The sequence below is a fragment of the Carettochelys insculpta genome, chromosome 31 (assembly GCF_033958435.1).
Source record: "Carettochelys insculpta isolate YL-2023 chromosome 31, ASM3395843v1, whole genome shotgun sequence".
Classification (NCBI taxonomy): Eukaryota; Metazoa; Chordata; order Testudines; family Carettochelyidae; genus Carettochelys; species Carettochelys insculpta.
Window position 1 is genome coordinate 90,004 of NC_134167.1, and position 72,089 is coordinate 162,092.

General features: G+C 46.6%; 2 long non-coding RNA genes across 3 annotated transcripts; both read right to left on the bottom strand.

Moving 5' to 3' along the window:
- Window positions 1-1,691: 1,691 nt before the first annotated feature.
- LOC142004345 (uncharacterized) lies at window positions 1,692-19,825 on the bottom strand. Of its 2 annotated transcripts, none has more exons than XR_012642981.1 (3): window positions 19,731-19,825; window positions 7,309-7,520; window positions 1,692-2,077 (listed from the first exon to the last, which is right to left on the bottom strand). It is a non-coding gene; the product is annotated as an uncharacterized LOC142004345 (long non-coding RNA). The 2 variants fall into 2 exon arrangements; XR_012642980.1 differs by lacking the exon at window positions 19,731-19,825 and adding an exon at window positions 18,898-19,021.
- Window positions 19,826-20,616: 791 nt separating this feature from the next.
- On the bottom strand, window positions 20,617-60,081 carry LOC142004346 (uncharacterized). Its single transcript, XR_012642982.1, has 3 exons — window positions 60,017-60,081; window positions 21,652-21,810; window positions 20,617-20,729 (listed from the first exon to the last, which is right to left on the bottom strand). It is a non-coding gene; the product is annotated as an uncharacterized LOC142004346 (long non-coding RNA).
- Between the last annotated feature and the right edge of the window lie 12,008 nt (window positions 60,082-72,089).

The window sequence follows — 72,089 nt, forward strand, 5'->3', positions numbered from 1 at the left end:
TAGGATGGACGTCCCCTAAGGCCGTGGCCTCATCCGGGGAGGAAAACGAGGAACCGCTGGGGTACATTTCTTTGGACCCTTCCAGTTCTTGATGGTGATGGTGCGCCCTCTCGCTGGAGGTATGAGAGGGAAAATCTCGTGGGTCTACGGCCAGTCCCCCCTGGGACGTTTGAGTCTCTGTCCCCGATCGCGATTGCCCTCGGGGGTACGAGGTACTATGTGGGGATCTTTCCCTGGTAGATTGCCGATGGTGTCCATGCCCCGCGTGGTAGGGACGACCATGGCAGTATAGGCACTGTTCCTGGGAAGGTGACCTTGACCATTCCCTTTGCACGTACCCTCTGTGTCTGTGAGAGGGGGATCGTCGAGACACTGGAGAGAGCGATTTTGCATAATAGTCCAGCGTTTCAAATCCCAGGAAGGGTGAGGGTGGTGCCAGCCATGGGGAGGCTGATTGCAGGAAAGGAGAAGGGGGCTCCGGGTAGGCTAGGGGGGACCCCTGCCTTCTGGTTGGAGTCTGCAACATGAGCGGAGGGCTGTGAGAAAAGAGCTCCACAGCCCTGTCTGGAGAGGGGCTGCAGTGCCTCCTCTTGTGTGCAGCCTTTCCCCTCCCTAAAGGAGGTAACTCCGCCCCCTGATGGGCGGGGGATCCCGGCCCCGTCGGCACCGTGCTAGGCACGCTCGAAGGCGGTGCCGCACGTGCGGAGTGCTTCTGTGCCTGCAGGTTACGTGCCTGCGCGCTCTGCACCGCCGGTTCCCCGGGGGTCGGTGCCGCTGCCTGCGGTGCCGCCGGTACCGGCGCTTGCTTAGCCGCCGCCCTGCCTGCGGTGCGGGGCGGCTGGCTGATCATCGGAGGCTGAGCCGCTTCCACGTGGCTCTCCGTGCCGCCGCCGATCAGCTGTTGCTGCGGCTGGGGGCTGCTTGCTCCTCCCGTCCCGCTCACCGTTGCTGCCGGCAGGGATCGGGTTGGAGAAACTCTCCTCCGTTTTTGCGCTGATGGAGTGAGGGAGGCAGCTTTTCTTCTAAGGGCCCCGGAGGGTCCCTCCTGCTGCGGCCGCTCCGGCACGTCTGGCTGGAGGGCCTTGTCAAGAAGCAGCAGTTTAATCCTCATCTCCCTGTCTCTCCGTGCTCTTGTTGTTAATTTTGCACAGAAGGCGCATTTTTGTGCCACATGGGACTCCCCCAGGCACCTTATGCAGAGACTGTGCCCATCGGACACTGGCATCGCCTCTCGGCAGGACTCACATTTTTCAAAGCCCGAGGAGGACATTGTTGGTGAGTCTTTGAGTTTGTTTATGGGTACTTAGCACCCTCTTTGTGCTGTTTCCCCGTCCGATGGCCTGCCTCAGCAGGAGGGCTGATGGCCCTAGCTCCCGGCCTCCGGCGCTTGTTACTGGGACTGGCTTGAGCTGTCCCTCCGTAGCTTGTTTGTTGTTTGTTTGTTTGTTTTTCACAAAATAACAACCGGCTACTTATGGTAGCCTAAATAACTGAAAACTTTAAAGAGAAAACAATTAAAGTCGTTGAATACGCTATGTGGCTTTAGCCTAGTCGGATTCCGTCTGCAGCCGACGGCGGTTGAGAGGAACTGGCGGGGACCGGATCGCGCACATGGCCAGGAGCGCGCCAGGGAGCGGCGCACGCCGGCGCATGCGCGGTCCGGCAGAAACTGCTTGGAAGATCCGATCTGCGGCGCCAGCCAAGCCGTCACCTATTGTGGAGCACCCACGTGGACACTCGAAGAAGAACTGACGACGCCCAGAGACTGAGAAGGAATGTTTGGGCATAAGGGAGGGTTGCTACACAATTCTTTATTTATGTGGTGCAGAGGAGGTCAGGACCACATCTGCTCACTCTGCATGTGAATTAAAGACTTGACCATCTCAGATTCCTCCTCCATGATCTTTATCACGTGAGCAGTGTCTTTCCACTACCCAGCGCTCCTCTCGCCTCCTGAACTGTATGAAGAATAGCTCGATCACCTCCGCAACTAAATCCTCTCCATGGTGTTTTGGCTTCGTTCATATTCGCCGTAGCCTGTCTGCTGGGGTACATCACCGTAATCTCAAGGACTCCACTGTAAAAGACAATGCACAGAAAAGGGACTGTTAAATTCCACGTCACCATTGAACGATTTCACTAACAAGCATATGTTGCAGGATAGCTAATCACTTGCTCCCTGATCCTTGCAAACCACCCACACTTCTGCAAGCACTATAAATATGGTGAATGTGGAATAAGGCTGTGTGTGAGATGGGCGTGCATAGGGACAAAAGAAAATACAGTTGTTGCTTGTGGAGCAGCTTTTAAGGGAAATCATTCTAATTATCCCATACTTCTCCACAGGGTGCAGGTGCCATTCCAAAGTGCCTGGATCTCCCAGCCACTGCAGCAGCACCAGCAGCTGGAGACCCAGGACCTTTAAATCCCATTGCAGCACTGTGCTGCAAGCTCCAAGCAGTGCTCACAGTTGACTGATGTGTGCCATTATCCAAGAAACACTGAGGGCTGGCTGCCCCCTGACCCACTCCTTCCACCTGAGCTGCTGCCCTTTCTGGAGCATGGGGCCAGCCCCTACCTTCTCCCCAACACACACACCTTACGCAGGAGCCCAGTGAAGCTGTCAGCTCCCCTGCACACAGGTGTTACTCTAGCAGACATTTACTTGCTGGTGGTAAGGAGAAAAACCAAAGATGACAGAGCTGACTATGCAGCCCACCTCCATGTCACTTTGATCACTACATCAGTGAGTGCACAATGCTACAGAGCAGTGTGCTATAACAGGGGAAGAAACGGTGCCATGAAACCTGCAGCAGAGGATTAACAAATACCCTGGCAGTTTTGAGAGCACGTCACCAGGAGTCCACTGAAATCTCTATGTACATTAACCCCCTGCTTACATGTAATGATTAGGTACAGGGGGCTATGGGCAGCTCACAGAAACACAGCCAGCATCCCACTTCTCCATGCCCTACGACCATCCTTCGCTGCCCAAGCTACAGCCATTTACTCATCACCTGCTTCCTGCTCCCCAGAGAGCAACTACTATGACTGGCTATTCACCTCCCGAAGGAAGAACAGGTTCTGGCCAGGCAACCACACTGGGTTCTCCTCACGTAGCTCAACCTTCTCATGTATTATTTCATCTGCCAAGTTAGGTTCACTTTCTGCTGACTCCATGCCCTCCGAATTATCCCTGGAGTTCTTAGCACTGGCGTCGCCACAGAGAATAGTGTACAGCCCCTAGCAGGCCATAACTATGCCACTGGAGCTATAGTTTGCTCCCACGCTGTACAGTATACCTGCATCAGCTTCTTCATTATTGCCCTTTGTCCCAAGCGAGGTGCAGGGCCTGGACATATCCCTTCTTCCCCTACACTCCACCCCTTTGTCCAAGCCCCAACCCTTTTTGTGCATCCTCCCCATCTTCTCTATGCTCCTGCTCCACCTCCTGCCCACCTCTTTCCACCCCCACTCTGTCCCCATCCCAGCTCTCCACCAAACCTCTCCCCTCAAGCAACAAAACATGGAGGAATAGCAAAGCACTTGGTGCCAGCATAAGGAGTCACCCCGACCCTGCAGGAGTAGGGGGAAAAGCAGAGCAACCCAGTCCACTCTGGGCCCCCAGGTTCTACCTACACTACCCTACTTCCCACTACCAGGGAATGCAGGGGGCAGTTTCACGCGTTCCCTGATCCTCCTCCCATAAGCTAGGGCTGGGGCCAAATCGCTCTGCTTCCCACTGCCGCCAATGAGTGCATGGGTGAGCCTCATCCTGCTGTCAGCATCAGGTCCCCACCTCATCATTCTGGGCCCTACACACCAAGCGGCCTGAGGCATTTGCCTCAGCTCTGGCCACTGTTGCCCCAGTACACCCTCCTCCCCACAGCATGGGAGCCCGTGACCCTCTGTGCCATGACATGTATTTTCCTTTTCCAGTTCCTTCCCCTAGCACCCAGCCACTGAGGGCTATGTGCATCACCCAGATCTTTCCATCAGCTTGCTGGGCAGCATCACATTCAGGGCCCACCGTCCACAATCACCGAGCGATAGGGTGACCATATTTCCCTATGTGAAATACAGGAAATTGCTTGGAGTTAAGCAAGACAATCCAGGAAGTTTTTGGAGAATGTTGAGGCTAACTTCTTGGTACAAGCGCTGAAGGAACCGACCAGGGGCCATATGCAACTTGACCTGCTGCTCACAAACAGGGAAGAACTAGCAGACGAAATAGAAGTGGGAGGGAACCTGGGCTGCAGCGACCATGAGATAGAGGATTGCAGGATCCGGACGAAAGGAAGAAGGATGAGCAGTAACATACAGACCCTTGATTTCAGAAGAGCCGACTCTGACTCCCTAAGAGACCGGATGAGCAGGATCCCTTGGGAAACGAAGAAGAAGGGGAAAAGAGATGAAGAGAACTAGAAGTATTTTAAAGAAGTCTTACTGAAGGCACAGGAACAAACAATCCTGCTGCGTAATAAGAAATGCAAACATGGTAGGCAACCAGCTTGGCTTAACGGGGAAATCCTTAGTCAGCTTAAATTCAAAAAGGATGCATACAAGAAATGGAAACGTGGACAGTTGACTAAGGAGGAGTATAAACATACGGCTGGAGAATGCCAGGCAGTAATCAGGAAAGCGAAAACACAATTGGAACTGCAGCTGGCAAAGGATGTGAAGAGTAACAAGAAGGGTTTCTACAGGCATGTGAACAATAAAAGGGTTATCAGAGAAGGTGTGGGGCCATTACTGAATGAGAGAGGTGACACATGATGCAGGAAAAGCTGAAGTACTCAATGCTTTTTTTTTTGCCTCAGTCTTCATGGACAAAGTCAACTTCCCCATGACGGTCCTGCACGATGCAGTATGGGAAGATGGAGGGCAGCCATCTGTGGGGAAGGAACAAGTTCTGAGCTATCTAGAAAAACTAGATGTACACAAGTCCATCGGTCTGGAAGTAATGCACCCAAGGGTACTGAGAGAATTGGCAGAGGTCATTGCTGAACCTTTGGCCATTACCTTTGAAGCCTGTTGGAAGTCGGGGGGAGATACCGGATGACTGGAAGAAGGCAAACGTAGTGCCCATCTTTAAAAAAGCAAGGGAGGACAATCCAGGGAACTATAGACCGGTCAGCCTTACCTCAGTCTCTGGGAAAAGAATGGAGGGAATCCTCAAGGAATCCATTATTCAACACCTTTATTAATGACCCAGATGAGAGACTGGATTGCACCCGCAGCAAGTTTGCAGATGACACAAAACTAGGGGAGAGGTAGCTACATTGGAGGGTAGAGAGAGAATCCAGAGGAACCTGGATAAATTGGAGGACTGGGCCAAAAGCAATCTGATGCGGTTCAACAAGGAGACATGTAGAGTTCTGCACCTGGGGCAGAAGAATCCCAAGCATTGTTACAGGCTGGGGACCGACTGGCTGAGCAGCAGTACGGTGTAAAGGGACGTAGGGGTTATGGTGGATGAAAGGCTGGACATGAGTCAACAGTGTGCCCTTGTAGCCAAGAAGGCTAATGGCATACTAGGGTGCATTAGGAGGAGCATTTTGAGCAGATCTAAAGAAGTAGTTGTTCCCCTCTATTTGGCACTCATGAGGCCACATCAGGAATACTGTGTCCAGTTTTGGGCCCCCTCCAGTATGAAAAGGATGTGGATTTGCTGGAGCAGGTTCGGCGGCAGGCAACAAAAATGATTAAGGGGCTGGAGCACAAAACCTACGAGGACAGGCTGAGAGATTTGGGTTTGTTTGGTTTACAGAAGAGAAGACCTAGGGGTGATTTAATAGCAGCCTTCGACTTCCTGAAGGGGAGCTCTAAAGAGGAGGGTGAGAAACTGTTCTCAGTGGTGTCAGATGGCAGAACAAGGAGTAACAGTCTGAAGTTGAAGAGGGAGAGGTGTAGGTTAGATATTAGGAAAAACTACTTCACCAGGCAGATAGTGAAGCATTGGAATGCGTTGCCTGGAGAGGTGGTGGATTCTCCACCCCTCGAGCTTTTTAAGTCCCAGCTGGATGAGGTTCTGGCTGGGATGACTTAGTAGGGGGTTGATCCTGCTTTAAGCAGGGGACTGGACTACATGACCATCTGAGGTCCCTTCCAGCCCTATGATTCTGTAATTCTGTAAAGTGGAAAATGTTGGTATTTTAACTTTTGGAGGTGAGATGGACCTAATATAGCTGGCCCGGCCAGGAGAGGGCTAGCAAGTGCACATGAGTGTTGTGGTATTACAAAACACACCCCACTGGAATTTGTTCATTCACTATGAAGTGCACTCACATAAGCAACACCCATACAGTAAGGTAGTGGGAGAGTAGGCAAGAGGCGCAGAGGGGGGTGGAGCAGTGAAAGTCAAGAAAAGGCTCTCTCTGAACTGATGCAGTGAACTTCCGTTCATTCCCCCACCACAGCCTCATCCTTCAATACTCACAGGCTTCATTCAGGGACTAACAGACAAGTGACATCTTCAGACAACAGTTGGTCATCTCTGCCGTTCTGGCTGCCTTAATGCACACAGGCTGGCAGATCGGTGGGCTTAGCTCATGGCTGCTGTCCCCATCACTTCCGAGCCCCAGTTTCCTGTACAATCCCTGATTCTCCCCTGTATCTTGCAGTCAACACCCAGTTGAGCCTTGCCCCACCATGCTACATGCAGTGCACAACCTGCTCCCCATGTAGCCTCCTGGCTGAGGAATCACCTGTTCCAAAGCACACTGCAGGTCTCACCCTCCTTGAGCAGTAAGACCACAGCTGGGGGAATAACTCCTCCCCCCTCCCATTGTGTCCAAAGTAGCCTGTTCAGCACAGAGCCTGAAGCCAACAAACCCCACCTGCTTCTGTGCCCTGCCTTCACAAGGAGCTGCAGTCTAAGGCTCAGCTGAGCCTGGCACCCAGGGACCTATACAGCTAAGGAGCCTGGTGTCTCAGGACTGGAAAATGTGCCACCAACTTCTCTGCAAGACCATGGCACTGTTTCACCACAGTGACCACCTGCCGGGCACAAAACTGGCTTACTGGGGGTGAGCAGAGCGTTGCTGGGTGAGTGGGGCTGGAGGAAAAAGCCTGGTTTCCAGTGCTCTTGGGGGGGGGGGGCAGGGTGAGTGGGGCTTGGGAGAGAAGCTGGGTTTGTGGGGGTGTCAGGGGGCTGCCGGATGAGTGCTGCTTTGGGGAGAAGCTGGGACTGTGGGGCTGCTGGGGGACCGCTGTGTGAGAGGGATTTGGGAGAGAAGCTGGGTTTGTAGGGGTGATACAAGTGTTGCCAGGTAAGTGGGGCTTGGGTGAGAACAACAAGTTACCCACCTGGGTGTTAACGACGATTCTTCAAGCTGTGTCCCTGCGGGTGCTCCATATCAGGTGTCAGGCCAGCCCTGGCACCGCAGATCGGGGAATTGCAAAGCAGTTGCCGCTTGGATCACACAAGCACAGAAGCACCCCAGGCCCTTCGCACGCTTCTAGTCACATGTGCGATCTGGTCTGACCCAGTTCTTGAAAGCCGCCTTGGAAGTACGCATCTGAAAGACACAAGTAGTATAGGATGAAATTCTGAAGCAGTCTGTGATAGGAACCACTGTTCCAAAATGCAACAAGAAGTCCTGTGGCACCTTACAGACTAACAGATATTTTGGAGCATAAGCTTTTGTGGGTAAAGACCCGCCTCTTCAGATGCATGAGTCATGTATCTGATGAAGCGGGTCTTTGCCCACGAAAGCTTATGCTCTAAAATATGTTAGTCTATAAGATGCCGCAGGACTTCTTGTTTTTGAAGATACAGACTAACACAGCTACCTCTCTGATACTTGCTCTAAAATGGAGTCTGGTAAGCCCCCCAACCCCAGCCATCTGGGGAGGGCATCCCAGCTGGTCTAAGTCAGTCCCTGGGCAGCCACATTCCAGAAGTCACCCTGCAGGGAGGGGAATTGAACTATAGTTAAGGGTGACTGACATGATTCTTTCACTACCTTCCGCTTTGATCCTACATTGCCCGCTTGCTTTGATTCATAGAGAGAACACGAATGGTCATGGCTGTGTGAAGATTACATCAGGATGCCACATGAGACATCATTTTACACACCGGTGTGTTACAGACAAGATACCACCACTTTACACCATGGTGTTGATGATTGCATTCTTCAAAGGACTTTTGTTTGCAGATGAAAATGTTGTATAAACTACACACAGAAACTCTTTGTAACTCCCAGATTGATTGTTAATTCATTTGGATTGCTCATTGACAACACTCATTTCCTTACTGGCTGTTCCTATTCTTTCCTCTGCCTAACAGCTCTCTATAAAAGCACTCTTGAGTTGATGCCTGTCAGTGCATTTTGAAACTCAATCAAGTTCAGAATCACTCCGCCAGCTGGTTGTAATAAACTTTGGTTGCTTCACATACAGTATCCAGACTTTATTCCAACAAGACCAACTCCAAAGAGGGGAGGATGGGCAAGTACCAGGGGACCCATCTCAAAGAACCATCATTACCACCCAGGTGGGTAACTTCTCTCTTTTTTTTGAGCAGTCCCCATGTGTGCTCCGTATCAGGTGACTACATAGCAATGGCCCCCTATGGAGGCTGGTACCGAAGTTAGATGTCAGTAGACACCGAGAGCACGGCTGTTGAGAGGCTCGAGTCTCCAGCCATCTGGCGACGTACAGCATAATGCTTGACTAAAGCATCCGAAGAAAACCACATCGCTGCTCAGCAAACGTCATTCAAAGGGCTGCCCTTGAAGAAGGCCACGAATGCTGCCATCACTCTAGTAGAGTGAACTTTAGAAGGAAGAAGTAATGCTGTCTTCTGCAAACAATAACATGTAGTTATGCACAACATGATAATGTGCAAGATTCTCTGTGACAAAAGCACCTTACCCCTAGACCTCAGTGGAAGAGATAGTAAAATAGCATGTCTGTTTTTTGGAAGGGCTTTGTTCTTTCTAGGTAAAACACTAAAGCTCGTCTCACATCCAGAGAACGCAGTGTTGTCTCCTTACTGGAAGTGTGAGGTTTCGTGGAAAAAGACATAAGTATGATTGGCTCATTCAAGCAGAACTCAGACATGACCTTTGGGACAAAGGCAGCATGCAATCAAAGTGTCACTGCCTCCTTGTTAAATACCATATGTTGTGGAGAGGCCATGAGGACAGCCAGCTCGCTAACTCGATGAGCACATGTGATAGCCAAAAGGAACACTGTTTATAAGGGAAGGAGACGTAATGGAATAGTCGCTAATGGTTCAAATGGAGGTATGGATATTGTATCCAGAACTAGGTCTAAACTCCAAGGCAGCAATATATGTTTATGAAGAGGGTATAACCAAGCCATGAGGTGAAGCGTACGCAGCTGTGGGTGTGTCAATAACCCATGCTTCTGAGTGAGCAGGTTTGGAATGATAGGGACCGACCACGGAGGATGTGCTGACATACAGTGCAGGACTGGGAACCAGTGCTGTCGACCCCATGCCGGAGCTATGAGGATCGGATCGGCTCCCTCCAATCTGGCTTTGTCCAACACTTTGAGGATGAGGATCATTGGGGGAAGGCGTATGAGAGAGGACCTTTCCCAGGGATAAGAAAAGCATCACCGAGAGACCCCCCCAACCTTATAACTGCCCTGGAGCACTAAAGGCAGCATTTCTTTTTGCTGGAGATTGCAAACAAGCCTATGGATGGCGTGCCCCAAGACGAAAAAATGGCATGGAGAACGTCGGACCATATCTCCCATTCGCGGTCTGGTGCAAATTGTCTGCTCAGCAGATAGTCCATGACATTGTTCACCCCAGGAAGGTATACGGCCACCAGTGTTATGCCATTATGTATGCACCAGTTCCCTAATCAGAGGGTGTCCACACAAAGAGTGGAATCTCACTTCCCCTTGCTGATTTATATAATACACTGTGGTAAGATTGTTGGTGAATATTCTTAGCCAGGCCCTTCGACCGTGGGTCAGAAAGTGCTTGCAGGCATTCAATACTGCTCTTACGTCCAGAAGGTTTATATGAAGGGCCATTTCCCATTGAGACCATCAGCTCTGGACTGACATAACATAAGAACATAAGAATGGCCATACTGGGTCAGACCAAAGGTCCATCCAGCCCAGAATCCCATCTGCCGACGGTGGCCAATGCCAGGTGCCCCAGAGAAGGAGAACAGAAGACAATGATCAAGTGATTTATCTCCTGCCATCCATCTCCTGCCCTTGTTCTGAAGGCCAGGGCACCATACTTTATCCCTGGCTAATAGCCATTTATGGACCTAACCTGCAAAAATTTATCAAGCTCTTTTTTAAACCCTAAGAGAGTCCTGGCCTTCACAGCCTCCTCGGGCAAGGAGTTCCACAGGTTGACTGTGCGCTGTGTGAAGAAAAATTTCCTTTTATTAGTTTTGAACCCACTACCCATCAATTTCATTTGGTGTCCCCTAGTTCTTGTATTATGGGAAAAGGTAAATAACTTTTCTATATTCACTTTCTCCACACCATTCATGATTTTATATACCTCTATCATATCGCCCCTCAATCGCCTCTTTTCCAAACTGAAAAGTCCCAGTCTCTCTAGCCTCTCCCCATATGGGACCCGTTCCAAACCCCTAATCATCTTGGTCGCCCTTTTCTGAACCTTTTCTAATGCCAATATATCTTTTTTGAGGTGAGGAGACCACATCTGCACGCAGTACTCAAGATGTGGGCGTACCATAGTTTTATATAGGGGAAGTATGATATCTTTTGTCTTATTATCGATCCCTTTTTTAATAATTCCTAACATCCTATTTGCTCTACTAACTGCCGCTGCACACTGCGTGGATGTCTTCAGAGAACTATCCACTATAACTCCAAGATCCCTTTCCTGATCTGTCGTAGCTAAATTTGACCCCATCATGTAGTACGTGTAATTTGGGTTATTTTTTCCAACGTGCATTACCTTACACTTACCCACATTAAATTTCATTTGCCATTTTGCTGCCCAATCACTCAGTTTGCTGAGATCTTTTTGTACTTCTTCACAATCTGTTTTGGTTTTGACTGTCCTGAACAACTTGGTGTCATCTGCAAACTTTGCCACCTCACTGCTTACCTCATTTTCTAGATCATTGATGAACAAGTTGAACGGGATCGGTCCCAGGACCGACCCCTGGGGAACACCACTAGTTACCCTCCTCCATTGTGAAAATTTACCATTTATTCCCACCCTTTGTTTTCTGTCTTTTAACCAATTCCCGATCCATGAAAGGATCTTTCCTCCTATCCCGTGACCGCCTAATTTACATAAAAGCCTTTGGTGTGGGACCGTGTCAAAGGCTTTCTGGAAATCTAGGTATATTATGTCCACTGGGTGCCCCTTGTCTGCATGTTTATTAACCCCTTCAAAGAATTCTAATAGATTAGTTAGACACGACTTCCCTCTGCAGAAACCATGCTGACTTTTGCCCAACAATTCGTGCTCTTCTACGTGCCTTGCAATTTTATTCTTTACTAGTGTTTCTACTAATTTGCCTGGTACTGATGTTAAACTTATCGGTCTATAATTGCCAGGGTCTCCTCTAGAGCCTTTTTTAAATATTGGCGTTATATTGGCCGTCTTCCAGTCATTGGGTACCAAAGTGGATTTAAAGGATAGGTTACAAACCACTGTTAATAACTCCGCAATTTCACATTTGAGTTCTTTCAGAACCCTTGGGTGAATACCGTCTGGTCCTGGAGACTTGTTACTATTCAGCTTATCAATTAACTCCAAAACCTCCTCTAATGTCACTTCAATCTGAGAGAGTTCCTCAGATTTGTCACCTAAAAAGGCTGGCTCAGATTTAGGAACCTCTATAACATCCTCAGCCGTGAAGACTGAAGCAAAGAAATCATTTAATCGCTCCGCAATGGCACTGTCTTCCTTGATCGCTCCTTTTATATCTTTATCGTCCAAGGGCCCCACTGCTTTTTTAGCGGGCTTCCTGCTTCTGATGTATTTAAAAAACATTTTACTATCATTTTTTGAATTTTTGGCTAGCTGCTCCTCAAAATCTTTTTTGGCTTTTCTTACTACATTATGACACTTAATTTGGGAGTGTTTATGTTCCTTTCTATTTTCCTCACTAGGATTTGACTTCCACTTTTTAAAAGCTGCCCTTTTCTCTCTCACTGCCTTTTTAACATGGCTGTTTAGCCATGGTGGTTCTTTGTTAGGTCTCTTACTGTGTTTTTTTTATTTGGGGTATACATTTAAGTTGGGCCTCTAGTATGGTGTCTTTAAACAGTTTCCATGCAGCTTCCAGGGATTTTAGTTTAGTTACTCTACCTTTTAGTTTCTGTTTAACTAGCTTCCTCATTTTAGTGTAATTCCCCTTTTTGAAATTAAATGCCAGAGTGTTTGACTGCTGCGGTGTTCTTCCCAGCACAGGAATATTAAAAGTTATTATATTGTGGTCACTATTTCCAAGCGGTCCAGTAAAAGTTACCTCTTGGACCAGATCCTGCGTTCCAGGCAAGACTAGATCGAGAATTGACTCTCCCCTTGTGGGGTCCTGCACTAGCTGCTCCAAGAAGCAGTCATTTAAGGCATCAAGAAATTTAATCTCTGAATCCCGTCCTGAGGTGACATGCACCCAATCAATATGGGGATAATTGAAATCTCCTATTATTACTGTGTTTTTTATTTTGATTAATCTCCCTTAACATTTCAGCATCACTATCACGGTCCTGGTTAGGTGGTCGGTAATATTTTCCTAATGCCATATTCATATTAGAGGAATGAATTGTTATCCATAATGATTCTACGGAACATTTTGATTCCTTTAGGATTTTTGCTTCATTTGATTCTATATTATCCTTCACATATAGTACCATTCCGCCACCCGCACGACCTGTTCTGTCTTTCCGATATAATTTATATCCCGGTATGATAGTGTCCCACTGATTGTCCTCATTCCACCATGTTTCTGAGATGCCTATTATGTCAACTTCCTCCTTTGATATGAGGTACTCCAGTTCACCCATCTTATTAGACAGACTCCTAGCATTTGTGTAAAAGCATGTCAAAAAACTACCACTATTTATATGTCCGCCTTTCACAGACGCGTTGGATTTTTTTATATGCGATTGTTTCACATCTGATCTTGCCCATATATTATTTCCCACGTTCCCTATCTGACTAACTTCTAGGGAATCCCTATCTATGGAGCCTCGTGTAAGAGAAGTCTCCGTCCGATCCAGGTGCTCCCCCGCACCAATCGGCTTTCCCCTACCTCTTAGTTTAAAAACTGCTCTACGACCTTTTTAATGTTTAATGCCAGCAGTCTGGATCCACCTTGATTTAGGTGGAGCCCATCATTCCTGTTTAGGCTCCCCCTACCCCAAAAGTGTCCCCAGTTCCTAATAAATCTAAACCCCTCTTCCCTACACCATCGTCTCATCCACGCATTGAGACTCTGAAGTTCTGCCTGTCTATCTGGCCCTGCGCGTGGAACTGGAAGCATTTCAGAGAATGCCACCATAGATGTTCTGGATTTCAGTCTCTTTCCTAGTAACCTAAATTTGGCCTCCAGAACATCTCTTCTACCCTTCCCTATGTCATTGGTACCGACATGTACCACGACCACCGGCTCCTCCCCAGCACTGCCCATAAGTCTGTCTAGATGCCTCGAGAGATCCGCAACCTTCGCACCAGGCAGGCAAGTCACCATACGGTTCTCCCGGTCATCACAAATCCAACTATCTATATTTCTAATGATTGAATCCCCCGCTACTAAAACCTGCTTCTTCCTAACAGCTGGCGCTCCCTCCCCCGGAGAAGTATCCTCGGCACGAGAGGATACAACAGCACCCTCTGGAAGGAGGGTCCCAACTATGGGATGGTTTCCCTCTGCTCCCATTGACTGCTCTCCTTCCCTGAGCCTTTCATCCTCCGTAACAGCATCAGGACTGTCAGATTGGAGGTGGGACAGCCCTACTATGTCCCGGAAAGTCTCATCAACAAACACCTCTGCCTTCCTTAGCTCCTCCAGTTCAGCCACCCTGGCCTCCAAAGCACGCACTCGGTCTCTGAGGGCCAGGAGCTCCTTGCATCGAGCGCACACATACGCCACCCGCCCACAGGGTAGGTAGTCATACATACTGCACTCGACACAATAAACAGGATAGCCCCCACTCTGCTGCTGGGCTTCTGCCTCCATTTCCTACTCTAATTATATATGAGGGGTTAATTAAATGTTTCAGATAGAGGTTGTTATAAAGGATTTAAGTTTAAGGGCAATAGAAGTCACTGGCTCCCTCCAAGCTCCCCTCTCAAAACTCCCTCCTGTTAGCGAGCACCCGGTCGCAAAGCTCCCTGCTCACTTACTAGCGGGGTTTAAGTGCTCGGCCTCCCTGATAGCTCCTCCCTCTGCCTACAGCTCAGCCAATCAGCACACGGTGTTTCAATTCAAACCTAATCAAGACTCACAGCTTCCAAGTGCCTGCCTGAGCACACGGCCTTTCAAACAAACACTCAGCTCAGCACTCCAAACAAACAAACAAACAAACACACACAAGCCCAAAACCCCCAAACACAAGCAGCCACTTACCCCAAGGTGCTTTAGGACATGTTGCCCTTACATGCACCCCAGTCCACACTGGCTGCATCGGTGGTTATAGATACAGCACGTTGGGGTTGGTGAAAGATTGCTGGGTCTCATCCACCACCGCACGGACTGCAATACCTGTGCAGTTGGGAATACTCGTTTTTGACTTGTGTACCTCGTGGGCATATAGACGGTCGACAGCCAATATTGCAGTATTGGAAGTGCGGCCTGGCATTGTGAACTAAATATGTACTGGTAGCCATGTGACCCATCAATGGTAAAACAGGTCATTACCTGCACCGTAGGGCTGTAAATGAGTACCTCAGGTAAGGATTGGATAGGGCAGAAGTGCTGGGCAAGTAAGTATACTCTGGCTGATATCAAGTTAAAATGAGCCCTCACGAACTCTACATTCTGTGTGGTCACGATCGTTGATTTCTGTAAACTGACAATGAGGCACAGGGATTGGAATGTTTCCATGGTGACAACTATCGCCTGGAGTATATCAAACAGAGAAGGCAGTTATCCAGGTACGGGAATATTAGAATGTCTCGACAACGTAGGTATGCTGACACCACCGGAAGGCTCTTTAGGTGCTGTCAAAAAGTCAAAGGGCAGTTCCCTGCACTGAAAGTGTTCCATTCCCACCATAAACTGGAGAAAGCGTCTGTGAGCCAGGTGGATTGTTTTACGAAAATATGTTTCCTGCAAGTTCAAGGCTGTGAACCAATCTCCGACATCCAGCGCAGCGCTTATGGAAGCAACAGTAATAATTCTGAAGTGCTGTTTATGTAGGTAGCAGTTTAATGCCTGTAGGTCCAAGATGGGTCTCCATCCCTGTCTTTTTTTTTTTTTTCCCCACCCATAAGAAAGTAATGGGCAGAGAAGCCTTTTCCTCTGATTTTGTGAGGTACACAGCCCACTACTCCTATCGCAAGGAGGTGGTCAACCTCTTGTTTTAACAGGGTCTCATGGGAGAGGTCTCTGAAGAGGGACGGGGTGGTCAGAGTAGTGGGTGATATTGCGTGGAACAGGATGGCATAGCCCACTGAGACTTTTTCCAGCATCCACTTGTCTGCAGTGATCTTGGACAACCGATGCTAAAAAGGGTGTAGCCGATGATGAAAAAGATATTGAGCAAGTGGTTTGTGTTGGACCATGGAGATGGTACCAGAGGCCTTGATGGAGTAGTCAAAGTTGCTGCCTTCCATATTGCAGTGGTGAAAGTGGTGGATTGTGGTGTTGTTGCTTATGCTTTCTAGACGTCCTATGGGGTTGTCTGGATTGATCACAGACCCTCTGCTGACACTACTGCCATTGGTACAGGCAATTGTATCATCTCTGATATGGGTAATATCCCTTCCTTTTGTATGGTAGTGCATACATCCCCAAAGTTCTCGATGTTGTTCGAGAATCTTTACTGGAATGTAACACGGTATCTGTAGCTTCTGCAAAAGGCAGGTCTTTGACTTTGGTCTGTAATTCTTTAGGTACCCTGGAGGACTAGAGCCAGGATACTTGCCTCGTAACCACAGCTGTTGCCGTGGAATGTGCAGCAGTGTCATCTACATCTAAGGCTATTTGTACACCTGTACAAGATGCTGCATAACCGTCTTGGACAACTGCCTTAAGAATAGGTTTCTTGGAATCTGATAAGTAATCCATGAGGGTCGTTAGTTTCGTATAGTTATCGAAGTTATGATTAGGCAAATGCACCGAGTAGTTAGCCATGAGCAATAAGAGGGTAGAAAAAGCACAGACTTTTGTCCCAAACAGAACCAGCTTTTTGGCATTCTTGTCGGAGACTGTAAACTTATACTGGGGGGCCCTAGACCTCTGCCGTAAAGACTACCACCATCGAGTTAGGCTGAGGATGGCTGAATAAAAATTTCATCACCGGGGAAGGCACAAAATAGTTTTCATCAGACCTCTTGTTAGTGGCTGGGATGGAGGCACGAGTTTGCCAGATGTTATTCGCTACCTCCATTATTGCATCATCTAATGCGATGGCGATCTTGGACAGTGCTGGAGGTCTCAAGTTCTTTTAAAGTTTTTTCTGGGACTTCAGCTATTTGAATGTCCTGACTCTGAGCTACTCTTTTAAACAGTTTTTGAAATTGTCTTAAATTGTCAGGAGGGGAAGAATCGCCCAAGATAACCGCCTCATCCAGGGACGAGAAGGATACGTCTGTCTGCTAAGTTTCCATGCATTCCTCTAAGTCCACTGGTTGGTCCTTCACCAGTTCTGATAGGGCAGGAATTACGGATTGGGCCCATGGAGCTGGAAGTGATGGCGGTGGTGGAGAGGTAGTTGAATGTCTGTACCCTTGTCTGGATTTGGGAGAGAGATCTCGTGATTTGCTGTGACAGTGGTATTGCGGCCGGTAACCCCTCTAGGCGTGAGGGTAGTGGCATGCTCACACATCTGAGGAGTGAAAGATGGAGCGTCTCCTGTATTCGTGATGGTGATAAGAGTAAGGCTGTATGAGAACCTTGAAGACAGTGGGGGTGAAGGGGACCTGCGGTAACCACTACTGTAGGTGGGGTGCAGTCACTCTAAGAAAGGTGGTGGTCTCAGGAATGGCGACGGAGTTGATATTGGACATTGAAATGACAGTATTGTGAGAGAGCATGGAGACATGGGTTGAAAAGAGAATGTTAGAATCAGTGAATGACATGATGGGCTACAGTGCCAAGTCTTAGCCTGTGCCTTTTTTGGTTCCCTCTGGGAGTCAGTGCCCACCAGCACAGTATGTGGTGCTGGGTAAGCCAGTGCGGGTAACTCCGGTGCCGTACTAGATCCTGAGACTGTCGGTGCCCCTGGCTCAGGTGCCACCGGTGCTGGTGGTATTTCCAGCGCTGATCAATCTTTATGTGTCGGCACCGGTGAGCTGTGCGAACCCGTCGGTTCTGGGTGGGATTCTTGCATCAGCAACAGTAGAGCCAGTTTCTTAGGCTTTGGCTGCTTGTCCTCCTTAGTTAGTGAGAAAACTTGGCTCTCACTACAACTTGTCTTGTCACCAAATCAAACGGGCAAAGATCGAGTCGGAGATAATTTCTTTTTCTTATGGCCTTCCAGGGAGACCAACGAGGCCACCCAGAGTTTTTGACCCGCTGCCGTGCCTTCCGGTGTTGGCTGGTCTGCAGTATCAGGCTGGAGAGCTTTTTCAAAGAGAATCATTCTCAGTCTCATTTCTCTGTCTCTTCTAGCTCTCGCAGTAAGTTTAGAGCACTTGTGAGGCGCATGGGACTCTCCTAAACAGCACATACATTGAGAGTGGCTGTCTGAGGCCAGCATTGCCTCCCAGCAAGAAGCAGACTTCTTAAAACCCAATGCAGACGTTTCAACAGAACAATAGTGCTGTTAACTTAGCTTAGCTCTTGGAGCTGCAAACGAGGTGATGACAAAGGTATTAAACTTACTAGTCAGTAGAGAACTGGTTATACAACTTCAACTTTTTTTTTAATACTATAACTATTAAAAATATAAAACTACTACTACTATTAGAAACTTGTTAAGAACAATGAACAAAAATCGCTTTTCAGATGGGCTGCTAAGGAGCACAGCAGAAGTCCTTCTGCAGCAGAGGGCAGAAGGACAGTTGAGAGGAACTGGCTCAGACCAGATCACGCACCTGACTAGAAGTGCACAAAGGGCCCGGGGTGCTTCTGCACATGTGCGATCCAAGTGGCAACTGCTTTGCAAATCCCCCGTCTGCAGCACACAGCTGGCCCACCACCTGATATGGAGCACCCACGGGGACTGCTCAAAGGAGAAGCTGGGTTTATATAGGTGTTGAGGGGGCTGGCAGATGAGTGGGGCTTGGGAGAGAAGCTGCATTTGTAGGAGTGCCAGGGGGCTGCGAGGCAAGTGGGGCTTGGGGGAGAAGCTGGGTTTGTAGGGGTGTTGGGGGGCTGCCAGATGAGTGGGGCCTGGGGAGGAAGTGGGTTTGTAGGGGCATCAGGGGGATGTCAGTCAAGTGGGGCTTGGGGGAGGAACTGGATTTGTGGGGGGGCTGCTGGATGACTGGGGCCTGGGGAGAACCTGGGTTTGTAGGAGGTTTGGGGGGCTGCTGGGTGAGTACAGACTGGGAGAGAAACTGGGTTTATTGGGGTGCCGGGGGAGGCCGGATGAATGGGGCTCCACAGAGAAGCTGGATTTGTAGGGATGTTGGGGAGATGTGGGTCTTGGGGGAGGAGCTGGGTTTGTAGGGATGCTGGGGGGTTGCTGAGTGAGTGGGGCACTGTGGAGAAGCTGGGTTTGGGGGCTGGGGTGGACACAGACGGGAGGAGCGGGCTGGGGTGAGTCTGTCCCCCGCCACTCCCTCCTCTTTATCTCCACTACCTGTTGCCACAGCTACTCCTCCTGCCCAGATCCATGCAGGGTGCAGGCTGCTCAGGCAGCCCTCCTGGCTGCAGCCCAGCTGCCTCGGTGCCAGTCTGTGCAGCAGGCACCAGTGTCACCTGAGCTGCCTCCTGCTGGGGGTGGATGACAGACAGATTCTGTGCAGCTGGTATCTTCTGGCCCTGGGCAGGTGTGAGGCCCAAAGGACTATAATAAACAAACACGGTTTTGTTATTTTCCCTTTTTCTATAAAATAACTACTATGAGTTTACCAATGAGGGGAGGCAATTTTGTTTTTTTGCTTCAGGTGCAAAATTAGCTAGTTATGGCACTGCACCAGGTCACTGTGTACCCTTAACTCTTTCTAGCCCACACTGCTTCTCTCAATTCTTTGCTAGTGACCAGCAGCTGCCACTCCAGGCACTCCTGTCACTAAGCACAACCACACGAGGAGCCTCATATATAGCTAGATTGCATCAATGCCCCCACAGCCACTCATGAATCTCTCTGAGTAAGACACTAATCAAATCCCCCCAGCACCCACTATTGGACCTCAGGAATATGCTGCTCTGCACTATTAATTGGTTCACCACTTCATCAACGGAAAGTGGACAAACACCAGCCTTTGTACAACCTGAGCAGATTTGCCATACACACTCACTGGTAAAAATAGCAGAAGAAGGTTATTGTCTCCTACAGGGATATAATTACTTGAAGTCTAAGTGTTAGGCAATAAGGCAAGAGTAATTACCAAAAGAAAGTAAAATATCATGCAATCTAAACTCTCAAGCCTATTAGACTGGGCAACAACTGCGTCAAGCAGTATTTCTCACCTCAGTAGATAGAGTACACCTATTTCATCCTTGAAATCTAGGCCAGTCCCCTCTGTTGGAATCTTCAGCGTGTCCTTAGTGGTTTCAGCATGGCTGGTCAGGAGAAAGACAAAGCATGGACTCCTGAATTTGGTTTTCATACCCTCACTCCCTGTGCTAGGGAAGTTTAAGTCCAGGTGTATCTGGGGGCATTGGTCAGTTTCTAGGCAAAGCTGCAAAATTGCCCTGGTGTGGCCCCATGCAGATAAGTCTTTGCATTGTAGCTCCTTTATTGAACAATGGCAATAGACAACCCATCAGAGCATCATTTAATCTCCTTGCTGTTCTTTCTGAACAGTTAATATCTGGTTGGTTCCCCAATTGAGAGGATATCTTAGTGACAACCATGCAACACATTCACAGAGTTTCATATGCATTCACGATATACGTATACAAGAAACTACTTTCAGTAGATCGTAACCTTTCCCCTAATACAAATAAAGCATGCCTGGTGTGACAAAGTCCCTTGTCAGCCCCTGTGGGTCCCTGCGCTTCCTGGCGGTTCTCTGTTGTGCCTCAGAGACCCCTTATCTGCCCAGGCCTTTCCAAAGGCAGGAGTCTCCGCTTAGCAAGCCATCCTCATCACAGGCAAGTCCAGAGTGGGGAGGATAAAGCCCGTCCCCTTGCAGGTCCGCACCTGCTCCAGCGGAGTAATCCTTCGGGGGAAGGGTGGGGGGAGCCCAGATCCACCCTCTACCCTGGACTCTGGCCCAGGGTCCCTACGAGGATAAGAGGCAACTGGCAGGGCCTTCACCCCTGCCCCAAAGTAGCAACCTCACCCTGGGCCACTTTGCCCACCGCTTCCCCGTGGTAACTTCTCGCTCGCTCGCTCTGCTCTGGTTCTCGCTCTTGCTCTCTTGCTGCTCCTCTGCTGCACCTTCCAAAACCTTCCCCCCTGCTACCAGATGGGGAGCCGTTTATAGGGGGCGCAGGGCCCACCTGACCAATGAGAGCTTGGGCCTAGTCAGGGAACAAAAAGGAATGGGGATTAAAGGGTGCTCACCCAAGGTAGACTGTAACACTGCTATGCTGTAATTATGAGTCTGTTCCCTCTAAGGCAAGACAGAAAACTACTTTTCTCCATCCTTTTTGGCAGCCCTTCCAATATTGGCAGATCGTCACCATACTCCTCCCTCCTTCCAATTGTCTTTTTTCCAAATAAAATATTCATTGTACCTTCAGACTTTCCTGACACAGCTTGCATTTGATTATCCTGGTGGGTCACCTCTGGATCCTTTCTATACCCTTTCTATAGATTGGTGACCTAAACTGGACACACTACTCCAGGCCTGGCCAACACTGAGTAGAGTGGTACCATCACCTCCTGCAACTTGCATGCTCTGCCTCTGTGACACAACCTAAAATTTCATTTGCTGTTTTTGCAACACCACCATGTTGCTGATTTAGGCCAAGGCAGTGCTCCACCACAGCTACCAGCTCCTTTCCAGGAGTGCTGCTGCCAAGCCCAGTCCTGTACACTTGCATTTGGTTTCTCCTCCCTAACTACAGAGAAAAATCTCCTGAAATGCACCACTTCGAGTCGAGCTTAACTCACATTAGCGTGAGTGAAGAGCAACTCAAAATCTCGCTCCCCCCTGCCCTGCCTCAACCAGCGCAGCCCCGGTTCAACCCCTCCACGTTCTGGCTCACCACCCCCGCCCTGGATCAAACCCCCCACGTGTGGCTCCAGCACAACCCCCAGGGCCTGGCTCACTACCCCTGGGCATGGCCCCAGCTCACTACCTGAGCACAGCTCTGGCTCAACGCCCCCATGCACGGCCCCAGTTCAACTCCACCCCCCGCACTCCCTGCCCCCCTTCCACAGCCCCAGCCCACTGCCAGGCTTACCCTCCCCAACTGCCCTCCCGACCCCTAGACTTACCTTTCAAAAGGAGCTTCAGGTGCTCCTGCTGCTTTCCTGCCTGCAGGACGTGCGTTCCAGCGGGGAAAAAGCTGCCCCTGATTTATGCGAAATTTGAGTTATATGAGGGCGCGTAGGAGCCCAACCTACGCATAACTCGAGGGAAGACTGTACGTGGATCTTGCCCAAGTCACCAGGCAAAAGAAAGAACAGAGTTAGAGAGAAGAATTGTTACAGCAATACTTTACATACTTCAGTCATAATTACTAATGCAGGCCACTGGTGTTATTTGCTGATTCTTGAGAATCTCTGAAAATTCATTTCAGGGTACATAGATTCAGCCATGGGAGCACTGTAGATCCAGCCCACAGGGGTCCACATGCTGAGACATGGACCCTCGGAGACTACCACACAAAAGATCCAAGATGGACCCTGCTAAGTCCACATAATCCCTTTGAGGGATGGGCCCTTAGTCCAGACAGGCTTAATTTATGAGAACTCAAGAACAAAAAAGGACCTGTCAGGGCCCATATTATAGTTTTTCCTATGTGGACGGAAAATACCATTCTTCTGCCATAGGCCTAGGCCCACCATCTGACCCAGTGGGTCACTGTGCTGAGCGCCCATTCTTTGCAGTCGCAGAAGGAAAATCCCACACTCACAAAATGGATATTGGCCATCTGGACCTTCGCTCAGTCTTGGGGTGACGGTCCTGTATTTGAGATGCCAAAATGGCATCCCTACTTATTTTCTGAAAGGCACTAATTGTCCCATATTTGGGACCTCCCCCTGGCTGACCTATTCTGCCAGCAGCTGTGCAGACACAGATGCTGGCAGCAGTTGCTTCCCTGAGCCGCAGGGAAGCTGGGGAGCATGGTTGGCTGCCACGTCCTGTCCATTTCCCCAGGGCTCTGGGGGAGGGCCAGCAGCTGCTGCTTCCCTGGGCTCCCAGGGAGGGCCAGCAGTTGCTGCTTCCCTGAGGCTCTGGGGGAGCGCCAGCAGCCGCCACCTCCTTCCCAGCTCCCCTCCTCCCCAGCCCGCCCCACCATATCTTCTTGTCCTGTATTTGGGACAGGGAGATATGGCTGCCTACTCAGTCTATTGTCCTGCCTGGGGTGGAGACCCACCTCCCATTGTGAACCTCAGCACTGAAACATTTCCAATACAGATGAAGAGCTAAAATCTATAACTTCACATATAAGCATGATACAGACATATAAGCAAATTCAGGGCATCATTCGCTTTCCTTAGACGCATCACACGGCCTCCCTAGCACAATATTCGGGGCCAATAGTCACAATGGACATTAAAATGGCTTCCAAACCCAATATAAAAATCTGGTCTCGTGACGGGGGTGCAGGGTTCAGTGATTCCCACACTCTTGGTGACAACAATATTACCAGGGTACAATATATGTTAGAAAGACAGAACAGGGCATGCTGGTGGGGGAGTGGCCCTATGTGTAAAAGAAAGCATAAAATCAAATGAGGCAAAAATCATAAATGAACCAAACTGTAACAAAGAATCTTTACGAATAGCAATTCCATGCTCTGCAAAGAAGAATATAGCAGTAGGGCTATTTACTGACCACTTAACCAGTCTCTCTCTCATCTCCCTTAGCATTTTGCAATCACTATCACTGAGTCTTTGATTCTTATAATGAGCAGTAGCAGGAAAGATACCCAAAAAGTTACTGGAGTAAAAGTACTGCTCCTGTGAAAAACAAGTAATTTAGTAAAAGAGTGTCCATCTGGAAAACTACTTGAGTAAAAGTACAAATATGTCACTTCTGGATTGTGCTCAAGTATCTAGAAGTCAAAAGGAGCTGCCCTATGAAAATCTACAGCTAACCACCATACAGAACCATTATTTTTCACGTATATGGTACATACATGTGTATATAAAATGTGCATGTGTATATATAAGCACATATACTACGTGTGTGTGTGGGTGCACACACGCGATAGAACACTGCAACTGGAAGGTACCTAAAGAGCTGGAGGATCAGAGGGTGCAGGAGTGAGCTGGGGTTGGGGTGTCTGGCTGGAGGAAGTGGGCAGGAGAAGGGAGAGTGCAGCAGCAAACCTGGAGTGGGAGAGCTGGGCAAGAGTGGGGTGTAGGAGCAGACCAGGGCTGGGAAAGCCAAATGATCGTGGCAGGCAAAATACTCCTATTGGCCAGACAAGTTCAATCTCGTCTAAATTCCAGTTGCTGCACAGCATGGTCACGCAGAGGAGGCTTGGCAGCTCTGATTTCAGGCTGCATCTTGGCGGTGCGTTCTTATTCCAGGTCTTTCTTTCTTTCCTGTGGGTCTTCTTTTTGGACCCCATCTGATATAGTGAAACTTGAGACCCGCTTAACTATACCTTAACCACTAAAAGAGGGAAAGCCAAGCTAGTGTATATACTGTCAAAACGAAAAAGCAGTCCAGTAGCACTTTAAAGACTAACAAAATAATTTGCTAGGTGATGAGCTTTCGTGGGAGAGACCCACTTCTTGAACACCCTCTGATCCTTGAAGAAGTGGGTCTGTCCCACGAAAGCTCATCACCTAGTAAATTATTTTGTTAGTCTTTGAAGTGCTGCTGGACTGCTCTTTTGTTTTAATATAGCTAAACCAAGTATTCTACTAACCAATGCTAGCATACTGAAACAGAATTACCTAACCAATCATTCCCCACCACCTTAACTGATTTACACCCAGCAAAATACAGCATTGTACAGCAGACAGAAGCAGTTAAAAAACAGGCGGAGAACATTCAAAACATAAGAACATAAGAACATAAGAATGGCCATACTGGGTCAGACCAAAGGTCCATCAAGCCCAGCATGCCATCTGCCAACGGTGGCCAATGCCAGGTGCCCCAGAGAAGGAGAACAGAAGACAAGTGATTTATCTCCTGCCCTTGTTATGAAGGCTAGGGCACCATACTTTATCCCTGGCTAATAGCCATTTATGGACCTGACCTGCAAAAATTTATCAAGCTCTTTTTTAAACCCTAATAGAGTCCTGGCCTTCACAGCCTCCTCGGGCAAGGAGTTCCACAGGTCGACTGTGCGCTGTGTGAAGAAAAATTTCCTTTTATTAGTTTTGAACCTACTACCCATCAATTTCATTTGGTGTCCCCTAGTTCTTGTATTATGGGAAAAGGTAAATAATTTTTCTATATTCACTTTCTCCACACCATTCATGATTTTATATACCTCTATCATATCGCCCCTCAATCGCCTCTTTTCCAAACTGAAAAGTCCCAGTCTCTCTAGCCTCTCCCCATATGGGACCCTTTCCAAGCCCCTAATCATCTTAGTCGCCCTTTTCTGAACCTTTTCTAATGCCAATATATCTTTTTTGAGGTGAGGAGACCACATCTGCACGCAGTACTCGAGATGTGGGCGTACCATAGTTTTATATAGGGGAAGTATGATATCTTTTGTCTTATTATCGATCCCTTTTTTAATAATTCCTAACATCCTATTTGCCTTACTAACTGCAGCTGCACACTGCGTGGATGTCTTCAGAGAACTATCCACTATAACTCCAAGATCCAAAAACCAATGGGAAAGTGAGGACCACGACCATGGAGTGAGTATCCTGCAACTCCAACTATTGAAAATGAGTTTCTTGCCAAAAAAAGGAAAAATACTGTCAACCCAAGTTTTCCTTAACCATCTTTCAGATCTGTTTCTTTAGCATATCCTTGCATTGACACTAAAATGCCCCTACTTCTAAATGACTATCGGGTGGCACCCCACTGCCATCTGTACTTTTATGCTGTTGGCTAATCCTTCCCCCTAAAATGTAACCCCCAAGTTTTAAATCCCACCTTGCACCCCAACCCTAAATCTGAACCAACAATTGCTAATCTTTCCCTTAATCCCAACCGTAAACCTCATGAATTGTTGCCCATCCTCACCTCATCTTTAGGTTTAAATCCAATGCCTCTACAGCCGAACTCAGGTCCTCACACCCACACTTCACAACAATAGTTTAAACCCTCCAGGAACCCCACTTCTTACAGACCTCCCTGATAATGAGCCCTTGAACACATGGCCCAGAAACATCCTTTAAATATGCCATCTGTACCTTACCAGCTGCTCCCCTGCACCCGCTGATAACCGAGGAGTTCATAATCAAACTTTCAGCAGCATCAATGTCCTGCAGCTGATTTGCTGCAGAAGGGCCCAGGATCCTAGCACTGAAGCCTAGTGAAATCCTACTTTCTGTTAAGTGATTCGAAAAGGTAAGGGGCCCTGAGATGTTTCATAGCATGGCACATGTTTCAATCTCCACCACCAAGCAACGTCGGCCCATTGGCTGCCAGATCTGTCAGCAAATATCACTTAGTGACAGCTCATAAGCCATCAGTTTGGCCAGCACATGCAAACTGGCACAGCAGTTTTTCGCCACACGGGGCACTGACAGTGCTCACTGCTGCATTCTCCAGTCCTCAGCCTAGAACCAGAGTCATCACGGTATGGCCTCGGTCTGATTGTCACAGGTACATGTAGGGCTGTGACCTCACAAAACCCTGACAGCTTCACCCAAAGGCTGTTACGTTTTTTTCCCCACAGGACAATTCATTGCAGTGGTTCTTTTGACAACCAGTTCCACATCATCCACTAACCAAAGCATTGGGTCAAATCAGAACTTTTTTCCTAGAAACTGCTCCTATGCCACCCATTCACTGCACAAAAGCAACTTTTCAGGAGAAGCAGACAGGGAAATGGGGTGAGGGAGAAAGACCAGCAGTACATCTCTTCCCCACCCACAAGCTATAGCCCAAAAAGAACACCAAGGTTATGCTATCCTTCTACTGCAGTGATTCTCAAACATTTTGGCCCATGGCCCACTCTGCTCAATTTAAACCTTTCCATGGACCACAAACCAACCACCCATGATGACAAAACACCTTCATTTCTCTCAAAGTACCTTACAGACTGAATTATTCATATTAGGCTACTGACAGAGTAACATAAGGGCGGAAGGGAGGGATGTATATAACCGGTAAGAACAGAAACAATCATAAAAATCAAAATAATTAAAGTGCTTTAACTTTCATCACGTTAGTTTACCAAATCTTTTTTTAAATAAAATAAAATTAATTTATGCCTAAAAAAGTTTTTAACTTCTTTATTTATGGCAGGGGTAGGGAACCTTTTTTGGTTTGGGGGCCACTGATCTACCTAAAAAGCATCTGTGGGCCACACAAGTGAGAGGCAAGCCCCAAAAGCAAACAACCCCCAAACCTCACTGATGCATCCCCCAACTGAGATATCTCACGCCCCAGTGGTCTACGCCAACGCAGCAGGGGAGGGGAAGAGAGGAGGCAGGAATGGTCAAGCTTCAGGGCTTCTCACAAGCCATATTAATTCTTTTGGGGTCTCAGGTTCAGTAGATTTTGTGAGCCGCTCCAGCTTTTGTGCTAAGGCAAAAAATGAGGGGTGCAAAAGGGGGCTGCTAGGCAGTGGGATAGGGATGGAAGTGAGGGTGGAAGGTAGAGTGCTGAGGTGGGCTGGGAGTGGAGGTCTGGCCAGGAGGGAGGGTGCAGGAGAGGACTGAGGGTGGGAGGTCTAGAAGGCAGGGAAAGTGCAACAGTAGGCCAGAGGGTGGGGTGTCTAGCCAGGGGCAAGGGGGCATGCAGGAGCAGCCTGGGGGTATGGTAACTTTTTGGGAGTAAGGGAACTTCAAAGTTCGGCGATACTTTGAAGCACCTGCAGCTATGCTGCCTGTTGGCACTTCCAAGTTAGCAACTCCGGTCCCTGCAGTGGCCATTATGTTAATGAGGCACTGCATATGCATCACAGTGGCTCATTATCCTCCTCCGATCAGGCTGGCTAGCAAGCACCCTTTGAAGGAGGGCGCTAGTGTAGTCAAGCCCTCGGTCAATTCACTCTGATCTGCAGCAGGCGACATGGGAGAGCGAGCTCGTATTGTTGAGTCACATTATGGCCCTAAATGCATAAAACCATGTGGAATTCTAGCAGAAAAATAGTGATTCACTGGTTTAGGAAAAAAGGGATGTGGTGCTTCATTGACAAGACGTACCTTCATACGTCAGATATTATTGCAAAGATAAAACTAAAAATTGGGTAAGACAATTCTAAGGGAAATTGGTATTTGGTGAAAACCTCAGTTACTGAAAGAAATGCTGTCATGCCTGCAGGGTTACTGGGGCTACAAAACACTTTTCCTCCAGAGTGAAGGAAGAAGTTAGAACATTACGTATTTTGTTTCAACAATGGTAGAAATTTAATTTCACTTATATGTAGGTTTGTTCAGGGTTGACTGTATTGGTTTGGTTTTGTTTGTTTGTTTGTTTGTTTGTTTTAAATTCAAGTGACATTTTTAATTGAAGTTTGTTGGGCTGGAATGTCTGACATGCAATACCAGTTTTGACATATTTCTGCACATTTTTATTTTGATTTGGCCAATATTCAAATTGCTTTAAGGTGGTTTTAAGAGTAGGGGGTACTTATGTTATTTTGTAATCCTATCGTAGCACATTTTTAATAAAAAATTGCAATTAATTTATGACATTTGTTATGTTTTGTTTTAATGTAATTATTCTTAATGTTTGAATTTCAAATAAGCATTGCTTGCAGCTTCACATTTTGATTTCTGGTGCAATATGTAAGAGGACTGTGGACTTCATGTGGGAATTTGCAGAAATTTAGATTATTTACATGGACTTGAAGTAAAACCTATTTACTATTTCATTTTAAACCCAAGCCATAAGGGAGAGGAGATGAGCTTAGCCTTTAACTGAGAAGGAACAGAGAACATATCCCATGTGAGAAGTGGGTCCAGGTAATGGGAACTGCAACTCCCCAAACTTTTGCCTGCATCTCCTCAGCCCCCCTAATCAAACAGTAACAGACTGGTAACACCCCAAACGGCAAGTGGATAGCATTGCTGCTCCAAATGGGACACACTTGGTGCATTACCTGGACTAACCACTAGATGTCATTGCTTCTCCATGAAAAAACCCTCTTTCCCTTTCCCAAGTGGGTAATGGGGTTTTCTGCTGCAAGAAGGGGGAAACTGTGTATTACAGCAACTGGTCACTGCTGCTTCTGGGGAAATATGATCTGAGCATTACTTAAGGTCGCTACCAGGTGTTAGTGATGGAGCATAGTAGTAGTAGTAGGCATCCTTCAGTCTAGGTAGACTATGAATCGCGCCCTTCGTAGTTCCATTTGGGATTATCATTTGCAGCGTCGACTGTGACTGTGAAGGCCCACACGAGACTAACAGTCCTTGTTGCATGTGTAATGGGTGTCTGGCAGGTCCTTACTGTGCTTTCTGAGGGCTCACTTCTCCTCTGGTAGCTGTCTGATCCTCATCTCACCCTTCTGAAGGCCCTTGTGTAGTTCCTGCCTCCATCTGCTGCGATTGTCTGCCAGCTCCTCCAAGCTGTCCGGCTCGATGTCTACCTCCCTGAGGTCCCTCTTGCAAACATCTTTGTAGCGCAACTGGGGGCGTCCGGGAGGTCTTTTGCCAGAGGCTAGCTCGCCGTACAGGATGTCTTTTGGGATCCTTCCATCATTCATTCTGTGGACGTGGCCAAGCCAGCGGAACCGCCACTTCCTGAGGAGGGTGTGCACGGTTGGGATTCCAGCTTGCTCAAGGACAGCGGTGTTGGACACTGTCCTTCCACGATATTCCAAGGATGCACCTGTGGAAGACGTTCAGCCTCTTTTCCTGGCAGGCGTACAGGGTCCAAGACTCGCTGCCATAAAGGAGGTTGCTGAGGATGCAGGCTCTGTAGACTTGGTGTGGGTGTACAACTTGATGTTATTCCACTCTCTCTCTCTGAGTCTTGACAGAGGTGTGGCTGCTTTTCCGATCCTCCTATTTAGCTCAGTCTCCAATGACAGGGTGTCAGTGATGGTGGACCCGAGATAAACGAACTCGTGGACGACGTCTACCGAATAGTTGTCAATGCTGATCGCTGGAGGTTCAGCAATGTCCTGATCAAGTACGTTTGTCTTCTTTAGGCTGATGGAAAGCCCAAAGTCCTTGCATGCTTTGGAGAATTGATCCAGCAGTTTCTGAAGCTGGTCTTCTGTGTGTGACACGACAGCAGCGTCATCTGCGAACAACATCTCTCTGATGAGGACTTCCCGCACCTTAGATTTAGCTTTCAGCCTTGCAAGATTAAACAGTTTCCCATCAGATCTTGTGTGTCAAAAGATGCCCTCTGTTGAAGAGCCAAAGGCGTGCTTCAGGAGCAAGGACACATCCTTGTTTGACGCCGCTCCTGATGCTGAAAACATCCGATAATGTGCCGTCATATTGGAAGGTTCCTCTCATGTCTTCGTGGAAAACCTGTATCATCTTGAGCAACCGTGCCGGACGGCCTATCTTGTGGAGCAGTTTGAACAGTCCATCCCTCCTGACCAAGTCAAAGGCATTGGTCAGGTCGATGAAGGCAATATAGAGTGGCTTCCTCTGCTCCCTGCATTTCTCCTGCAGCTGCGTCAGAGAGAAGACCATGTCAACGGTAGAGCTCTCTGCGCGGAATCCACACTGTGATTCGGGATACACCCTCTCAGCAATCTTCTGGAGTCTGCCGAGGATGACACGAGCGAACAGTTTACCAGTGATGCTTAGGAGGGAGATTCCACAGTAATTGTTACAGTAGCCTCTGTCTCCTTTGTTCTTATACAAGGTTACAATGTTAGAGTCACACATATCCTGTGGAACCTCTCCCTTTCTCCAGCACAGTAGCTCGTGCAGGGGTTCCAGGAGGGTGTCCATGGCACACTTGATTACCTCTCGTGGTGCACTGTCCTGGCCTGGGGCCTTTCCTACTGCAATGCTGTCGATAGCTTTCTTCACTTCGTCCACAGCTGGTTCCTGATCCAGTTCATCCACTACTGGTAGGAGCTCGATGGCATTGAGGGCTGCATCAAACACAAGGTTCTCGCGTGGGTACAGCTCAGAGTAGTGCTCGACCCAGCGCTCCATCTGTTCGGCTTTGTCAGTGATGACTTCACCAGATTTGGATTTCAGAGGTGCCGTCTTGTTCTGGGTGGGTCCTAATGCCTTCTTGATGCCCTCGTACATTTACCTGAGATTACCAGAGATTACCACTGGTCTGGATGCTGCTGCATAGCTCGAGCCAGTAGTTGTTGGCACAGCGCCTGGTTGTCTGCTATACTGTTTTTCTGGCTGCTCTGAGTGCTTGAGTGATGGAGCAATTTTTGTTGTTGTAGAACTGCTACTATTAAATCTGTTACTGATTTTACATAGAGAATAAATGGACATAAATCAGATATCAGAAACGATAATACACAAAAACCTATAGGAGAACACTTCAATCTCCCTGGACACTCAGTAACTGATTTAAAAGTAGTAGTCCTAAAACAAAAACATTTCAAAAATAAAATGGAGAGAGAAATCTCTGAGCTGCAATTCATTGGCAAATCTGACTCCACCAACCAAGGATTAAACAGAGACTGGGGGTTGCTGGCCCCTTACTAAAGCAGCTTCTCTGCCCTGGGTGTTCACATCGCCACATTAGACTCTGACAATGGGCCACATCCCCCATCTGATCTGACTTGTTTCCTTCTCTATTGATGTATACTACTGATAATGGGCCATTTCTACCCTGATTGAACAGACCTTGTCAGCTCTGGCCCTCCCTTTTACTGGGACCCCCCTCTTTAAATACACCTCTGAACCCTCCCCCCATTAGTTTGTAGCTTCAAGAACAACAAGAAGTCCTGCAGCACCTTATAGTCTAACAGATATTATGGAGCATAAGCTTTCGTGGGCAAAGACCCGCTTTGCATCTGACAAAGTGACTCTTTGTCCACGAAATCTTTTGCTCCAAAATATCTGTTAGTCTATAAGATGTCACAAGACTTCTTGCTGCCCCATGGGACATCTTTGTGCAGTAGCCTCAGCTGGCCACTGGCTGCCACCGCTGCTCCTTGGAGCCGTGTCTACACGTGCACGCTACTTCGAAGTAGCGGCACTAACTTCGAAATACCGCCCGTCACGGCTACACGCGTTGGGCGTTATTTCGATGTTAACATCGACGTTAGGCGGCGAGACGTCGAAGCAGCTATCCTCATCAGGAGATAGGAATAGCGCCCTACTTCAACGTTCAACGTCGAAGTAGGGACCGTGTAGTCGTTGCGTGTCCCGCAACGTCAAAATTGCGGGGTCCTCCATGGCAGCCATCAGCTGAGGGGTTGAGAGACGCTCTCTCCAGCCGGCGTGTGAGGCGGGGGGCGGGGCGGGATGCTGCAGGGTTCGGGGTTGAGCCCTGCTGCCCTGGGGGCAGCTCCTCCTCCGGTGTAGCAAGGAGGTGCTCAGCTGCCTCCCGCATGGCATGGATCAGGGCGAGCCCTGCTCCTGCCGGGAGGGCTGGGTGGACCTCTGGCTGCTGCTGCTGGGGGTCCATGCCTGCGTCACCCGGGGTCTGCGTGCCTATGGCTCCTCAGACCGCGTGCTGTGCAGGCTGAGTGTGTCTGGGAGGGGCCCTTTAAGGGAACGGCTAGCTGTTGCCCCAAAAGCGCTAGTCCGCCCTGTGACCCTGTCTGCAGCTGTGCCTGGCATCCCTATTTCAATGTGTGCTACTTCGGCGTGTAGACGTTCCCTCGCAGCGCCTATTTCGATGTGGTGCTGCGCAACGTCAAAGTTGAACATTGACGTTGCCAGCCCTGGAGGATGTTGCTACATCGAAATAAGCTATTTCGATGTAGGCTTCACGTATAGACGTAGCCTGGGAGACATTCTCAGTGGGGTAGCTGTGTTAGTCTCCAGCGTCACAAGTATCACAGGGGTAGCCGTGTTAATCTGTATCTGCAAAAACAATGAGAAGTCATGGGGCACGTTGTAGACTAACATATTTTTGAGCGTAAGCTTTTGTGGGCAAAGACCCCAAAGTGGGAAGTGGGTCTTTGCTGACGAAAGCTTACGCTCAAAAATATCTGTTAGCTTCACAAAAAGAGCAAAAAACAAGCAATCCTGGAGCACCTTGAAGACTAACTATTTTATTTGTTTGGTAATGAGCTTTCCTGGATAAGATGGAGTGGGTCTGACTCATGAAAGCTCACTACCTAATAAATAAAATTGTCAGGCTTTGAGGTGCTACAGGACTGCTTGGTTTTTCCCCCTTGGGAGACAAACTGCACGTTACTGGGCATCTCTGCTGCTCCAGAGACATTAAGACCCAGATTCTGAAAATGGAGCTGAGTTTCTTTTCTTTCCCATATGGGTTTAGTTGCCTAAATACCTTTGAGGATCTAGGCCTAAATGCCTTCTGCAAGTTCAAAGAGATGGTGAGTGACAGAGATGAGTATAGAACCCAATCGTCTGCGGTCTTAGCTTGAAAACTGTAGCCACAATGGGAATTTTAATTTCTATCTTCCTCCAGAAAGTAGTAATGAGTATTATAGCACAGATGCTTAGACTCCTCCTTTGACCTAGAATCTCTCATCTGTATCAGATCCCTGTTCTTCCAGAAGCTGGCTACATGCAGATGCCTTTCTGTGGAGTTAATTGACAAAAATATATTTTTTGCGTCGTGAGCTTGGGTCAACCTGATGGGAAAGCAAGTCAGCAGCTAAGTAATTATGAGATGAAACAGGGAACTAAATAAACAAGCTTGAAAAACTGGTCAAACATCAAATATAAAATTCTGCAAAACCAATTGGGCTAGAAAAATTACAGTGACATGTTGGAATCTGACTCTGTGACATACTCATGTTTGGTGCTGGAGAAGAAAGATGAAAGCAGCTTGTGCAGTTATGTGATGGGAAGTCAGAAACATGCAGCGAGTACAGTGCTAAGATTTCTTCATTTCATTAGTGCCATCTTATAATCTTGCATTAACAGCTATAAGTAGTGCCAGGCCATCCGCAGTTACTGAAATGGCTGAAACTAATTAGGCAGAAGGTTTTTATGGAAACAAGTCTGTTATCCTTAGAAGTTACAATGAATGTGCTTCTGAAACAATGAAGATGTCTATTATAACAATTCATCTGAAACAGACGGCAAAAGCATAAAAGAAAAGTGTCGGGGGAATTATGGCTGTTCGAGAAAGTGATATCCACCATCTTTTTCTTTTGAAAGTCTCTGCTCTAAGGTATGTCTACCCTTCCAGGAAGATCGACTCAGGTAGGGTCTGTCTTCCAGAGTTTGATTTTGCATGCCTAGTAGAGAGGTGCAAAATTGAACTGTCTAGGGCTGGCAGTCAACCCATGTACTCCTTGCTACTGCGAGGAGTATGGGAGGGCAATGGGAGACATTGTCCCATTGAGCTCCTTCTGTACGGATGGCCAGGTAAGTCAATTCTATCTACATAATTGCTGTACCTAGAGTTGCATATCTGCAATTGACTGAACTCCATAGTGTAAACCAAGCCTTAGAGCCAGTGATTGGATTGTAAGGTCACTTAAGCTATGTATGTTAGTAGCTATTGCTACAAGTTGCATGTATGAATGTTGTTAGTTGGAACTCTTGTAGACAAAATACTTCCCCCCCCACCCCCACCCCCTTTTCAGAAAAAAAGTGCTCCCACCCACAAAGCAGTGCCCTCATGCACTTGCTGGAGCAAAACTTCTGAGTATTTTAAGCACCCATGAATGACAAAATTTTGTCAATCAATTGCAAGAAGAGACAAAGCCTTACAGAACACTCCAATTCAAACGCCCGGATTCTAAAACCTCGCAAGTCCAGATCTAGAGCCGAATTCTACAGCTTCAATCCCTTCCTTGGTTATTCTGAACCTTATGCCTCATGGAAAGAGCCAACTGAGCCAGGCTCTTAATCTCATTCACACCTGTTTGACAAGTATGTAAATCTACTGACTTCAGGGAAATTATTCCTAATTTATACCACAGTATGCGCACAAGATGAAACCTGCAAAAACAGAAAGCCTGATTGTACGAGGTACTGAGCAAGCTCAGCACCACAGGAATTCATATACAACTGATGGAGTATAAAGCAAAGATCCACGGTTGTATCCAAAGCTTCACGTTAGGGCCCAGCCCTATAAAGTATCAAGCACTTTCATTTCTTTCTAAAGTAATTAGGAGTGGGGATGCCACTTTATATCTGCAGGTATCTGTGGCTCATTTCTACAGATGCAAACACTTATTTTGTATCTGCACAAGGCACTATTATTCCGCACACGTATTCAGTTTGCAATTTCATCTTGAGAGGGAAGACACAGAACACCATGCCAAAAGTCAGATGTTAAGTTTCTTTAATCTGGCTCAAAGCAAGAAGCAATGAAAAATCAGATGGGAAACTCTGGTCTGGAGTGGTGTTCTGCTACAGTTACGGATGTAGGTGTCTAGATTAGTCCAAACTGGTTTTTGAAAAGCATCTAGACTTGGATACTTAGTTAAACTGAACTTGAATTCCAGACATCTTTACAGTATGGATCTACTGCGACCTAAGAGCTAAAACAATTGTATCACACTTAGGCTAGAGACAGAGTAAGCACTCCACCAGACACAATTCGTGTCTGAACTCCTCACTGCAGACCTGAGACTTAAGTTTGCGGTGGCCCTTCTGAGAGAGCCAGCATCTTCCTACTCTTCTGTCACGTACAACTGCTCTCAGCTATCATTCTACTTGCGCGAGTGTCATGGCTATCAGCTCCTCTGATGATAATGAATTTGCAGTCAGATATCTCCTCAATGGGTTCATCTCCTGGAAATTCATCTTTCTAATTTCTCCTGTTTCGAAGAACCACAGAGTTATGAAGAGTTTAAGTGTCCATCAATTAATGTCAAAATACAATGAAATACCGACAGAACTGCATTTGACATCCACTGAAATGCCAAATGAATTTGCTAATGATCAGTCTCTCTGCCATCCCAGGAATACGTAATGAGAGGACATTTAGGCTCAGTTCATAAAATATGTATGGGACCAGTCAGTGTAGCTTTGCATTACATGCAGCAAGAAAAGTAAAATAGTGATATTTGGGTCACGAGACTTAAAACTAATATTGCAGCAGCACAAAGGAGAGTTAAGAGCCCAACCCCCCTTGGCTTTGAATGAGATTTGGGATTTTGATTGCTCTTTCTGAGTTTTGAAAAAGCTTCCCATAAAGCGGGCTTCCAAGGATTCCCAAAGACGCACTAGCCTGGGTTCTCCAATGGTCTTGCGGTGAACACAATCATCCTTCCTAGTTAGCCACAGGCAGACCATGGATGAGGCCAAGATTCTCAAAAGGCATTTAGTCAGTCACCTAACTCCCAGTGATTTCTTTCTTCTTTGCTTCCATTCACATCTGTGGAATGGGGTGAACAAAATTTCTTTTCGCTACATAATTGTAAAGGAGTGAATGACCTGCCTGCAAGATACCTGAACTCTGGCACACAGATGATAACCAAACCAGCTTGGTACTGGGAGGGAACCTCAAGCAGATCTAACAAATCTGTTCTGGGGGTGAGGAGACACTCAGCTTGGACAGGGTGCCTACAAGCTGATAAGAGAGGAGAATGAAGGAACAGATCTCTGCTGCTCCAGGCTCTGAGGTAAAAACCATGTCCTGGGACAGTTCTGTTGGGATGCTGAGTAATCGGGGAAATCCTACTTGGTTTGTGTTTTGGAACCTTGCAAATAAAGAAACTCAAGACATGCTGTGATGGAAGGAGAAAGACTGCTGGGTTTGTTTCAGGGGCCCTGAAGCAGAGGGAAAACAGTAACGGGAATACTCTAGTGGCACCCTTGGCCACAAAGGCATGTTTGGAGGGTGTCCAACGTTCCCCCTAACTTTTTCCATCCACACGTGAAATAAATTTTGTGGGCACTAAGAAATGTGCTGATGTGCACCACCCATAGTAACACACACGACCCACGGTGGGTGGCTGTGGGTGCTCTGCTAATGAGCTGGGCAGCACCTGAATCTCTCCTGGGTGGCTGTCCACGTGCTCAGCTTACAGGGAACACTGACGGTGGCCACCATGTTACCAGAGTCTATATAGATTATAAGGGTACGTCTATGCTACCCGGTAGACTGAGCCAGTCAGGCTCAATCTTCTGGGGCTCTACTTTGTGCACCTAGTGAGGATGTGCAAAATTAAACTCTGAGGAGTCACCGGTACTCCTCAGTCTTGCAAAGAGTAAGTAAGGTCCCACAGTGAGGACAGCCAGATACATCGATGGCGGATACATTGGTGCCAGCTACTCGACTGCCATAGCTGGAATTGTGTATCTATGATCAACTTTAAGGTCTAGTGTAGACCCAGCCTAAGATGTTCAGGACAGACACTGTCTCCTACTATGTGTCTGTCCAGGACCTAGTGCAGCAGGGCCTGATCATGGTTGGAATCTCTACATCCTGAATTAACGCGGAATAAATAGACAATGGTAAAAGGATGATGGACTCTCCATCAAATTCGATAGCCGACCTACACTACTGAGGTGTGGGTTGTGAGTCCCAAGATGGGACCAAACACCAGCATTGGATGAGCAGTCCCATTTGCAAGTGCTACAGGTAATGACAACTGCAGGTGAACATGTGCTGCTTTTAAGCTTCACTCCTCACACGTTTCTTCTTGACTGTGGCAATCCATGAGCTCTCAAAGTCTTTCCGTCTGAGGTGGCTGAGCTGCCACCATCGTGCTGTGGGCTAAAACAGGCATCAGAAGTTAAGGTACCTCATGACCTGGATACGAATAAGTGACATCAGCAACTGGGCTGAAATAAGAATGAGTCTGATCCATAATCTCAGCTGCAGTAAATCAGCTGAGTGCCAGCGAAGGCAGTCTGAGAGATTGGTTCTTCACTACTTGGAAGTATGGAGTCAGAAGATTCTGCTATACTTACTTTGCCCCTTGCAAGTGGCCAGTGAGGTGTGTGCAACCACTTATCTCTATCTTAAATCAGTCAGACTTAGACTCTGGCCCCAGGCATGGTCTGTTTCAATGATTCTGTGGGAAGCGTCGCCGGCTCTGCATGGGGTTACAAAAGTAACGATACTTCACGGAATTTGGTGCTGTTGCTGCACATATGCCATCATACTTCATATTCCTGTTTATTGTTTTCTGTCTAAATGGTATAGCTTAATATATTACTGTGTGTATTGTAAACTGGATGCTATAAAACAGAGAAGACAGGCAATCAACTCAACATGGGAGATATAACCTGAGCTTATACATTTCTTGACTTTTAGTTAATTCAAAATATGCTGCCTTACTGCTGTATTATAGCATAGCTTGTTTGCACTGATATAACAACACAAGAGCAAGGCCCGAAACAGTGTGCAGAATAGCAAACGTTCATGTACAGAAGACAACGCATACAACCAATGTTCACTCCAATTTTTTCCGTCCAAATGTGAAATAAATTTTGTTATTTGCAGACAGGCACCAATAATAGAAACAAATGGTGCTGGCTGTGGGTGCTCTGCTAATCACCTCGATGGCATTTGAATGTTTCCTGGGTGGCCACCCTAGGGCACAGTTTACAGAGAACACTGGTGCCAAGCCCTTGTGGTGCTCACTGAAATCATTGGGACTGTAACTCCAGTGACGCTGGGTCTATCTACCTTCAGGCAAAGTCCTGGCCACCAACCACTTCTGCAGAATGAGATTTTTAGGTCTCCCTGGGAAGAGGTTTATAAGAAACGATACCTCAATTTATGGGCCTCAGAGGCATGCGGGGCAGAGTCATTGCTGCCGGCAAACAAACGCGTGGTTCCAGGAGCTGGGGAATGTTAGACCCTATTATGGGCCTCTACGGTATAATAATTGTAAATTCACACACACTAACATCAAATTTCAGATAAGTTTCTCTCTAGGCCACTATGGCTCTAACCCAACTGCATTCAGGCAGGGCTGTCCTGAAGCAGTGCAGGACCTTGGTCAACCCCCGCTTCCCTGGGGCAACTCCCACCATCGCAGGCCCTGTCCCCTCCCATTCTGCACCCTTATACCCTCCCTGACCAAACGGGCTGGGGATTATCCCATGGCAGGGTGTTGACAGCGGCAGCAGCAGCAGGGGATCACATCCCTTTGCCCCTCTCCCCACATTACCTCATGGCCAGTGCCAGCAGCAGCTTGCTCCACACCACTAGGCCATGCCCTTCCAACCTGCTGAGTCCTGCTTCTCCTCAGGCAGTGGGGGGGCAAAGGCCGCAGAAAAGCAGGGCTCAGCGGGCTGGGAGGGTGCATTGTGGTGGAGCAAAATAGGCTGCAGCTTGTGCTGACTGTGTGGGGAGTAGGAGGGGGCAAGGGGAGGTGACACCTTGCTGCCGCACTCTGCTCCAGGTAATCCTCCCCTCTTCTACCATAGGACACAGCTGGTGCGGCTGCTGCGGGGCCCTCAAAAGCACAGGGCTTGGGGCGGCTGCCCGGTTCATCCTATGGATGGGACGGCTCTGCCTTCAAGTGTAGCATCGGTCACTAGAGTCTTGATTTCTCTAAAACAACATTTCAAATGCCAAGCACCTTTCACAGTTAAAACCTTCTCGATGGGCTCACAGCTTTGGTTCTTACAGGTAACAAAAGCTCAACAACAGCAAATTCCACTGGAGTGTGAGATCTTTTTACCCAGGTCAGCAGGAGCCTTGACCAGAAAACTGTGTGGAAAATTCACTTGAATTTCAGAAGCCTTAAAGCTAAGAAGGCTGCCAAGATTTCTCATTTTCCCTCAGATCCCGAATCTCTGTAGACAACAATGTCTCGTAGGTCTCTCTGGGAAGCCGCTTTTTGGATTTTTCAAAATCAATTAAGCTACTAGACAGTATAGTAATGGGAGAAGATTTGCTTGACTATGTTCTTTCAAATCTGCTAAGTCTGGAGGCAAAATACTGGCCTCCTATAATCAGGTGGGATTTTTGCGAGTGGTTTATTTGGACACTAATATGACTATATAAATTCACAAGCCAAATCCTATAGCAAAATCACAGCAGTTTCTAAAATACAGTAAGTTGATGGTTTGAGTCACAACTTATGAAGAAAGGGACAGACAAGAGAAATTATCAGCTATCCTTTTAGGTTCTCACTCACATCCATGGGCATCAGTGGAAAGGCTCTCATTGGCCTCAGTAGACATTGGAACAAGTCCAGTTGTTATCCCTTTACTTACAAGCTTCCTTTCCCCCTCCCATATTGTACTGGGGCCTGATTCCAAGCCCCTTAAAGTCAATGGGATGTGTTCCATTGACATTAAAGTTTTGATGCAAACTCACTCATGCGTCACCATTTGACTGTTACTAGGTGACAGATGTCGGTGGGGAAGATTATTTGCCTTTTCAGCACTATGGCCATCAAATAAGAGTAATGGAGAGACTTGAGATCAATGTTAAGAAAACCAGTACGGAAACACTCTCTCTCTCTCTCTCACACACACACACACACAAACACACAGAGAGAGAGAATGAGAACAGTTGTCTTTTGGCTAGCATCAATGCCCCTGCACCCAACTTATGTGGACAACTAAAATAGCAAATAATATCTTTCAGCCAGTCATTTGCACAGTTGCCCTGGCATTTCTGTGGTCAGGACAAGAAGCCAATGCTCCAGGAAAGCTACTGTGGAACTCACTTTTCCAATCTGATTAACCTGGAAGGCATTCTGCTACAATGGTAGTGCTGGGACAAACTCTTAAGCTGAGTCTACACTAGCAGGTTCTTTCGAAAGAGCCCATGGAGCGTCTACATGCACAAAGCATTCTTCCGAAAGTAAATCAAAAGACTGTGGTGCTCTTTTTGAAATCACTCTTCCTTTTCCGTTTTGTGAAAAGTGCCCCCTTTCAAAAGAAAATGTGTGCAGATGCTCCGCAGGGCTCTTCTTTCAAAATAACAGTCTTCATTTTTGATCCCTGGCCCATTCTTTGGAAAGACTGGGGGCTGTGTGGACGCTCCATTTTGAAAGATCACCTCATTCTTTTGTTCCACTTTTTTCTGTGTGGACGCACTATTCAAAAGAAGTTATTTCTGAGGATATCTTCTGTAGAAATATCCTCTTCCGAGGTGATTTATATGTCCCTGTCCATGAGCTGTGGTGTCTGTATGGTTGCCCTGCATCCTGACCAAATAGCTCTTAAGCTAAGCATTTTAAACTTATAATCTGCTTTACCAGCAGTGGTGACATATTTCCCTCACAAACCACATCAAAATTAGATAAATTAAAAACCATATTCACTGTTAAAATGGAGTTTTAGAAACACAAAATGGCCGCCGGAAAATGACAGTTAAAAAATGACAGTTGCAATTAATATTCGGCGGGCTATGAATATGTATGAAGTTATGGTTTGAAAGGTTTCAAACTGATTGGTTACTTTAGAATCCTCATACATATGTAATAGTCAAATGCCCCTTTGATACATTGTGGCACTGAGGAGGACCTAGCAGGCAGAGGTTGTCAAACAGGTCCACCCAGACTGCATATATTCAGGAGAGCAGCCCTGCTTGGGGCATTCCGGACCAGACCTTGGAAGAGAGCTGACAAAGAAGAAGAAAGAAGACTACGGAGAAGGACTGAGCTAAGAGCTGGACTGAGCCTGTAGCTGAACATCGCTGGCAGAAGAGCCGAAGCTGACCTGCGTGTCAGTCATCGCTCTCTAGCCGCCGTGGGCCGTCGAAGAACAGAAGAGCTCCAGCCTGAAGACCAGAAGAGCTCCATTCTCCATAGAGCTAAATCACTAGTAAGGCTCCGGTTCTTTTATCCAGAGGGTTTGCCTGGCAGACCGCACCGCCCAAACAACGGTGCCCTGGACGGGGAAACCACAGCAGCGACCCTGCCCTTCCAGTCACCGACCCTAGCTCAGGCCGGTGTCTGAAATATCACGGTCGTTCCTAAAAACACAGGAGGTTTTTGTTAACCAAGCCGGTTTTTCCTCCTGGCTCTCTTTTTCTTCCTCCTTTACTATCTGACCTGACGCGGCTGCCGTACAAGCGCGCCATGAGGGTCATAACTTCCTAGCTCAAAGAGAACTACAGGCCCAGCGCCTGGATCACAGAGCAGGAACAAGGAGGTATTTATGGTCTGGGTTTAGGGTTAAATAATTAGGTGAGCAGTTAATGTTTTTATACAGTTTTGTAATAGAGGGTGGATTGGGACTTCCCCCAGTCCATGATCAGCGCCTTATATTTTGTATTCCTTGTCTTTCTGTAAAGGCACAGGAGGCCAATGCTATTGGTCTAGCTTAAAACTATTGCATGCACACAGGAGGGTAGTTAGGTAAACTGCTTTGTTATTATAATCCAGAGCTATAAGCTCCCCCCTATTTAGGAGGGTAGAGCGGTCAGGGATAACCCTATAAAGGGAAAACCCTGGTGTCCTTAGTAACCCTTTAAGGGTAATCAAGGTTCTGCAATAAAGGGCCACCATAACAAGGTGGTCAAAATAGGCAGTACCATTTTTTGGGGGGATAACCTTTAACTAGGAAAACCCCTCCACTTAACTAAGGGAAAAACCTCTCAGAAGGAAACCCCGCATATACTGGGCTCTCCCCTGCTTGGCCAGCAGGGCAACCCATTTAACTAGAGAATTGACCTAGCTTAGCGCAGGCAAATTCTTTTTCTAAGTAAGATCTGCTCCCCGCGGTAGTCGGCCAAGGGTTGAGCGACCTGGTGAACCTCAGGAAGATCCAGGAATAAATAAATAAATATAACTCAGCTCTGAAGTTAATCTTTCCATTTTACAGCACGCATCGAAGGCTGCACGGTCTGTCCCAGAAGCACAGTAAGTAGCTGAGGGATTAAATAGCAGTGCTGTTACAGCAGTTACCTATTGTTTAAGGCTATAACCCATAGTATTCAAGTCCTGTGTCTATTCCACAAAAACAAGGGCTTACACATTTTGTGCAACTTAGCTTACCAAAATTCATACTTTTAAGTTATAAAATAAACCCTATCTCCCTGTTTGAACCTGACATCTTGTTTGTATTTTCTTCCTTGGGTAAACACACCGCAGCAGCGCAGTTCACACACCCTGAAACCCCATTGTGATTAGACCCACCGTAGACGGCAAGCAGGGTCGCGGGGTAAAATCCTGGGAGCATTGGTAAGGACTCAGTTTTAGTCCAGTCCATTGCTCTGGTGTGATTGACTTGACCTAATCAATATTCAAATTTATTCATACGTCACTCGCATCCTCGATATGGCGTCACGGACAGGATGTGTGACGTTAGACGCTGCGTGTTGCCCCTGGAAGAACGGTCAGGTTCAGGGCAGAGAACTGAGCCACTTAATATTTCATGCCCAAGAAAAGGGAGACAAAAATGAATATACCTCTGCATTTGAGGGTAGTGAGACCGTAAGAAGTACAATAGAAAAGGTCACGTGGTCTGGGCTGGATTGCCTGATCAGCTGCCACCAGAACCTAACGTTCTACCCAATAGATAAAGACCCACAAAAGGTAGAATATAATAAGAAACCCCAAGGAGGGACTCCTGAAGAGACTCTGCAACAAATTAAAAAAATGATAAAGAAAAGTGGGATAGATTATTCTATCCTAAAAACCTCCACTCTACTTAGGCCTGGAGCTAGGGGGACCACCATCTTAAATGAATGGAAAGGGGCCTTAGCAGGTGCAGGGACAAAGGGTCTGTTCGGCCGAACTAACTATGATACAAAAGTTATGGCCGGAACCCTCCTCAATTGTCTAGTGGAGACTCTTAACAAGTTCACCAGGTTGGAGTCCACACTAGACAAGACTCTGTGTATGGCTGGGAGTGAAACATCCTCCCTCAGCACAGTGAAACCAACCCAAGATGCCCAAAATGTTAGTGAACAAGTTGAAGCTTGCCCCGTCACTGTGACAAAACGTGTCACAGACGTAGCAGGCAATGTGCATAGCACAGTGACGGATAGGAGCAGGACACAAGCGGAGATGAAGTCCTTAATGGACGACACCCGCAGAAAAGACAAAGAACCAATCATGGTATGGTTAGGGAGACTGGTATTAGAATATGGACAGGAATGGGTAGATCAGCGAGAAGCCTATTATCTGGCCAGAAACTCTAGCTGGCGTGGTGGCGCGGGATCCACCACGGAATTAGACCGCAACACGCATTGGCCCATCCTGGTTCCAAGCCTTGCCTTGTTGATAATCAGATCCACGTGGCAGGCATATTCGCTCCCTCAGGGAACGATTGCTACTACCAAGGATCTGATTAGGGCCATAGCTGGTGTAGCAGTGGCCAGCTGGAGGCCAGAGCGGGGAGGACCGGTAGGGCTCACTACAGAGCAGGCAACACGGCCCAACTTTCTGTTATATTTGTGACTACTCAGCAATACCAGTTTTCAACCTAGCCATAGAGGCAGGAGCGTCGGGGCTCCCTTATAAATCCCCAACCATAAAAATCTGGCTACGGTCAGTAGAAGGGAGACCGGTAGGAGCCCTCTACGATGTAGAGGGAGAGCTGCCAGCAACCTTCCAACAGGGGGACCAGTATGACGGGTTTAACCATGATAAGCCCATTAAAAACCCTGACAACAAAAATGTAAAAAACCAGGCGTACCCAGTGGATACTAAGCCCAGGTACCCAAGGGAGGAACAGGACAGGCAACAAAAGCCACGTTTTAGATTTAGGCCCAGATTCTCCCAACAGGAGAAGGAGAAGGGAAAGAAGTCTGGGGAGGAAGAAGAAGCATCTGTTGTAACAAAGTATAGGCAGGCTATCACCAGATACCTGTTTAATAAAGGAAAGGATCTCTCTGACATGCAGGGAAAATCAGATGCCCAACTTGAGAAGCAGGCAATAGAGCTAGGGTGGCGCCCGGAATGGTGGTCATATAGCTCTAACGGGCCTAGACGACCAGCCCCCTCCTCACCAAAAAACGACTAACTGTCCTCGGGTGGTGCCGCTCCCGGGGGCGTAAGAAAAAGCGGCAAGATGCAATCAATGCCCTGGTCGAGCAAAACAATATTCAAGAGACAAATACCAGACCTTATGTCACTCTGTTAAATGAAACAGACCAGTCCCACCAATTTCTAATAGACACGGGAGCCCAAATAAATGTTATCTCCCCTAACGTTGCCCATAAAACAACAAACGCAAAGTTGTGGGTACAAGGGGTAAATGAATTAAAAGAAGCCCCGGTAGTAAAAGTCACTTTAAAGCTACCAGACGGGGAAAGAAAAAGAACAAGGGCTATACTGGGCGCCCGGAACCTGATTGGAGTGGACTCCATCCGGGAATTTCAGTTGCAGCACATCTTGTCAACACTCCCGGTGGAGATTACTGCTCCAAAAATATTAAATGTACACACACCTCAATTAACAAATCCCCAAAATTGGAAATCTAATGTAATCCCAACCAAAGGGAAAGATGGCATAGAAGCTATAAATACCCTCCTAAAAGACCTAACAAAGGAGGATAAAATAGCTAGAATTTATGAAACCAAATACATCAGTAGCGCCTGGGGGATTCTAAAACCCGGTTCAGACCCTAGTAACAAGAAATATAGAATGGTCATAGATTACCGTAAGGCCAATGACCATATTGCTGAAACACCCTACGTTGTAAAGTGGGACAGACCACATATAGAGGAAGTTATCAGCAATAAAAACTATCTTTGGGGGTGCACGTTGGACCTCAAAGATATGTTTTATCAGGTACCCATGCATGACCCGCAGGGTGTCCTGAATTTTCAATTCAATGGGCAAATGTTCCGGTGGAAGGTTCTTCCCCAGGGATATAAAAACTCACCAGCAGTCGCTACACAACATCTAGCTAAAACGCTAGAAAGGGTGGTTGTCCCTCAAACTTGTGAGGTGATGTATTATGTGGATGACGTTGCCATTGTGGGGAAAGAGGAACACGTTCTTGAAAAGCTTACCCAAGAGGTAATTACCCAGCTAAAAGCAGATGGCTGGAGAATAAATGAGGAAAAGTCTCAGTTAGCCCCCAAAACTGAGTTTAGTTTCCTAGGAATTAAAACAAACCCTACTAACTGGCATACAGAAATTGAGAAAGAAAAATTAAATGAATGGATTGCACGTCCTCCAGAAACCAAAAAACAGTTACAGGAGGTGTTAGGGTATTTAAATTACCACCGGTTTTTAATACCCATAAAAATGGCTCCAAACTTAGCCGTTCTGCAAAGAAAATTAAAGAAAGGGGACAAAATAAAATGGACTCCAGGTCAAAAAATAGCATATGAAATGCTCCTGGAGGCTTTAAAAAATCCCCAGCCTTTGGCGCGGATAGATCCGCAAAAACCTATAACCATTACTATAGATTATACACCTGACCAAATAACAATAGAAGCTGCCCAACAAAATCAGCCTGTTGGCCGTGTAGTTAAAAAACTGCAGCCTAGTCAGCTAAACTATGGGCCATATGGGAAGGTACTCCTTGCACTAAAAGAAGCCAGGATTTGGAACCATTACCATGGGACGGTAAAGGGACCAGCGGTTAAATCATTGCAGTGGTTAAAATCAGAGTATCCCTTGGAGTTTGGGGGAGAAAGCACCACTTGGGCACAGTTGCTTTACGAGGCACATTCCTCGTGGATGTCTTGGACCCTGGTTAACACTCCTATACCTGCTGAGAACAAGCCAAAATCATTGGTTATAACAAGAGATAGCCAAGAGCCTTGGTTGTTCTGTGATGGGTCTACCAAGCATTACCCTAAAGCAGGAATTTATTGCTCCAAGTGTCACTATTTGAAGATAGTGACGGAGCCATCAAAAATATCTGCTCAAGAGGCAGAAGTAAAGGGAGTACTCTATGCAATCCAGCATGCTAACAACAAGCATAAGCTGGAAGCTCCAGTCTTAGGAATAGACTCGGAGTATGTGATTAGAGTCTTGTCCAAAAAGGCAAAGCCCACTGCTTATTCTCACCACTGGGACCAAATCTTTCAAAGAATCGAACAAAAGCCAAGACCCTGGTATTTGGTCCATTGTCCTTCCCATAAACCAGACTCCAATCCTTTGCATGAATTCTTAGATCACCATCTTCAAAAAGAGAATGGTTTGGCTCCAGAAGTTGGTTTGGCAGACAACTCTGGAAATTCCCTAAATGTGGCGCAGTGGTTCCACCAAGAATGGGGTCACTGGGGCCCAAAAACATGCAAAGAAATCTGGAAAAGAGAGATGGGAAGCCCATATGTGTCTCATAAAACTTGGCAACAGATTGCCAGAGACTGCTTAACCTGTAATGTCAACAAAAGAATGAATCGACCAAGGTCACAGGTTAGCGCGTTAGATCCGGCTTATTTCAAACCAGGTTCTACCTGGCAGGCGGACCTAATGGGCCCGCTGCCGGGGGCAAAGCTATTCCCAAAAGCTTTAGTGGTTGTTGATTTGGGATCCCGTCAAGTCTGGGCGGTTCCCACAAAAAAGTCTACAGCCAAGGATATAATTCAGCTTTTGTCTAAGTGTGCAGCCAATTGGTCTGTGCCTACCGAGATCCAGTCAGACAATGGACCTCCCTTCAATTCAAAAGAAGTTGAACAGCAAATGAAGGCATGGAATACTCGGTGGCATTTCCACACTCCTTACCATCCACAAAGTAATGGGGTTGTGGAAAGAAAAATTGGGGTATTAAAAACTCAACTAAAAATTTTAAACCCCAATGCAGACTATAAGGGCTGGCATGCATATTTAGACACAGCCTTGTTAAACATAAATCGGGCGGTGTCTAGATGGCCGGACATACAGCCCAAACAAAAAGAACCTTGGCGGCCGGTCTATGCCAAAGGCCAAAAAGTATGGGTAACGCTTCCCGGCGAAGGAGCGAAAAAACCTTTCGCTAACACTATTCAAAAGGTCGGTGAACACCCTAATACCTTATATTTGGGTCCACCAAAAAACATGCTGGTACACCACAACTGGTTAAATAAAAGGGAATAGGCTACAACTCACATTTGCATAATTTTATGAGATAATGATGTTAATTTTTCTCGTTTTAGGTTTGCATTATGCTGTTGTTACTACTGGCCATGACCTGTGTTGTAAATGGTAAACTGCAAAATTGGGAAAGCAATGCATTTATTAGAACCGCGACCTTGGTGGCAAAAGCTCTAAACAAAACCGACTGCTGGATATGCAGTGTCTTCCCTGCCACCAGCAGAGTTGGAATTCCCATGATACCTATTCCTCTGACCACTCAAAATATGACAAAATGTATTGGTCAGAGGAAAAATACTTGGGAAGGAGCACAAGCCAAACGTCCTAACTATTTAATAGTGGAAAGAAAACAGGGACTTTGGTGTTTTGTATGTAATGGTTCTAATTTGTATGAGCAAATGGTAGTTAAGGTACCCGGCACATCTGAATCACTTGCAAAATGGCGGTTTAAAGAGCACAAAGATGTTTTTGTTGGCAAAAGCAAATGCGGAACCTATATTTTAAGTAAGGGTATGGCACTCCCACAATCTTGGGGAACCATGTATTTCCCACGTGTTAAGTCATACTGGTCTGAGAACAACGACCAGGGAGAAAATTGTGCACGAACAAATGCTTCTGTGCTCTGGAAGTGTACACCTTCAGGGGAAGCCCTATGGCCTTTCTCTGGCTACTATCAAGGAGCTGCGGCTTCATTACAATCCAACCTTCGACAGGGTAAGGGAAGCTGCAACCAGCCGCTCTATGCTATTACCGGCCATTACTGGGTGTGCGGTGACAAAGCGTATAAAGTACTCCCAGCATATTGGCATGGCTCCTGCTATTTAGCCTACCTGTTGCCTTCCCTGCACATCCGCAAAACCTTACCGCAGGGGGGTATAGGTAACGCTTTTCCCTACGCTTTAGGGATAAATTTTGATTTTGAGGTTGAAACCAATGGAGTCCCTGGTACAAGTGACCAGGAGGACGACGAAGTAGTGCCTAACGAATCCTTTTCTCAGGATATCATCCCCAAGCCTAAACCTAACCGAAAGACATTTTGGGGTCGGGGCCCCTTGGCTAGGCGAAAGAGAGATTTGGAGCAAGCACAACAAGATATAAAAAACAGAAAGCCTCTAACTATGCAGGAAACAAAAGGCTGGGCCCTGTTACCACCAGTTGGTATTGCAAAAGTTGGTGGAGCAGTCCTCAGACTACAGTCAGTCTTAGAGGTTGTGGCCAATGAAACAGGGCAATCCCTCAAGGAGTTAGCTGATAAACAACATCAAATCCATCAGGCTGTAATCCAAAATCAAATAGCATTAGATATGATCCTCGCGGACAAGGGAGGTGTCTGTGCGATTTTTGGAAAACAGTGCTGTGTATATATTCCAGATAATGCAAATAAGGTTTTTAACAAAGCGGACCATATAATGCGTGTGGCCTATGTTCCGCCAGCACCACCTGTGTGGGATCTGTGGTCATGGGTCACCGACAAACTAGGATATGTGGGTACCCAAATATTTAAGGGAATTGCTTTATTTTTTATGATTATAATAGCAGCTTTGATTATATACCTTGTTGTGAAACTTGTGATAGCATGTGTAGCCTACATCAGATCAGGGTAATAAAATAAGCCTAAAAAATAAATGTAAATGTGCTTTGTGCGGGAACTATAGTTGTCTAATTTGGCGCATAGTTGTTTAACTATTAAGTCTTAGCTTATAGGCTGGATGATTGGGTAAGGAGTGAACCGCTCCGCCTCTGTCAGGGTCACGGGGGCATGGCGCAATATCCCTAACGTGGGGTGAGTGTTGTGTCCGCGTGTCCTGTTATGTGGTCCCGGTTGTGTCCATATCCTCTAACATCAAACCATCGTTTGGGCTTAGGATGGACCGTAGGTGGCCCAGGATGGGTGGCACTGGCTTGCTGGGGTCACTGTACCTGTCTCCCACTGCGGGTTCCAGGACGGTTGGTGCCCGTTCCTGAGTTCTTGCAGGGGAAGTACGGGATGAGTGGGTCCACTGGTCGGTGTGATCGTACCTGGGGCACCATGGGTCGTACCTAAGTGGATGCAGTCATCATGCAGCTCCTGGCCATGGCCACGGGGGCATGTAGAAATATCCTCTTCTGAGGTGATTTATATGTCCCTGTCCATGAGCTGTGGTGTCTGTATGGTTGCCCTGCATCCTGACCAAATAGCTCTTAAGCTAAGCATTTTAAACTTATAATCTGCTTTACCAGCAGTGGTGACATATTTCCCTCACAAACCACATCAAAATTAGATAAATTAAAAATCATATTCACTGTTAAAATGGAGTTTTAGAAACACAAAATGGCCGCTGGAAAATGACAGTTAAAAAATGACAGTTGCAATTAATATTCGGCGGGCTATGAATATGTATGAAGTTATGGTTTGAAAGGTTTCAAACTGATTGGTTACTTTAAAATCCTCATACATATGTAATAGTCAAATGCCCCTTTGATACATTGTGGCACTGAGGAGGACCTAGCAGGCAAAGGTTGTCAAACAGGTCCACCCAGGCTGCATATATTCAGGAGAGCAGCCCTGCTTGGGGCATTCCGGACCAAACCTTGGAGGAGAGCTGACAAAGAAGAAGAAAGAAGACTACGGAGAAGGACTGAGCTAAGAGCTGGACTGAGCCTGTAGCTGAACATCGCTGGCAGAAGAGCCGAAGCTGACCTGCGTGTCAGTCATCGCTCTCTAGCCGCCGTGGGCCGTCGAAGAACAGAAGAGCTCCAGCCTGAAAACCAGAAGAGCTCCAGTCTCCATAGAGCTAAATCACTAGTAAGGCTCCGGTTCTTTTATCCGGAGGGTTTGCCTGGCAGACCGCACCGCCCAAACAACGGTGCCCTGGACGGGGAAACCGCAGCAGCGACCCTGCCCTTCCAGTCACCGACCCTAGCTCAGGCCGGTGTCTGAAATATCACGGTCGTTCCTAAAAACACAGGAGGTTTTTGTTAACCAAGCCGGTTTTTCCTCCTGGCTCTCTTTTTCTTCCTCCTTTACTATCTGACCTGACGCGGCTGCCGTACAAGCGCGCCGTGAGGGTCATAACTTCCTAGCTCAAAGAGAACTACAGGCCCAGCGCCTGGATCACAGAGCAGGAACAAGGAGGTATTTATGGTCTGGGTTTAGGGTTAAATAATTAGGTGAGCAGTTAATGTTTTTATACAGTTTTGTAATAGAGGGTGGATTGGGACTTCCCCAAGTCCATGATCAGCGCCTTATATTTTGTATTCCTTGTCTTTCTGTAAAGGCACAGGAGGCCAATGCTATTGGTCTAGCTTAAAACTATTGCATGCACACAGGAGGGTAGTTAGGTAAACTGCTTTGTTATTATAATCCAGAGCTATAAGCTCCCCCCTATTTAGGAGGGTAGAGCAGTCAGGGATAACCCTATAAAGGGAAAACCCTGGTGTCCTTAGTAACCCTTTAAGGGTAATCAAGGTTCTGCAATAAAGGGCCACCATAACAAGGTGGTCAAAATAGGCAGTACCATTTTTTGGGGGGATAACCTTTAACTAGGAAAACCCCTCCACTTAACTAAGGGAAAAACCTCTCAGAAGGAAACCCCGCATATACTGGGCTCTCCCCTGCTTGGCCAGCAGGGCAACCCATTTAACTAGAGAATTGACCTAGCTTAGCGCAGGCAAATTCTTTTTCTAAGTAAGATCTGCTCCCCGCGGTAGTCGGCCAAGGGTTGAGCGACCTGGTGAACCTCAGGAAGATCCAGGAATAAATAAATAAATATAACTCAGCTCTGAAGTTAATCTTTCCATTTTACAGCACGCATCGAAGGCTGCACGGTCCGTCCCAGAAGCACAGTAAGTAGCTGAGGGATTAAATAGCAGTGCTGTTACAGCAGTTACCTATTGTTTAAGGCTATAACCCATAGTATTCAAGTCCTGTGTCTATTCCACAAAAACAAGGGCTTACACATTTTGTGCAACTTAGCTTACCAAAATTCATACTTTTAAGTTATAAAATAAACCCTATCTCCCTGTTTGAACCTGACATCTTGTTTGTATTTTCTTCCTTGGGTAAACACACCGCAGCAGCGCAGTTCACATACCCTGAAACCCCGTTGTAATTAGACCCACCGTAGACGGCAAGCAGGGTCGCGGGGTAAAATCCTGGGAGCATTGGTAAGAACTCAGTTTTAGTCCAGTCCATTGCTCTGGTGTGATTGACTTGACCTAATCAATATTCAAATTTATTCATACATCACTCGCATCCTCAATATCTTCCAGAAGAGCTTCTTTCAAAAGATCTCTATGGTGCAGATGTAGCTTTAGTGAGCAGATGCAAGAGGAGCTGTTTGGATGGTATATAAAGACTGGCTCAAAGTACGATATGTTTCATGACTCAAGTATGCTGACTCAAAGGATGGCATAATGTGTAGCTGCAGATAAATAGGGAACCAGCCAAAGCAAATAAAAATGCTACAACTCACTTGGTGTAAAGCAGAGTAGCTCAAATGATCTTAACCTTTGGTGCCACACTGCAAAGGAACACCTGGAAGAGACAACGGGTCTAGCTCCAACAAGCCCTATGCTGTAAACACCTTAACCACAGCCAGACAGTGGAGAAAGAATGCCACAAAATGCGTTGGGTCTGAAGCTGAACACCTTATTTCAAAGACTCAGGTGTGAGGCTTATGAATAAATGATTCAAGTCTCTAATAAATGTGCAAACACTAATGGTCACAAACACAAAGGCCCAGGGACTTTGGAAAGTGTGGTGGGGAGGGGCAAATTTGTTACTGGCCATAAGGGCAAGTGATGTGTGGAGGAGGGAAGTTGAGGGAAAAGTGGTGGTCCAGGCATTTGGGGGAAGGAGCAACGTGAAAGCAGGGACTCCTGGGAAAAGCACGGCACATGGCAGAGGCTCTGGGGAAGGGACCGTAAGAGGAGGTGGAGCCACGGTTCGGGCTCTGGTTCCCCCCTCCTATGCCACAAGGTCCAAGTTAAAGAAAGTGAAATAGCTAATGTAGCTCTAAGATCTCTCTGGGAATAAAATAGATAACTAACCACCATAAGAAAATTTTGTAATTAGTGACCCAGAGGGAACATTACATAGGCGTAAGAAGTCAACAAAAAGATACATTTCTAAGAAATGGATAAATAATGTTTATTTTGATTTGTTTGACGGGAAGCAATGCTTTATATTTAATTGATGAGTAAATGGCAACGAAAACCTTGAGGAAAATATCAGGTTCAATGGCCTAGCAGCATAAAGTGGGCAAAAATCATTGCCTTTGAAGCTCACTTAGTCTCCTAATAATCTGTCTGATTGTATTTTGATATAATATGCAGCTAGACCATCTATTTACCACCAATGATATGCTGCTAAGAAATAAAGCTCTCAGGTGTACTCGAGTTTATTCCCTTCTCTGTTGACTACATCCCACATGGAACCATACAGTTCCTTGCTGCACTGAACTGCTCATTCCAGATTCACAGAGGCCAAGGCCAGAACGGACCACACCGAGCATGTGGTCTGACCCTCTGGACAACAAAGGCTGGTGAACTTCTCCACACAGTATCAGAGATGTGCCTATACAGCAAAGTCCAGACTGTGGCATAGAGTCGGATCCCCCCTCTAAGGTTGGAGGCATTGCGTTCTGGGGTTTAGTTTGGCCCCATTTTTAAGTACAATGCCCCCACGAGCTCCGATGGAAGGACTCCCAGTGAGGTCACCGGGACCAATCTTCCCGCTAATCCTCTACATCCATGTACAAAATAATTTCTTACACACACTGAGGCATTTGCTAACAGGCATAACCTAGTAGGCATCCTTCGATCCCAAGGGATCATGGGTTTGCACCCCAGTTGGACCAATTCCAGCAGCGTCTTCTGTGGCTATGCAATCCAATCCGGCAGTGGCAGTCCTTTCCACATTGTGAGCAGCAGTAGGCAGACGTCGCTCTGGTATCATGGGCACGGATCTTCCTGAGGGCTCTCCTGTCTTCCGCTTCCTTCACCAAGGTAGTTTCATACATAGCAATAGCTTCCTTCACTCCCTGTTTCCAGGCATGCCTGTCTGAGGCGAGCGAATGCCAGGTGTTCACACTGATAGAGAGAGCGCTGAGGTCACGCTTGGAAGTGTCCTTGCAGCGCAATTTAGGTCGCCCTTTCCAGACACCAGTTCGCCGAAGAGGAGGTCTTTCAGTATTCTGCCATCCGTCACGCGTGAGACATGGCCCAGCCAGCGCATACGCCTCTGTTTGAAAAGGGTGAACGTGGAGGCGGTGCCTGCCCTCTCAAGCACTGCGCTATTGGGGACCTTGTCCTGCCATGAGATACCGCGTATGCGCCTAAGGCAACGCATGTGGAAGGTGTTGAGCCGCTGCTCTTGTTTTGAGCACAAAGTCCATGTTTCACTGGCGTACAGCAGTGTGCTCAAAACACAGGCTGTGTAGACCTGCACCTTGGTGTGTACAGTGAGCTTATTGTTAGCCCATACTCTCTTCGTCAGCCTGGAGAACGTTGTGGCGGCTTTTCCAATGCGCTTGTTGATCTCGCTATCAAGTGACAAGTTGTCCGAGATCGTCGAGCCTAGGTACAAGAACTCATGGACGACTTCCAGTTCGTAGTCTAGCATGTTGATAAATGGCTCATTACCCATGTTTTGGCCCATCACCTGGGTCTTCTTTAAGCTGACTGTGAGGCCAAATTGCACGCATGCATCCGCAAAGCGAGTTATGAGTGACTGCAGTTCCTGCTGAGTGTGAGCAGCAATAGCTGCATCGTCAGCAAAAAGGAACTCCCTTAGACGCTTCGTAAGCACCCTGGTCTTCGCTCTAAACCTCGACAGTTTGAAGAGGTTGCCATTCGTTCTCGTGTGGAGAGAGATGCCCTCTGTAGCAGTTCCGAAGGTATATTTGAGCAAAACTTCAAAGATGATGCCTAACAGTGTGGGAGCCAGCATACACCCCTGCTTCACTCCGCTGAGAATCTCCAAGGGTTCGGATGTGGATCCGTCATATACGACGGTCCCCTTCGTGCCTTCATGGAAGGCCCTAGTAATGCTGAGCAGAGTTGGGGGACAGCCAATCTCAGCCAGAATCGCAAACAGACCTTTTCTGCTGATGAGGTCAACTGCCTTGGTCAGGTCGATGAAGGCAATATACAGACGTTCGTTCTGCTCCCTGCACTTTTCTTGTAGTTGCCTAACACAGAAAACCATGTCTATGGTGGACCGTTCAGCTCTGAACCCACACTGAGACTCAGGGTAGACTCTCTCCGCAAGAACATTGAGCCTCTTCAGAACAACACGTGCAAATAGCTTCTCCACGGTACTGAGAAGGGAGATGCCGCGATAATTGTTACAATTGCTTTTGTCACCCTTGTTCTTGTAGACAGTAATGATGTTAGCATCCCTCATATTTTGCGGTACTCTGCCTTCTCTCCAGCATTGGCAAAGTATTCCATGCGGCTCTGAAACTAGCGTACCGTTGGTGCATTTGAGGACTTCTGAGGGAATACCGTCTTTCCCTGGGGCTTTTCCAGAAGAGAGTGCTTTTAGTGCGTCACTGACTTTCTCCAAGGTGGACTCACCATCGAGTTCAGTCATGGTGGGCAGAGGCTCGATGGCATTCAGGGCTCTCTCTGGTACAACTGTGAGTAGTGTTGCACCCAGCGTTCCATCTGCTTGGTTCTGACCTTCGAGACCTCACCTGTGGCCGACTTAAGTGGGGCAGTCTTTCTTTGTGATGGACCGATGACCTGCTGGATCCCATCGTACATTCCTCGCATGTTACCAGTGTCCGCGGCCTGCTGAATCTTGGAGCGGAGTTGGAGCCAGTAATCGTTGGCACACCGCCGAGCAACCTGCTGCACTTGACTCCGAGCAGACCGGAGCGCCTGCAGGTTCACCTCACTGGGAGAGGACCTGTATGCAGCCAGTGCCTGTCTCTTCTTCTGAATCAGGGGCATCAGCACTTCAGTGTGGGCTTCAAACCAATCAGCAGACTTGACTGTCTTCTTCCCAAAGGTAGATATCACAGTATTATCGATAGCGTCCCATAGTTGTTCCCATCTCTTGCAGATATCAGTATCGTCCGGGTGGGGCAAGGCCTCTTCAAGTGCTTGGACAAACTCGCATACTTTTGAAGGGTCACAAGTCTCGCCAGTGTCAATGCGCGACCTCCCTTCCTTTTTGCAGCGAAAGAATCTTCGCAGCTGGATGTGCACCTTACAACACATGAGCAAGTGGTCAGTGTCACAGTCTGCGCTGTGGTAGCTACGTGTCACTCTGACGTTACCTAAACGGCTGCGTTTGGTGAGGACGAGGTCAAGCTGGTGCCAATGTTTCAATCTTGGGTGTCGCCACGAAACTTTGTGCTGGGGTTTGACGTTGAAGAAGGTATTGGTTACGCAGAGGTCATGTTGGGAGCAGAGTTCAAGGAGGAGCTGTCCGTTTTCATTCACCTTCCCTGTTCCAAACCGTCCCAGACAGGATGGCCAGCTGTGGTGGTCGCTGCCAACTCTGGCGTTGAAGTCGCCAAGGATGAATAGCGGCTCATGGGAAGGTACCTCAATGCTAAGTTCATCATAGAACTTGTCCTTAACTTCCCGGGCAGAAGTTAAAGTGGGCACATAGACGCTGAAGATGTTGACCGTGCCCACTGGTGTTTGAAGCTGGATTTTCAGCATTCTCTCAGTTCCCACATTTGGTGGTATGACTGAGCCAACTAGGCTGTTTCTGATTGCGAAGCCAACATCGTGTTCCCTGGTCTCTTCTGGAGGCTTCCCGTGCCAGAAAAAGGAAAAGTCCTTCTCCTTGAGACATCCAGAGGACGATAGCCTTGTTTCCTGGAGGGCCACGATGTCCATCCGCAGTCTTCTCAGCTCGTTGTTAATGATTGCTGTCTTCTGGGGGTTACTAATGCTCTGTAGGTCTTCTGTAAGGCCCGGAGTCATGGTCCTTACATTCCACGTGCCCAGCCTGAAGGCTGGATTATTTTGTTGCTTGTTTGTTTTGCCTGGTGTAAGGTTAACGATCCACCTGTCGGTGATTCCCTAAGCCCCACACACCCAGTGGAGCAAGTGGACCGTGGTGAGGCAGCACCTACTTGGCTGGGGGCTGTCCAGCTTGAGGTGGGCGGTAGCTGCCCAATGAGATCTGATGACCTCTCCCACCGTCGGAAGCAACCCCTGGCTCCTCACTCTACGCCAATCGAGTGCAGTGGCTTAATACCGGTAATTGCTGCTTCCAGCTAAAACAAAAACCTAGCTGTGGGCGCTCTGCTAATTAGTTGGATGGCTTCTGACTCTTTCTTCTGTGACCACACAAGCACACAACTTACAAGTAACACTAACTGGGTCCTTTTCCCTTCATGCATCAGCTCTAGGACTGGGCACGAGCAAGAGAAAAATGAAGGCCTGGAACTATAATAGTGCAATGAAGTTCCATGGGCACAAGGCAAGGACCAAACCGTCCCTGTCTGCGCTCTGCCATTGGACCAACGCTTAGGGAAACTCTCCTGTTCTCACAAGCAGTTGTTCCATTCTAAGAGGTCGAGTGCATTTTGGCCGTGATTCAGCAAGGCACTTCTTCACACGCTTAACTTTAATCAGCTCACAGGCTTTCACCTGCATCTCTGCTGATGGACAAGGTACAGTAGCTTACTGTCAACGGGCTGTACCTTCCAAAAGTAAGGATTTCTTACCTACTCTGTATTTACATGGCTACACTAGAAAACCAATGCCAGATGTTAGACCAAATTTGTCTGAAATCCATGGAGTCATGCCAGCAGAGAATTTCATCAGCTGTATGAAATTTGAAGCTAGATCAGCAATGAGTGGCTGGCAGACGTGTCCTACCAATTCTTTGGACAGACAGAGTAATTTCTGCTGTCCATGGGACCAATGTAAATCCAGGGAAAACAATGAATTAAAGGTCTCCAGATTTAAAACTGTGGAACCGAGAATGGAACTGGGCCTCAAGTTCTGTGCTTGCTGCTCAAGTTGCTTCCACAACAAGGAAGCACAGGCTTCGGACAGCAATTCTGGACCCAGGTCAGAACAGTCAATGGGTGCTCGTGCACAATTATGCCCGTACGGCTATGGCCTGCCTGATATATGGCTGGTGCTGTACACCCAGGGCGGGCACATGCCTGCCCAGTAGGGTGACCAACTGTCGGTTCTTGCAAACCCAAAGATCCCACATGCCCTGCCCTTTCCCTGGGCCATGCCCTATCCTGTCACTTCTCTGATGCCTCACCATTCCCTCTGTCACTCCCTCCCTTCATCAGGCTGGGACAGGGGGTTGGCATGTGGGAGAGGGCTTTGGGAGATGAGGATTCAGAGGGGGTCTTCATGTGCCACTTCCAGCAAGCATCGTCGCCACAGCTCCCACTGAACACGGTTCCTGGCCAATGGGAGCTACGGATTCAGCACTCAGGATGCTGGCTGCACAGAGACTCACCGCAGGGGTGCCAGGCTGCTGCTGGCTGCTTCCAGGAGTGATGGTAGGGAGTCACCCATCTTAGGCCTGCTGCCCTGGTGGCAGTGGCCAAGGGCCCACAGGCCCTTTTAAACTGCACCCCCTTCTCCCTCTCCCTGTCCGCAGACCTGGCAGAGATGGTCCGCACTGATGGAGCAACGCAGAATATACAATGTAGTTATTAAAACAGTGCAAAGACTTAGCAGCCAGTATCTGACACTGATTCAAGTTAAGGCGCACCTCCGTCTAGCAGTAGCCTCATTAACTAAGGTCGATTTGCTGGCAGAAGTTTACTGTATTCACTTAAGGGCACCATTTACCCTTGCACAAAGGGTCAGCAGAAGAGCTATGTACCTCTGAAGTCCCATTTAATGCCTCTAAACAGGGCTTAAGAGATATATGGGCTTTTATGCTGTCTCTGAGCGCAAGGGTGAATTGTACCTTAATGAGTGTATTGTATCAGGCTGTCACTTATCTTTGTAATCTCTGTCTATAGCAAGGAGAGAGTTGACGACTTTTTGACCCTTTATTTCTACCACTGTATTTTCATAGCAAAACCACTGCTTTATAACAAGTTGACAAAACATTCCATTAAGGCATTGAGAAAGGGAAATGTTATTGCTTTGAGCTGCAGGACTATAGCTTGGTGGTCCAAATCTGGCATCTTTCACACACACACACACAAAACTAAAAATTTTGTTTTCTAAACAATTATGATACTTCTGAAGATTGAAAAAAATTAAATGAAGTTGATTTTGGCTTCCAATTTCCAGATTTGGCTGATTCCCTTCTTTTATTCATTCTCTTGTCTACTTTGGCACTAAAATAAAAGGAGGAGGAAGCAATAAAAGAAAGTGAAACCCCCCACCCACTAACAAAAAATAACCCCAAAAGAAAGAAACAAACAAAAAAAAAACCAGAAAAAAAACCAAAATTAGCCAAAGGCCAGAGACAAAAATAAAGCCATGTAAACAATTTTAATTTTCAATGTTGTGAATGAGAAATCCAAATATTAAAAATATTGGGAAAAAAAAGATCATTATTCACATGGCAAAAGGGTTGTAGGACAAACTCTTGCCCATCTCTACTGTGTGGCACAAGGGATTACACAATTACCCAAAAGAGTTTTGGCTTTGTGAATTTTGTTCAGATGCATGTCTTAGTTATACAGTGCTCTTGAGTATCTATGATTGAAGCACCTATAATTCAAAACAACAGACATTTTTATTTCAAAAAACAGAGGTTTAGAATGACTTATTTTTTCCCACTACCCCTTGTTTTAGTACTTTTAGACATATTTGCTTTCCTACAGTTCACCTCTAGATGGCACTTCCATACTATGACAGCAAAAGAAGAAAATGTGATCTGACAGCAGGGCACAGCAACCAGACATAAATCTAACTAAAATACACTAGAAAGCTTCTCGCTCATTTTACAGAAGATCTACTAGCTGGAAGCTGGAATTATTTTGCTGCAGTCAGAAGGGAAAGGTGCTTTTGTGTAAGTTCTTGTATAGGACAAAGGCTGAGGTGCACAGAGGTTAAGTGATTTGTCCTAGTTAAGAGAGAAAGTGGCAGAGTAGGAAAAACAAACATACGTAGCAAACCAAGCCACCCCTTTCCCAGTACTGCCTCTTAAGCATCCTACTTCCCTTATTCCAAGCCTTGATAACATGCAAAATATATGGAATTATATAAGCCACTGGGCGTTACACATCTGGAAGGGACCTAGAGAGGTCAAGTCCAGTCCCCTCCACTCTTAGCATACCCCATTGCAATCCCTGACACTTTTTTTTAAAATTTGATCTAACCTACCCTTTGAAAAGCCCCTGCAAGGATTGAGCTCACAGCCTCTTGTTTCTAAGGCCAATACTCTAACCACTGAACTATCAGTCTCCCCAAACCTCTTTCAGCATGTTTGGCAACTCAAAACACTGGATTACTAGAGCAGCAGTCCTCAACCTTTCCAGATTACTGTACCCCTTTGAGAAGGCCAATTTATGTTGTGTATCCAAAAGCTTCACCTTGCTTAAAAAGTTACAAAATGAAACAAAAATACAAAAGTCACAGCACACTATTACTGATAAATTGCTTACATTCTCCTTTTTACCATACAAATATAAAATAAATAGTTTTCAATATAAATATTTACTTACATTTCCGTTTATAGTATACAGAACAGTATAAATAAGACACTGCCGCCATGAAATTTTAGCATGGCTTTTATCTAAGCTGTTGCGAACATCTAGATGAGTTGATGTACTCTCAGAGGCACATTCTTTTCTTTGCTTAGCTAGTTTTTAGTGGATATGACCACATGGAAAACTATCACTCAGCGTGCAGATATGTTAATTATTGTGAGACATATTTATGTTACCTACCAACTCAAAACCAGCCCAGATGATAGCATGGAAAAGAGTGGGTGAAAACCTGTTCCCACTAAAGTCAATGGCAAAATCTGACAATCACCACAAAAAGCAACAACATTCCAGCAGCGACAGTGAACAGAAACTACAAGGACATGTGAATGCAGAAAACAAACACAGGGAATTCATGTTGAGGCTGGGCTCCAACTTTACAGTGTCAGTAACTAAAGGTAAAGCTACATTACAATTAGTGTCCTACTGTAACCATACTTCCTCATTGTCATCTGACCACAATCTCTCTCTAGCTCAGGGTTTACTTATATCTCTCCTTCATAACTGTGCACAGTCTCTGACATCTGCGCTATATTTAATTATTTTTCCAGCTGTCATTTGTGTTAACTATAAATAAATTAAAAAAAAAAAAGAGAGCGAGAGAGAGAGAGGCAGACTCACAAGCAGCAAGCAAATCAACCATTTGATTTGCAGGGCTTGTTGCTATCAGTTACAACTATGCCATCCCTATAGTATTAAATGCTCCTGCTACAAAGCAACATGGGGTATGTCCAAGCTTTTTCATAGCAGGGGCTGTATCTTCATAGAGAAGCTGTCCTGTAGATCCACCTTTTCTTATATTTTTGATCATGTATTATCCCTGATAATCAATTACTGTAGTTTTATTTGGGAAGAAAACATCAGGAAAGTATTTAATGTATTTTTAGCTTCTTTTAGGATAATGTAGTAGATGGAAAGAAGGTGAAGGACACAGCACCATAGGCCTACTTCAGTAATCTAATCTTATTCAGCAAGCCACGTACATAAAGCCACATAAGCTGAAACTGATATATTCACCCCTGCGACTTGCATGCGGTAAGGTTGAGAAGGGCTGCTCTCCTGTTGACGCTAGCTACTCTTCTCATTTTGGTGGGGTTCCAGCGTCAATAGGATAGCACTCAGAAACTGATTTATCATGTCTTTGACAGATGCGATAAATCGATGGCTGGTGAATCAATGGTTGCGTTGATCCAACCCGCAGTATAGACAAGGCCTTAGAGCTTAAGACTCAGGGACCACAAAGCTCCTAGCTTCCTTCAGTAGAACTCAGGAGCATAAATATTGCAATGATCAGTGCGCATCGCATCTCTGCCAATTCAGGGTGCTGTATTTATTTTAGGCATAAGTTGTTGTCATGTGAGTTGATGTACCTGAGCTGAGGGTTTTAGTGGGGGAGTCAGTCCTGTCCAGGTATGTGCTGGCGTTGGAACGTGCCGTGTTCCAACAAATCTTTGATTCGTCGTTATAGTGCCTTTGAGGATGTGGAGCTAAGTGCTTGGCTCAACAGGGATGAACATAAGCACACGCTGAAATGCTTTGTTGAATCGGGGTCCGTACACCCACCCAGGTTTTGCACACCTCTTGGAAGTTTGAGAGTAGCGCTAGTCTGTCGAAGTGAGATCCAAGGATCTTTTAATTACTACATGGGGACAGAAACTTAATTTTACAGCGTCTCTGTGAGGTGAGGCCTGCAGCAGCAGTGTGTCCCCTAGTACAGGGTGCTGGCGGATTGCAGAGGGAGACGTGCCATGTGGATCACCTCCTGTTTCACCGTAATTCTCACTAAATCATCTCCCATCCATATAATAACCTGCCTTCACCGAGCTTGGCTGTGGCAAGATGACAGGAACTTGGCTGGAGGCTGACACATTCGTACGTCCCTAACGAAAGATGCAGAAGACTCTTACTTAACATAATTTGCTAAAGTCATTGTTATTTCCCTGCCTTTCTAAACCACAAACCTGATTTTATCTGCTGTGGTAAATGTTATGCTTTTTAAAGGCTTACACAGGAATTAAAAAAAAACAGGTGTCACTCCGCTGTGCTCCCTCGATATGAGAGAAATGGCTTAAAGCAGCAAGAAAGAAGTTTAATCTTTGCAGTCAGTGTTTGGGAATGCATGAGCTCTAAATAAGGTTGCGGCCATGGTGGTCTATCTACCTGCAGGTCTGCAGATGAGGGAGGGAGAACAAGGAGGGTAGCTGCCCCAAGGCCCAGCAACTTAAACTGGCCTGGGGCTCTTTGTTGCCATCACCACTACCAGCCAAAGCCTCGAATCCTTTAAATTGTCAGAGCCCCCCGCGACATGGTCTGGGTGGCGCTGATGGCTGGCTGGAGGAGACCAGCTCCCAAGCCTGCCTATTTCACCCAAGACTCTACCCCTTCTGCAGCATCCCGGAGTCAAGCCCTCTCCCCATTTGCCTAGGGCCCCGGAGAGTTTGTTGCCACCATCTGTGCTCCTGAATAATCCATCTGACATTAGTGTTATGCAAATGTAATCCAGCAAGATCCAAGCTAAAACTTAAGTTTGTTTTGGCTATTATTCACCAACTACCCCTTTGGTGGCACGTGGGAGCGGAAATTGCATGAGATCAAGTTGGGAATCATGGATGGTAGGATTTCCTTGCCAACCCTGCAGTTTAAATGCAGTTTTGTGCAAGCTAAAGAAAAGGAAAGGCCTGGCCCGGCAATTTCCATGTGGTTCTGCACTCCCGAGTCTCGGAATCCAGTCCTAGTGCAAACATCCAGAGTTGCTATATTAAGAGTAGTAAAATACCCAAGAGTTTTGGAAGCAACATAAATTGTTACGATTCAGGGTGTAAATCAGCCTCGAATAAATAAGGTCCAGGAAGAAACTTTTCCTGTGGCCAGCCAAGCCCTAACTTCTACTGTGGAGTTTTTGCACATTCCTCTGAGGCACTGGGTGCCGGCCACTGTCGGAGAAAGTGTACCGTACAGCCCAGGATTCTTATTTATCTGGCAATTTCTATATTGTACTATCTGTGACCTTGGAAATGCTAATCCATCTGTCTGCCTTAGTTTGCTCACCTAAAAGAAAGAGAATTGTAATTCTGATTACTATCGCATACTCTGGGAAAAGCACATACAAACGTTGTATCTTAATATTAAGAGAGAGCTATTGGTGAAATGCTACCACTAGTGCACTGTAAAGAGCCACGGTTAATGCTCAACACGCAGAACAGAGGTACTGTTTTGCTTCAATGCATTTTACAAAACCCTCGTAACTAGGGCTCATTCCAAAGCTCATTGAACTTAAAGGAAAGTCTCTTACATCAGGCCTTCAAGCTACGCAACAGTAAAGTCACATCACCATCCCAAGTGACAGAGCTGCTGCACAGAGAAAACTAAGAGTCATGCCAAAGGCCACCCTAAATACCATTGGCAGAACTGGGAATAGACGCTACTTCTTCCCTTCTCACTAGAACCCCCTCCTTCCCTTAAACAGAATATGAAATCATTTCCCAAAGGGATATAAAGCCAAAAGCCTCCAGCACTATTTCTTGACAGAGCTAACCTTTAGAGCTCTCCTGAACAGTATTTTACAGTTGTTTCTTGAACAGAAGACACTATATTGTTTTTTTTCATACTTCTGTCTCTTGTCAGGAGGAAGCTAATGTAAATTCTGTTGGGACAGCTTTGAAAATTCCTGAGCTGTTTGCTGATTACCACTGTGTTCGCTCAATTCCCAGTCTGAGTGAGCATGCGTCTCAATTAGGCTGTTGATGAGTTTGAGTCTGTCTTCAATCACGTTAAAAAACAGCATATCCTCAATTTTACTTTCATTGTGGGTGATTATTTTGATCAGTTAAATTTCATCACAAGTAAATATACAGGTCTGGACAGGCACAGTTCAATACACAACAAGAAAAGTGAGAATTCTATCGTCATTAGTTACAGAGACCCAAATACGATGAGAAATTATCGTCGTTACAGGCTGCAATTTTTAAATTAAGTTGGGGTTCTTTTCCTTCTCAATGCTATATTCCAAGTCAAATAGGAATTCAGAGAAGCTCTGGGGCCTGTGTTATGTGGAAGATCGGACAATTATCTTTTCTGGCCTTAGAATCTATGCATCTATAAACAGAGACTACCTACCTTCGCTGTCTACAAAGAGGCTTGTACATGGGGGTGCTATAATAGTAACAACAACAAGTATGTTGCTTCCAGAATACCAAGCAAGGAGGGTTTATTTTTCATGTGTTTCAGTGCCTCTCGCATCGTGTACACAGAACCAGCCTAGCAGCTACCCTTTGCACCATGTGACCTGTTACCTGGAGCATGTGTTGATTTACACCAGCTGAGGATCAAGCATTGGTGCTAAGGCATGACTAAGGGCGTGCTCTTAGCTTGACATATATTAAGTGAAGCAGACTGAAGTAATCTGATTGTGAAAATGCATCAGTACCAGGCTGCCTGGGACAGCCACAAACTGGAGACCAACATGTGGATTCCACGGGTGGATGTAGGGCAGACTTTGCCATGTTGTATATGGAATTAAGACTGGGGCATGCTCCTTTGTACTCGGTGTCAAAAAGTCCCAGCAGACTGCTGTCCTCATTTGCCTCCTCACCAAAGTGTGCCGGTTGAAGCCATTCAATTTGTTTGAGTTCCTTCATACTGAACAGGGAATCTGTGATCATTCCTGAGTGCTGGTTTGAGGAACGTAGTTACAGTTTCTTATGGGTTTGCATGAAATGCAGGAGCAGCACTTTCATCCTTCAGAAGTTATCCACCCAAATTCCTGGAGCCCAGGAGATTGTGTCATTAAGCTGGTGACCAGGTCAAACTTTACTGCTTACTACAGGTTGAACCTCTCTCATCTGGCACCCTTGGGACTGTGCAAGTTGAGAGAATTTGCTGGATGATGGGAGGTCAATGCTGTCCAGTAGCATTACCAACACTTCACTGCCTACTGGGCTTTGAGAAGACACTTGGGGTAAATTACAGCTGAAGAACAGTGCAGGACTCTGAGAGCCAAGACTGGTGTCTGTAAACAAACTTTTTGGGGTCAAGGGAAACTTGGCCACACCCAGGGCTTTTCTTCTGGCAGAATACAGCAAAACTGCATTCCACCACCTTTTTTTTCTTTTTCCAGTGCCGCCTTTTAAAAAGGCGGTTGGGCAGCTTTGAGTTGCATGTGGCTCTTTACGCAGCCATTTGCAGCTCCTGCCACTGGCACTGCTCTGTCCCTGGCTCTCTGCCTGCCAGTGAAAGAGCAGGACTCAATTTAATTGAGTCAATGGCTGGCAGGAGGGATCCAGCTATTCAACCAATTAAATTGAGTCCTGCTCTTTCAGCACAGCAGGTCACGCACCTGCCGGATGCACTGTATGCTAGGTGAGCCTGCAGAAGCGAACATGGTAGCCGGTGAAGGAGCAGCAGCATGTGGAGTTCCTTTTGAAATGTAAGTGAATCCTGTGTTTGGGGAGGCAGGCAGTTAGGAATGTTAAAAGCTGGAGGTGGTTTGGGGCTGCAGGCTGGAGGGAAGGTTAAAGCCTCCCTGCACCTGCCCCCCGTTTGGCGCCCATAGCCTACCCTGCCCCCATCCTACTCGCTTCCTCTCTGCCCCGAGCCAACAGCCTGCACTACACTACCCTGCCCTGCCCTGATCACTCCACGCCAGCTCCCTGCCCATCTCTCCCATGACCAGTACCCCCCATTCTCTGTCTGTCGCTCATGGGGCTCATCTCCCGCTTCTCGAGAGCAGCCCCCCAGCCACCCTTCCCCAGCATGCAGGGCTGGAGGCGGTGGAGACCTGCTGCGGTATTGAGGGAGCTATAGGGCAGGGATACTAGTCTGGGGCTGTGAGTTTGTACCCTGCCATTTGTGGGGGTGGGGATGTATGTGTTTGTGTGCCATGATGTATTTGAGGCTGTGCTGTGTGCAGTTGGGTTGGAGGACTGTGGGTATTTTGTGTATTGGGATTGTGTGTGTGTGTTTTGAGTCAGGAAATATAGTTATTTTGTGAGTTGGGGTTGTGGGAGGGGGGCTGGCAACAGTCTGGGGCTGTGGAGTGTTGCAGGAGGGAATAAAGAATGTTCTTAGGACAGGAAAATCATTTCGCTGGACAAGAAAACCATATCCAACTCCTGTCCCCAGATATCATGGCAGTACAGGGGTCAAAGGCCAGGGTCAAAGTTTGGGAAAGGACCAGACTGTTTCATATACTTTAACTCGCCCCTTATATCTCACCTGGGGTACCAACACATTCCTCCCCCTGCCCCCAGACCTTAATGACTCTGGCTTTCACCATTTGCACCAACAATTTATTTAGGGAAAAAATGTTAGGAATCATTTAAGAATATAGATAGTAAGACAAAGAATGTATTATTGCTTCTATATAAATCCATGGTAGCACACATCCTTACTACTGTGTGCAGGTATCTTTGCCTCATCTCAAAAAAAGATATCTTAGCATTTGAAAAAGTTCATCAAAGGGCAACAAAAATTATTAGGCATCTGGAGGCCGCAACTGGACAACAGGGGTGGGATCACTTGATAATTACCGGTTTTGTCCATGCCCTCTGGAGCACCTGCAATTGGCCACTCTCAGAAGACAGGATACTTGGCTAGGTAGACTTTTGGACTGACCCTGTGTGGGTGCTATGTTTGACACATTACAGACTACCAAAGGCCAACATCTCTGGGTATTTCTAGAAGCCCCAGTCAAAATTCATGACCTGTTGTCCTAGTTTTTGTACACATAAATATTCTGCTCACTCTACTGATTTCTACTGCAGATCCCAGTGGAACACTGGCAATGAGCAAAAAAGGGATGAAAAACACTCATAATCACCCATCATTTTTCTTAGAGTCAGTGTGAAAGTGTTTGCTTGATATGAAGCTAGGTGTATCCAGGGAGTGCATGCATACTCTTGATCTATTGAAAATAATGAGGGTATATGCTACTTTTAGCTGAAAATGCCCTGCTTTTAATGACAGCAGCAGCAGCTGCCCTGCAAGGAACATTGTCTACATATGGGACGCTGAATGATGATTTGTAAATGCAACAAGTGTAAAAGAGAAAAGGGTGGAACTCAGCTGTTGTTAATCTCACTTCTTTTCTCTATTGTGGAAGAAATAAGAACAGGGACTTGCCTTTTTCAGCAGGTCTGGAAACATTAGTACAATTAAATGGTAGATGCTGGGTAATGTCAAAAAGCAAGCTAACAAACTGGATGATGAGAGACAGCAAACAATGATGCTTTTCTAAAAATCTACTTGTAAGGCTGCTAGTTACACCTTCCCTCGACGGCTATCCGCAAGGTGACGAGGGAACTGTGATGGATTTGCCTCTGACTGACTGAAGCCAGAGAGTCAGGCTATTTGTTCCATATTACTGCATTTTCAAGAAACGAAATTGCTCACCCTAAAATGGGCCTCTCTCTGACTGCAGAGTCACACATGCATTTTGTGCCTCTTTAAAGCCTTACTGCACTAAGGAAGTAATTCCTCAGTACTTTCCCCTCATGGATGCTGACAGGGAAGAGAGGAACTTTCTTGTGGTCTCTGGGTGCCTGTCTGAATGGCGATTGCTTTCCAACTTTTGTTTATTAAGGAAGCGAGCAGTGGAAACAGCTGCATGTCTCTCGTGGCATCAGCACACTCTCAACATGATACGGGTCTGTTCTCGTCAAAATTAATGGCTTATGGTTATTCGCACTCTTATTCTTAATGGGACTTACTGTGCACTGTACACTGCAAGGAGAAGTGCTTGACTTGTCAGCAGCAATTTATAACACTCTGTGACCTGGATGAACTAGTTGTAAGCATAAAAACCTCACTGCTAATAAGAACATGCTCCTCTGAATAAAATAATAATACAAAAAAATGGAGAAGGACAGATCTAGGAAGCGGCCACCGGCTGATCCCAAATGTTGCTTGCAATGGTGTGTTGTCTCCCAGCTAAGGATAGCTAACGTGCACTGAAGTATGTCCAAAATTCAAATTGGATGCAGAATCATGTAGTATTCTAACAGACTGATCCCAAATCATATCAAGATTCTCAGAAGATTTGGGGGAGGAGGTGTCTTTTTGTACCATGCCTAGCACAATTCCTGGCCCATGTCTGGTGGCTCTTAGATGCTACCACAATACAAATAACTCAGAGTACTCCATCTATAAGGCATCCTTTCCCCAATGGCCAGTCACACTGGAGTTTCATCCTTAATGAGCTAAACCAAATTCCCCAGACTTGAACACTTCTAACCATTAGGATGTTTCAGGACCATGTCTCCATGTTGTAACTTAGTTCCCTCACTGTCATGCTGCCCTATAACTGAAGGATTTAGGCAGACACGTTCCCTGAAGACAAAAGGGTGTTTGCTTGTTTGGTTTTTTTTTGTTTAATTTTGTTTTTAAATAATTGCCCACTTTGGGTTTTTGGCTACTTTCAGACACAAGGTACAGCATTCAGACCTCTCATATAAGTGAATGTGGCAATGCCTCTGTCCCTATGGTTTATTTTCTGAAGTCTCTGCACTACAGAGCACATCGATTTTAATATTAAAGATTGGCGGCAAAGGGCCTGATCCTAAGCCCACTGAAATCAATAGAAACCCTCCCTTTCTGAAATTGTAATGAGTGGTTCTGTTCTATGTAAGAAAGCGTTCTTATACCCTGTTTTGTATTCACTGTCCTGCCTGCTGACTTGAGTGAAAACACAAGGAGTTTGAGGGGTTTTTTATCAATATGTTTTACATGTATTTGGAATACCATCAGATTTGCACAGCAAATGGCAAATGCTTGTGAGCCATCAGACTAGAGAAGAGCAGTAGCGTAGCAAGCTGGGGAATTTTGCTGCTCCCATATGACCCTTGCAGAGCTGCTGACAGCTTCTTTTTCTAGCTCACTCACCATGGTGAGTTCAGTTGCTGACAAATACCCAATTGCACATCTTTGGGAGAAAAAAAAAACAACTTGTCCCCAGATTATGCCCTGAGTCATTGGTTGAGTTCTGTAGATGGATATAAGGGTGAAATGACTGCCTTCCACAGGTACAGCTCAGCACATTTTTTAAAAATGACTAGGTTTCACAGATGGGGAGAAAGGAAGATGAAATGGTTCCAAAGGACTGCACCATCAAGGGAGTTCTGTAACCAACAGAAATTCAATCCTCCACACAGACGACTCAACTCCCCTCAAACCCTGATTTTGGAAACACTCGCCCAACTTCAAGCAAAGGAAGAGTCACACAGAAGCTTGTGAAACAACTTGGATGCTTAAAGTTCCATTTTCAGACTTGAAGCCTCATTTCATACAGCAGTTTGCCTTAAGAGAAGGCAGAAGGTGTTGTGATCTGTACACAGGTTTGGTGCCATTTGGTAGAGCCCTGCAGCAGGGCTACGATCCCCTTTGTCCCCCAAGGCCCATTGCCAGAAGAGCAAGAGTGGGTGGAGTGGAATTAAAAATAGGCCTGCACAGAGCTCTATTAATTGCCATGATTTGCCTATGTCTGTGACAGTTTAAACACCCTCATAATTCCATATGCTAATTAAAACATGTGTCTCTGCCTATTAGGCCCTAGAGAAAATACTAGAAAGAAAATGTCTTCTGATTACAAGTAAATATTTTTGCAACAGAAAGAAATCTCCTAGGAAACAATTTTTGTCAGTGGGGGTGCGGGTTGAGTTTTCTCTTTGTGAGTCTAAAGAAAAGCAGTAATTTGTTTGTAATAAATACAGTAATTATTATCCACATCAACATAATTTCCCTAATTGCTTTTTTATTCATAAAAATGAATTTGATGAAATATGAAAGGGGAAGGTTTGAAGTCAGAAACGGGGTTAATGGGTGGGGATAGTTTAAAACAGATATGCATTTTGATGGTGTTGAAACACTTTGCTTGCCAGTTCATTACAACAGAATCGTCTTTGCACTGAAGTTGACAAAAAACTGGGAGACCTGAAAGGGCTCAAATCAAAGTGTTAATATTTCAGCATCAAAGCAAGACAGATTTAAAGTGCTAATAAACTCTAGCATGAGTTAAACCTATACACTTATAGCACTAATACTCCACAGGCTGAGCTTCTGCGAAGAAGTGTTTGGTTATTGTTGTATTTTTTTTGTAAATATCAATTTAGAGCTGGATTGGTAGTGCCAGAGAGTGAGTTCCTCTATGGTCCAGAGAAAAGGTGGAATATGGGCAACAAAAGTACAAACATCAATTGAACAGCACTGGTGGACTAGTGGAGACACGGCTTGTAGGATGGAAAGAGCCCAATCTCCATGCCCCATAAAACATTGACCCTGACTGGAAAAGGGCAAATATAGTGCCCATCTATAAAAAGAGGAATAAGAATAACCCAGGAAACTATAGGCCAGTCAGCTTAACTTCTGTGCCAGGAAAGATAATGGAGCGGGTAGTTAAAGGAATCATCTGCAAGCACTTGGAAGGTGGTAAAGTGATAGGGAACAGCCAGCATGGATTTGTAAAGAACAAATCATGTCAAGCCAACCTAATAGTTTTCTTTAATAGGATAACAAGCCTTGTGGATAGGGGAGAAGCTATGGCTGTGATACACCTAGACTTTAGTAAAGCATTTGATACGGTCTCGCATAATAGTCTTATCAATAAACTAGGCAAATACAACTTAGATGAGCCTACTATAAGGTGGGTGCATAACTGACTGGATAACTTTACTCAGAGAGTACTTGTTCTCAGTCCTGCTGGAAAAGTATAACAAGTGGGGGTCCACAGGGGTCTGTTTTAGGACTGTTTCTGTTCAGTATCTTCATCAACGATTTAGATACTGGCATAGAAAGGACGCTTATTAAGTTTGCAGATGATACCAAGCTGGGAGGGGTTGCGATTGCTTTGGAAGACAGGGTCATTAATCTGGATAAATTGGAGAAATGGACTGAGGTAAACAGGATGAAGTTTAATAAGAACAAATGCAAAGTGCTGCACTTGGGAAGGAACAATCAGTGTCACACATACAGAATGGGAAGAGACTGTCTAAGAATGACTACAGCAGAAAGGGATCTAGGGGTTATAGTGGACCACAAGCGAAATATGAGTCAAAAGTGTGATGCTGTTGCAAAAAAAGGAAACATGATTCTGGGATGCATTAACAGGTGTCTTGTGAACAAGATACGAGAAGTCATTCTTCTGCCCTACTCTGCGCTGGTTAGGCTTCAGCTGGACTATTGTGTCCAGTTCTGGGCACGGCAGTTCAAGAAAGATGTGGAGAAATTAAAGAGCAGTGTCCAGAAAAGAGCAACAAGAATGATTAGAGAACGTGACCTTTGAAGAAAGGCTGAAAGAACTGGGCTTGTTTAGTTTGGAAAAGAGAAGATTGAGGGGGAACATGATAGTGGTTTTCAGGTATCTAAAAGGGTGTCATAAGGAGGAGGGAGAAACTTCTTCTTCTTGACCTCGCAGGATAGAACAAAAGGCAATGGACTTATCAGGAATGGTTTAGACAGTACTTGGTCCTACCATGAGGGCAGGGGGCTGGACTCAATGGCCTCTCCAGGTCCCTTCCAGTCCTAGTATTCTATGACGCTGGCATGGCCAAGAAGGCCAGTTACTAACTAGAATGAGGGCATATTCATGCTGTCAACATCTGTTCACTCGGGAATGGACTAAGACCGTTGTTTTTGTACTTGTATTACAGTAGCATCACCGAAGAACAAGGTTCTATTGTACTGAGTACTAAACACATGGCAAGAACCAGCTGTTGTCCCAAAGAGCTTACAATCTGAAAAGATAAGACAGCTGGAGTAGTAGTAAAAAGGACATCTGTGTCAAATATACTGATTCCCAGTCCAATGCCTTGTCAGAAATACCATTATACCATACCCTCTCATCACACAAAGGCATTTCACATAAGCTCTCATTATGTGACTAGAGAACAGTAAAAGCTTAAGTTATCTGACACAGGTATTTTGAAATACTAGCCGTGAAATGTGAAATAATGTAAATTATGAGTTTTACTATATTTCAGCAGAAACTCTGAGTGGCTATAAAATTACTATGGTTTATTCTTTTTATTACTTTCCCTGTGAC